Source organism: Myotis daubentonii, chromosome 4, assembly GCF_963259705.1.
Source record: "Myotis daubentonii chromosome 4, mMyoDau2.1, whole genome shotgun sequence".
Taxonomy (NCBI): Eukaryota; Metazoa; Chordata; class Mammalia; order Chiroptera; family Vespertilionidae; genus Myotis; species Myotis daubentonii.
Genome location: NC_081843.1, coordinates 9,445,109 through 9,512,797, shown reverse-complemented (window position 1 = coordinate 9,512,797; position 67,689 = coordinate 9,445,109). Strand labels below are relative to the sequence as shown.

Sequence of the window (67,689 nt, the reverse complement as noted above, 5' to 3'; positions counted from 1 at the left end):
GATTCTTGCGCTCCTCTGGTCTGCTGTCGGGCGTCTGTATAATATTCGTTATTTCAGTCTGTGTGTGCTTAATTTCTAGTTGGTTCCCCAATATAAGATCGAGGGTCTTATTAGTTTTCGTGTAGATCTCATTAAGTTTATCGGCAGCTTCTAAACAGTTCTTGAGAGACCTTAAAAGTGTGGTTCTGAACTCTATTTCTTCCATTGACAATTTTGTCCTGTTTCTTTGTCTCCGCATTTTGTTATGCTTCCTTGGTGCACCCCCTAGTGGTCTTTGTTCGAAGTCTTATAGTTAAATCTTGATTGTTGTAGCTAATTCCAGGGAGGGTTTGACCTCCAGGCCAAGTGGCTATGAGAATCAGCTGTGTCAGCAGTGAGAGAACTTCTGTCCTCTAGGGAGGTGCTAATCTAGCCTTTGCCTGAGGCTATCCGGCAAATGCCTCTGTGCAGGGCTTGGGCGGGGCGGGTCACACAGGATCAACAGGGTGGGCCGGAGAGACCAGTTATGGCGGCTCTCAGTCCTGTCCCCAGGGGCTCTGCCTCTCTGAGTCCCAGCACCCGCTGCAAAGCTGGGAGAGAAAGCTGCACTTGCTCTGACCGAAGCCAGACAGTCCCGCTTCTCCCGTTTGAGTCTGGGTCCCTAAAGACTCGCCCGGATCTGGTGCTCAGAGTCTGCGACTCCCTCCCGATTGAAAACAACAACCGCGCCCTCCGCCGCCAGCCCGCTCCGTGCGCTCCGCACCTCAGAATTTGACTTCAGCACTGCGCCTCCTCTGAGTGTCCGTGTGCGTTTCTCTTTCCTCCTAGTTGTAGGACTTCCACTCAGCCAGCGTTCCTGTGGTTCTGGGTGATGTCCCTTCCGTTTTTTGGTTTCACTTTTGAAGTAGTTGTTCAAAGCAGCAAACTCCGGCGTTAACCTATGCCGCCATCTTGGTTCTCCGCTCTTTCCTATTTATACATAATGAACACCCTCATCCTTTTTGAGAGCTGCATGCCTACTGATGGACAAGTTTCTGACCTATTGCAAATAATATTCAATAAAGAACATTGATATATGTCCTTTCATAATGTGAATGAAAATTCTATTTATCCACCCTTTGCAGCTGGTGTGGACCTGTGACTTGCTTTGACTAATAGAATATGGCAGAGGTGCCCTGGCCAGGTAGCTCAGTTGGTTAGAGCGTCCTCCTGATACACCAGCATTGCAAGTTTGATCCCTGGTCAGGGCACAAATGAGAATCAACTGATGAATGCATGGGTGGGTAGAACAACAAATCTTTCTCTCTCTCTCTCTCTCTCTCTCTCTCTCTCAAATCAATGGATTAAAATTGTCTTAATTAAGAAAAAAAAAGGATATGGCAGAAGTAATGTGTAACTTCTGAGCAGTGCCTCAAGAGACCTTGCAGCTTCTACTCTCACCTTCCTGGAGCCTGAGGCCACTGTGCTATGAAGAAACCCAGGATGAAATAGCACACGGAGAGGGTGGCTCAACCATCCCATCCACCTGGCCACCAGAGCTAAGATCCCAGACATGGGCATGTGAGAGAGACCATCATGGGCCAACCAGCGCCAGCGGAGGTGCCAGCCCCTGTCACCACTTGAGTAATCGAAGGTAAGACCAGCAGAAAACCACCCAACCATCCCTAGGATCTGGAAAAATAAATCATTGTTTTACACCGGTGAGTACTGAGATGGTGTCTTATGAAGCAGCAGCTGCCTGATATCGCAGGAACACCCTTCAGGTAGATTCAGAAATGGGGTTGCTGCTTCAAAGTGTACGTGCATTTAGAATTTTGGCCGTAACCGGTTTGGCTCAGCGGATAGAGCGTCGGCCTGTGGACTGAAAGGTCCCAGGTTCGATTCCGGTCAAGGGCATGTACCTTGGTTGTGGGCACATCCCCAGTAGGGGGTGTGCAGGAGGCAGCTGATCGATGTTTCTCTCTCATCAGTGTTTCTAACTATCTCTCTCCCTTCCTCTCTGTAAAAAATCAATAAAATATATTTTTAAAAAAATAGAATTTTGATAAATGTTATCTGGGTTGCATCACTTTGCATTTCTACCGACAATGGGTAAAAGTCACTGTTCCTGCCAGTCTTACCAAAGAGTGTTTTATCAAACATATAGATTTTTGCTAATGAAATAAAAAATGTTACTTCAGTATTGTCTTACTTTTCATTTCTCTTATTACATATGAAGTTGAACATCTGCATATGTGTTTAAATACTTACCATTTACTTTTTTGTGATGTTTTTCACATTTTTTAATTGAACGATGGGTCTTTCTTATCAATACGTGGAAGCCTTGATCTAGTAGGGATATTAATACTTTGTACATAACAGGAATTGCACGTATTTTTCCAGTTTGTTGTTTGTCTTTCGATCTTGCTTTGATGTTTTTTCCATGCAGACTTTTTTCATGTAGACAAATGCATTACTCTGTTATTTATAGCTCCTGAATTTTGAGTGGCAGTTGGAAAGGCCTTTCTCACTCCAAGAGTTATAAAGGATTTTACCCAAATTTTCTTCTAGAATTTTTTGAAGTTTATCCTGACAACTGTGTAATCTATCACCTTTACTTTTTTAAAATATATTTTTATGGATTTCAGAGAGGAAGGAAGAGGGAGAGATAGAAACATCAATGATGAGAAAGAATCATGGACTGGCTGCCTTCTGCACGCCCCACACTGGGGATCAAGTCTGCAATCCGGGCATGTGCCCTGACCGGGAATCAAACCGTGACCTCCTGGTTCATAAGCTGGTGCTCCACCGCTGAGCCATGCTGGCCAGGCTGATCCATCACCTTTAGAGTGAAGTTTAAGACCAAGGTTATGGCATGGGTGACCTTATGTCACCCAGATAGAGAAGAAGCAGGAAAATCAGAAGCTGGTTTAGGAAATTCTCGGGGGGGGGGGTGCATCCTGTTTGGGACACGTTGAGTTTAAGATGCCTGTGGGGCCTCTAGAATGTCTAGGAGGCAAGTAGATTCCAGGGTCTGGAACTCAAGAGAAAATTCTGAGTTGGAGACGTGGGTTCGGGAGCTAGCATATGGATGGCAGTTAAAGCCATATGCATAGGCGGAGAGTTTGAAGAGGAGAGGTTCTCAGTGAAGCTCAAGGAAGTGATCCAGGTCAGGCCCAAAGCACATCGTAAGAGAAGGGCTGTGGGGGTGTCGTCTCTGTGGCCTTTGGGGCTCGGCACAACAACAGCCTCACAGACGTTTGTGGGTGAGCAGAGGCCCCTTCACTTGAGGCACGCAGGGGTATCTGTGTCTCCCGGGACACAGCTGACATGAGAGAGAAAGGGACCCACAGCTTCCCCAGCTGTCAGCCACACCACCGAGGGTGTGGGAAGGAAGGGGGCTCAGACTCACAGGCAGTCCGGCCCCGCCTCCCCCAGACAGTCCAGAGCAGGGCATCAATAGGTAGCAGCAAGCCCCCAAGGTGGATGGAGCCCGGGAGCCACCTCTGATGAGTTCTACCCTTGGATCCTAGTGTAGCGGTTAAGAGCCTAGACTCTGGAACTTCCTCTCTGGGTTCAAATCCTAGCTCTCTCACTTACTAGTGGGTAACTTCAGGCAAGTTACTTAATCTCTCTGTGCTTCAGTTTCTATCTATCTCAGAGAATTAGTATGGAGATTAAATAAGTAAGTATTTATGAAGGGCTTATATTGGTACCCGGTACATAGTAAATGCTATATAAATTTTATATTAAAAGGAAACAATTTGGCCCTGGCTGAGTAGCTTAGTTGGGTAGAGCATCATCCTGATACGCCAAGGTTGTGGGTTCAAGCTCCAGGCAGGGCACATACAAGAATCAACCAGTGAATGCATAAATAAATGGAACAACAAATCAATGTTTCTCTCTCTCCCCCAAATAAACAAATAAAAATTTAAAAAGGGATCATCTCATTCACTTATGAATAGTTATTGATCAGCTACTATGTGCCAGGCATGGTTGTAGGTGCTTGGGACACAGCCGTGAATCATGCAGGTGAAAATTCCTGTCCTCATGGAGTTTACATTCTGGTAGGTGGAGAGGAGGGGTACAATATATAAACAATATGTAAAATAAATAAGCCCAATAGATGGTGTGCCAGACCCGAGTGGAGGCATGAGAGACTCGCAGGAGTTAGCAAGGCCACTAGCCTGGGGCCTGGTGCACAGTGGGGTCAGGAGACGGAAAGGCGGGGAGACCCTGGACAAGCAGCAGAGTGGGATCGCTGGCGGAGACCCTGGGCTGCTGACACCCTCAGAGTAACAATCATCATCACACGGTCATGTGATCGCAGCAAACACTTACATAGCACAGTAGCCGGCACCGTCCTATTCACCGCACTTACGTCGCTTCATTTAATCCTTACAGCAGCCCCATGAAGTTGGTGCTATTATTGTTCCCATTTTTCAAACGAGTAAACTGAGGCATAGAAAGGCGAAGCACCTTGCCTTATGGAATTATACAGAAGGTGAACGAGCTGGGATTCTGAGCCCGGTCATCCAGCTCCAGTGTTTGTAGGATGGACCTACAAGGGGAAGGACAGGGCAGGTTACCAAGCCTCAGGATCAGGTAGGGCCTGAGCTTTATACGAATGAAAAAAAGTTTGCATACACCGCCAATACCGGCACATCCGAGAGCCAATATACTTAGTACGCACTTCTAGGCTACTCACAGGGCCTGAGCAGTCAAGGACCGTGAAACAAAGGCAAGGGTTCAGCTCTGGAGAGCCCCGTCCGCAGCGCCATTCTCTCTAGGTGGCCCCTGCCCCCCGCCCCTCCACATGCCACTCCTCATGCCTTTGAACCAGCCTCCTGGGGCCTTCAGTCACCATCCCAAAGCTCCCTGAGCCTACCCCGAGAACACAAATAAAGCGGGGAATATCATCATCCTGCGCAATTGAACAGGCAGCAACAACTCCGAATCACAGCTGAGGGAGGACCAGGAAGGCAAGTCACCTAAAGGCGAGCAGCCCTAGCTGGTTTTCTCAGTGGTTAGAGCATTGCAGACCGCAGGGTCATGGGTTCAGTTCCCGGTCAAGGGCAACATACGCCGGTTGCAGGTTCCCCAGCCACAGAAGGCGGCGCCCGTGTGGGAGGCAGCCAACCGCTGTGTCTCTCTCATGTCGATGTTTCTCTGTCTCTCTTCCTGCCCTCCTCCCTCCTTTCCGCTCTCTCTAGAAATCAATGGAAAAAATATCTTTGGGTGAGGATTAAAAAAAAAAAATTAAAAGTCTGAGAAGCGGGGGTGGGGGTGGGGGGCAATGGGCAGATAAGGACACATATGTAATTCCTTAATCAATAAAGAAAAAATAAACGGCCAAACCGGTTTGGCTCAGTGGATAGAGCGTCGGCCTGCGGACTGAAGGGTCCCAGGTTTGATTCCGGTCAGGGGCATGTACCTTGGTTGCGGGCACATCTCCAGTGGCGGGTGTGCAGGAGGCAGCTGGTCAATGTTTCTCTCTCATCGATGTTTCTAACTCTCTATCCTTCTCCCTTCCTCTCTGTAAAATATCAATAAAATATATTTAAAAAAATAAACAAAACAAACCAAAAAGGGCTGAGAAGCAGAGAGAGGCAGGGCTGAGAGAGTGCTAGAAGCCCAAAGAGGCAGAACACTCAACACGTTCCCAGGCCCTTCCGCATCCTTCCTAACCTCACTTGCTATTGTTCAGCTTTTACCTTAGGCAAGGCAGGGCTGACCTGGCCAAGTTGTCCAGTGGAGAAACTGAGTCCCAGAGAGGAGCAATGACTTATTCAAGACCACACCCAGGCCTGGGAGTCAGATGCCCAAAATTCCTTCCGCCGTGCCCACAGAAAGACAGTCTGAGAGAGACACAGTGAGACGGAGAGGGGGAGGGAGAAGGAGAGAACAGGGAGGCACGGAGCTAGAGGTTGACATGAAAGACCCACGAGCAGAGAAATCTTCCTCTTGATCTCCAAGGGACCCCACAGAACAGGCTTGGCCTCCTGAAACCCTCCAACCTCTCATTTCCCCTGTGTGCTGACCAGAGTGGCAGCATCCTCATTCCTGACCCCCAGGCGAGCCGGGTTCTAGAGGGAAGAGAAGGATCAAAGCCCCTTCTATAGGACTAGAGGCCCGGTGCACAGAAATGTGTGCACTTGGGGGGGAGGGGGGGTCCCTCAGCCTGGCCTGTGCCCTCTCGCAGTCTGGGACCCCTCGGGAGATAACGACCTGCTGGCTTAGGCCTGCTCCCGGGTGGCAGAGGGCAGGCCCAATCCCTAGGTGCAGCCCCTGGTCCGGCTCAGAGCAGGGCCGATTGGGGAGTTGGGGCACCGCCCCCTGTCACACTCAAGGCAGGGTCGATGGGGAGGTTGTGGCGCCACCCCCTGTCACGCACAGAGCAGGGCCAATCCGGGGGTTGAGGAGCTCCCCCCTGTCACACACAGAGCAGGGCCAATCCGGGGGTTGGGGCGCTGCCCCCTGTCACGCACAGAGCGGGGCCCATCAGGGGGTTGAGGAGCTCCCCCCTGTCACTCACAGAGCAGGGCCCATCAGGGAGGTTGGGGCACCGCCCCCTGTCACACACAGAGCAGGGCGGATCAGGGGGTTGGGGCACCGCACCCTGTCACACTCAGGGCTGGGCTGATGGGGAGGTTATGGCTCTACCCTATCACACACAGAGCAGGGCCCGTGGGAGGGGGGGGTTGGGGCACCGCCCTCTATCACCCACAGAGCAGGGCCAATCAGGGGGTTGGGGCGCCGCCACTCTCACACTCAGGGCAGGGCCGATGGGAGGTTATGGCTCTACCCCGTCACACACAGAGCAGGGCTGGGGGGGGGGGGGGTGGTTGGGGCGCCTTCCCTTGTCAAGAACAGAGCAGGGTGGATAGGGAGGTTGTGGCCCCACCCCCTGTCACACACAGAGCCGCAGGGCGATCGGGGGTTTGTGCGCTGCCCCCAGTCACGCTGATCCCGGTGCCGGGAGGCATATTACCCTTTTACTATATAGAATAGAGGCCTGGTGCACGGGTGGGGGCCAGCTGGTTTTCCCTGAAGGGTGTCCCGGATCAGGGTGGGGGTCCCCACTGGGGTGCCTGGCCAGCCTGGATGAGGGGATGATGGCTGTTTGCAGCTGGTCACACACCCTTCAGGGTGGGGGTCCCCACTGGGGTGCCTGGCCAGTCTGGGTGAGGGGCTGAGGGCTGTTTTCAGGCTGGGACTGAAGCTCCCAACCGCTCCTTTTTTCCTTTTTTTTTTTTAAATTCTGGGCCAGCTTTAGCTTGAGGCTCCAGCTCTTAGGCCGCCTCAGCTGCTGAAAGGAGGTTTCTGGCCTTTGCATACAATGTTGCGAATCTGCTGGCTGAAGTCCTGCGGTATTTGTTACAATGTTTCAAACTTACAATATTTCAAACTGCAGGCTCAGAGGCCGGCAGCCAGGCGGGAACCTTGGTTTCCTCTGACACTGAAGCAAGCAAGCCTCATGTGAGTTTCAAGCTGCCTGGCTGCCGGCCGCCATCTTGGCTGACAGTTAATTTGCATATCTCGCTGATTAGCCAATGGGAAGGGTAGCGGTCGTACGCCAATGACCATGTTTCTCTTTTATTAGTGTAGATAAGGCAGCATTTGACAGTTTCCAAACTCATATTCGTTGGACTTCACAGCAGGGAATACCCATAAAGATGATCGCCCCACCCCCTTTCTATAGATGGGAGATCAAGGCCCAGAGACAAGTGACTATGCAGAGGCCACAGCAACTCAGTCATAGGAATCTAGATTTTCTTACCAGGGCGTTCTAGAGAGGGGTCTTACCTTCCCCTGCTTGATCCTTCATAAAGGGTGTCCCAAAATTCACGCAAGAAGTAATTTTGGTAGAAAACACAGGTTTATAATTAAAATTGTAAAATTTTTATTGATTCATAAAGTATACAGTCTAGGGTTATGTATGGAATAGCATATCGGGTAAATGGCCTCCACGGCTTTGCTGGCACAAACGCCTCTTGTTATCGCCTGAGCAGCCGCATTTTCAAAGAATGGTCCGATGATGCCTCCAGCCCCAAATCCGCACCAAACAGTGACACGCTGTGGACGCATTTGTTTCTCAACAATCACTCGTGGATTTTCTGAACCCCAAATGCGACAATTTTGTCGATTAACCAAGCCATCAAGATGAAAATGAGCCTCATTGAAATTCAGCCACATTTATGCAAAACGGTCATGAAAAATTTCAACAAAAGAGTGCATATGTGCCAGCAAAGCCATGGAGGCCACTTACCCAATATGGTATTCCATACATAACCCTATACTGTATACTTTATGAATCATTAAAAATTTTACAATTTTAATTATAAACCTGTGTTTTCTATCAAAATTACTTCTTGCGTGAATTTTGGGACACCCTTTATAAGCGCCCTGCAAAGAGCTGTGGGGTCCAGGAGACTTGATATGCATTCCAGGTTCGCTGAGACTCAATCAGTGGCTATAGGACTCCTCCTATTGAGTAAGTTCCACAAGTGCAAGGTATTTTTATTTGTTAGGCCCTATGTATCTCCTGCCCCTAGAACAGTGTCTATCCCATAGTAAGTGCCCAATAAATAACTATTGAATGAACGTCTAGCGGCCAGGGTTAGAGAAGTGTCACTGTGAGGGTCTGAAGCCTAATAGAGAAAACCAAGGAACATGAGCTTTACCCTCAGACACATGAACGGCTAAAATCCTGTCAACAGATATGTACTGAGGGCCAGTTAGGTAGGGAACCAGGTGCTGGGAACTCAGGTTAAAAAAGTCAGTCATGCCCTGAGTTCAAGAACTCACAGTCAACTATGATGTGGAATATGTGCAGATTTTTGGTTATGTGGGTGGTGGTGGTGGAGGCGGGGTGGGGGGGGGGCGGTCCTGGAGGGTATAGCCAGGTGCAAGGCAAACTGCTCAGTATAATACAGACACTTTTCTCAGCCTGAGCTAACCTGAAATGGCTTGGCTGCTCATAAGGTGGTGAGTGCGGGGGGACTTCAGTGCCCAAGCAGGGCGCCAGCCGCCCACCTGTCGTCGAAGGCTGCGCCAGGACGATGCGGGGAAAAGAGATTTCTGCTAGGGTGAGGTCACTTCCCACCCCCAGATTCTCTGCCTTCAAAATCCTGCAATTCTGGATCTTATTATTTTCTGAATTTCAAGGTCCCATGATGCTGACAGCTCCAAATTCTAAGTCTTCAGTCTGCCCACGCCTCTGGACCAAAAGAAATAGAGCCAAATTCATCAAGGGTCCTAAGACCTACTGCTTCAAAAGGTCTCTGGAGTTAGTTAGCGCCCCCTCCCCGCCTCGTGGGAGCTGGAGGGGCGCAGCTCGAGCTGTCGTGGGGACATGGGTGTTCCAGAGAAGGGGTTGACAGAAGCCGGGGCACGTGACAGTCAAAACGTCACGTTCTGTGGTCTGGGACCCGACCGGTCACGTGACGCGGGGGTGCACCGTGGGGTGATGTGAGATGCAGGGCCTTTCAGATTGCGTACAAATGAGGCATTTCCACCCCGTTTGGCAACGCGATTGCCTTGGGAAGACAGTTCCGGTAAAGGGGGCGGGCTCTCACATCCTGGCAATTTTGCTTCCGGTCGGGGCGCTGCAGCTTCCGACCTTCGCCTTTCCCTCCCACGGGAAGGAGACGCAACCCCGTGCGCATGCCCGGAATCATCCAAAAGAGGGTGGGGCCTAGGCTGCGGGAGCGGGAGGGGGGGAAAGAAAAGGGAATTTCAACCTGTGGAATCCTGGAGGTCCCCGTGGGTAGCACCATCCCATTGACTGTGGATGGTGTCAGGGACAGAGCCTCTGGCGGCTCGTGGGGGGTTTGGGGCCCGCAGGGTGAAGGCGGAGGGCAGTGTCGGGGTGTGAGGGCAGTACGGGAGTTCCAAACTTAGAATCTTGAGGCCCTCAGGGCTCAGGTGCGGGGAGTGGGAGCTCGGGCCGCCATGCGGGACAGGACCCAAGAGCTGAGGCAGGTGAGAAGTCGGGGCAGCAGGATTGGGACGGGAGGACTGGGTGGGGTTTGGCCGGAATGCAGGATTCCTGGTCTTCGGGGCAGGGAGGGGTGGCTGAGGGCGAGGAAGGAAAGACCCGGAAGCCCGTGAGTCCTGTGGGGAGAGCCACAGCAAGGAAGTGATGCCAATGACCCCGGCCCTGGCAGGGGGATGACAGCTCGGACGATGAGGACAGGGAGCGGGTCGCGCTGGTGGTTCACCCGGGCACGGCACGGCTGGGGAGCCCGGACGATGAGTTCTTCCAGAAGGTATGAGCCTGGGGTCTCTGCCTGGATTCCCGAGGGGGCTGGAGGACCCGAGGAGCAGCGCGGTCTGGAGGGCCTTCGTATCTCCTTCCGCCCTCTCGGTCACCCTCCCCAGGTCCGGACAATTCGGCAGACCATTGTCAAGCTGGAGAATAAAGTCCGCGAGTTGGAGAAACAGCAGGTTACCATCCTGGCCACGCCCCTTCCCGAGGAGAGTGAGTGAAAACCTGGGTGCAGAACGCATGCTCAACCAGAGGCATTTTGGGTATTGTAGTTCCACGCAGGTGGTGGCGAGGGAGATTTGTTGAGGTAGGGACTGCTTTCTTTTTTCAGGCATGAAGCAGGACCTGCAGAACCTGCGCGAAGAGATCAAACAGCTGGGGAGGGAGATCCGCGGGCAGCTAAAGGGTGAGCTCCTGGGACCTGAGACAGATCCTTCCCTTTGGTCCTGCCCAGCTCCTGGCATATCTGGGGGAGTTTGTGGCCCAGAGAGGCCAAGCGATCTATCCAGGTCACACAGCAGTCTAGAATCTCCATCTCCGTGTTCCAGCCCATAGCACTTTCCACAGCACATGCCTGCCTCTCGGGTTCTTTTATTTACTATGAAACCATTTACTCCTAAAATTCTTGCCGCCCAATGTGCATTCTTTGGGCAGGCATTTGGGGTTTTGTTAGGAGGCCTCTGCATCCTTCTGGGAATTAGCTGATGTACGTATTGCAAAGAAAAAATATGCTTTCCCCTGTCAGAGACTTAGAATTAGTCATTTAATGATAAATTATATTTCCCCAAAAAATCGTATGGATATAAGCATCTCTCTGTAGTGTGGCTTGGGTATGACACTGGCCCTGCGTCCTGATCCCCAAACAATTTTCAGAAGCCACAGGTCACCCTCCGTCCCCCACAATACCCTTGTGTCTTCCCACAGCCATTGAGCCCCAGAAGGAGGAAGCTGATGAGAATTATAATTCAGTCAACACAAGAATGAGAAAAACACAGGTGGGTTTGTTATTCCCAGAACTAGAACATTTCAGCAAGTGTTTTATAGAAGTAAGAGGGAAGGGACTTGGAGATCAGCAAGTCCAAACTAATGGTTTTCCAAATGGGGAAACTGAGGCTCAGAGAGAGAAAGGACTCACCCAACATCAAGAATTCCCAATCCATTATAACACCCTGCCTTTTTCTTCATTCAATGAGAAGTTGCTGAGTCCCCAGATCTGACCTGGGCTCAGCTATGGGAGACATGCTTTCTAGGAGCCAAGATGGGAAGTTAAGCTTGAATAGGTGGGGAAGACATTACTGAGGTAGGACTTGTTCGCTAATGGCTCTGTCCGAGGAAGAAAAAGGAGCAGTGATAAATGACAGGGATGCCGGATAGCCTCTGCCCTGTGGGCAGAATTCCAGAAATCAGGAAGTGGAACTTCCCTGGAGGGAAGGTCACTTAATCAACATCTTAGGAAGATTTGAGGTGATCTGATCGGCCCCTTCTGGGTGAGGGCCCAGCTGGACCTGTAAACCTGGGCAACAGACTGAACGCCAGGCTTTACCAGCACACCCCCCGAGTCTAAGCAGTGAGGCTGGTGTCCAGCAAGCATTCGACAAGTATGTACCGAGTGCCAGCTGTTGGGACTACAGCAGTCCAAAGACCCCTGTCCTGGAGCTTACATCCCAGTGGGGAGAGACAGTCACCGTAATAAAGAAGTACGGTGTTTTAGAACATTGTTATGCATTAAGGGAAAAGGTGCAGGAAGAGAGGGATTGAGAGCGCTGGCAGAGGCAGGTGGCAATTTCAGTCAAGTGGAGAAAACTGCTTTCCGACAGTAACACTGGAGCAAAGACTCAAGGCCTTCGTGGGGCACGAGGTTCTAGGCCGAGGGAGCAGCGAGCGCAGAGGCCCACGGTAGGGCGTGCTTTGTTCAGGGAGGAGGAAGGAGCCTCTGTGGTCGGAGGAAATGAGGGAGGGACAGTGGAAGGAGGTAAGGTCAGAGGGGAGATGGGGGAGAGGCAGGTCATGTAGGCCCTGGAAAGGACTTCGGCTTTTACTTTGAGGGGATGGGGGGGCCTTTCAGGTTGGGAAGGCAGCAGCACCTACACCAGCTCATGCTGTTTGCTCGCTGTCCCGGTGGCGATCTTGAGGCCCAGACTGGGCAAGGATCCTCGCAGCGAGGCACAGCCTGTGTTCTCTGCCTGCAGCATGGGGTCCTGTCCCAGCAGTTCGTGGAGCTCATCAACAAGTGCAACTCGATGCAGTCCGAGTACCGGGAGAAGAACGTGGAGCGGATCCGGAGGCAGCTGAAGATCAGTGAGTTGTGGAGCCTGGCCCACAGGGCGGGCTAGCCCAACCCAGCTCTCAACCCGGCCTTTTCCTTCACAGCAAATGCTGGAATGGTGTCTGATGAGGAGCTCGAACAGATGCTGGACAGCGGGCAGAGCGAGGTGTTTGTGTCCAATGTGAGTGGCCACAGCCAGCCTCCCTCTGCTGGGCCTCCCGTCCTCTCCAAGCTCTGGTCCTCTTTGATTGAGGGGATACTGAGGCCCAGGAGGGAATGGATTTGCATGCCGGGAGTCGGTCAGCAGGGCCCTGGCCCGGTGCTAGACCCGAGGGCTGCCATAAACCTCAACACGAACTTCTGACCTGCTGCGGGCTTCCCCGTTACCTGTCCCTCCACTCCTGTCCACTCCCCAGATACTGAAGGACACGCAGGTGACGCGGCAGGCCCTAAATGAGATCTCGGCCCGGCACAGCGAGATCCAGCAGCTTGAACGCAGTATTCGTGAACTTCATGAGATCTTCACTTTTCTGGCCACTGAGGTGGAGATGCAGGTGGGCAGCCCAGGGGGCCGGCTGAGCTTGACCCAGACCCCAGATGTGAGACCATGTTCAGTCGGACCTCCAGCCGAAACTGTCAGCCCACAGCTACTCTTAGCCTCTCTCCCCCAGGCTTTTGCTCCCCTCCCTTCTGGGCCACGCCCTCACGGCTGGCCCTTACCTCCGTCCTTAGCTGGGCCCCAGAGCTGCAACCACCTCTACAGCTACCCAGATGACCACTTTTCTATACATAACATTCCCCACCCCGGCCACCTGACCCCACCCCAGGTACGGCCCCAACCCTGGCCCCTCCACCAATAGAATACACCCTTCAACCTCTAAGAGCTCAAAGTTTCCCCCAGAGGGCCTGTCTCCGAAAATCTGTACAAGGTTGGGGCGGGAAGCGTTATTCCTGCTGTGGCGCTGGTTGTTGGGGCGAGGCGAGCTTCCAGCCTTGTCCTGGAGGAGCTGACCCGCTGGGGCTGCAGCCAGCACCCTCCTATCGCTGGGAGTCACGGGAAGGGGTTTCATTCAGGAGTGCCGGGACCGGAGGCCGGTGATGCATGAGGAGGCAGGGACAGGAAGGGCGGCACAGCTGTTGGGAGATGGACCTAGAACAGTGGTCGGCAAACCGCGGCTCGCGAGCCACATGTGGCTCTTTGACCCCTTGAGTGTGGCTCTTCCATAAAATATTGACTTCTGCACATGGGCCATGAAGTTTCAAACGCACTGTATGTGGGCGCCCACACGTGGTATTTTGTGGAAGAGCCACACCCAAGGGGCCGAAGAGCCGCATGTGCCTCGCGAGCCGTGGTTTGCCGACCACGGACCTGGAAGAACGGGCAGAACCAGTCAGTTTTTTGAGGGGACCAAAGTTCGTGCTCTGTGAAAAGCGACGAACTATTTAAGGCTCTTGGCCCCAAGACCCCGCTGCGAGTCAGGGTTGTGTGGGTCAAGGGAGCAGAGCAGAAGGCACCACGTGATGGAAGGGCCTGGAAGCCACCTCGGGAGGGAGGACTGTGGCAGATGTGGTCCCGCCTCCGTGTCTTCCTTAGTGCAGTGTTCTGCCAGGAATGTCCGTTGGTGGTTGGGGCTGGGGTGGGCAGCGTGAGCTACTGGGCCCTCCTACCCCACTCGCCCCCACCTGCCTGAGCGGCCACCTCCTCCGAGCAGGGGGAGACGATCAACCGGATTGAGAAGAACATCCTGAGCTCAGCAGACTACGTGGAACGTGGGCAGGAACATGTCAAGAGGGCCCTGGAGAGCCAGAGGAAGGCCCGGAAGGTGAGCCTCCTCTGGGGGGCCCCCTCCCCCCCGGAGTGAGTTTCCCTGACTCCTTCCTCCCCCACAGAAGAAAGTGCTGATCGCCATCTGCGTGTCCATCTTTGTCCTCATCCTGGTAGTCGCCATTGCCGTCTCAGTAACGACTTAACAGCATCGTGCGTTCTCGGTGAGACTGCGGGCCTGCCCCCCGGCCTGCCCCACCCCGGCCCAGCCGCTCCTCCTCCCCTCAGACCGTCTTCTCCCTCCTTCCCTTGCAGGCACTCAGAGCCCGGGACCCAGGGTGTGCCTCCTCTGCCGGCCGCTGGGGCGGGGGCAGCCCAGACCCTGCCGCCGGACCCCCTTCCGCACACCGGCCCTGTGCAGGGGGGCAGGTGGCTCTCCTGGGGTTGGCAGCCACCTGTTCGTGGGGGCCTCTCCCTGGGGCCACAATGGCTGGCGGAGGGCCTGCACTGTCCTGTTTGGATGGGACACATGGTTTTGTAAGAAATTAAAACGCACACAAAAAAGGCTGAGACTCCCTTGTGCATGTGTGTTCCTGGAAGGGCTGGCCCAGAGCCTCCAAGTGTCCAGCTTTCCCACCTCCTGGCCGTGCTGCCCGGCCAGGCCAGGCCTTAGCAGGCTTCCGTCAGGCCGTTCCGGGCACCGTGACTCCAGCAGGCCGGCCTTTCACCTCCCACAGGAACACGTGGGCCGGGAGGCCTAGCACCCACATCTGGCTCAGTTCTGTCGCTGGGGAAAGGCCACTGTGGGTTCCCAACCCTGAGCGGTGGGCCAGACCAGGCTGGGACGCAGGTGAGATGTGTGTGGATGGGGGAGGGGTCATCGGTGGGCCATTGTGAGGAGCAGGCTGTTTCTTTGGATACAGTGGACAGGGAAGGGCCAGACTCAGATTTGCCATTTGAGTGGAGTTAAATGAGGAGCCAGTTAAGGGAGAGGTTGCCAGGCAGTGTCCCACAGGCCAGACCCTGAACCCAGAAAAAAGCCTTGCCTTTTACATAGGAGTTCAGCTGGAGAGCCAGCGACTCCGGGTCAGCACACGCTGTTTCTAAGGGGTATGTGGCTAGAGCAGGCAGAGGAGGCAAGGAGCCGGATTTTTATGGGGCGCTGGAGCTCCAGGCCCCAACTCTAAACCTCTAAGCGTTCCAAGTGCAGGTGCCTCGTTTCTGGAGCTGGGAGTGGCACCTGCCTCCAGCCGCCCGGCTTTAGGGCTGAGGCAGCACCTGACCCCGCCAAGATCTCCGGGTGGGTCCTGGCCGCCTGTCCCATCCCGCTTTTGATCCACAGGCTGCTGCCGCTCTGGGCTGCCCAGCCTGTCCAGCCGCAGTGTCTCTTGCTTCTGCCACCGAGTGGGGGCACACATGTGGATGCTGTGGTGACCCGTTGTGGAAGGGCTCCGTGTGATGTCCTCGGTGTGGTCCCAGGCCTCTTTGACCTGGGCTGGGGGAGGGGCCAGAAGGTGGGATTGGACCCCAGATACACAACCCCTGCTTTCGCTGCCTCCATCCGTGGCTGGGCATCCTGGGGCGCCTTGGGGTGGCCCTGGAGTGGCGGTGAGCCTGTGCTGGGGGGAGTGTGTATACTTGGCCCTGAGTGTATGCAGCGTGGTTGAGATGGCAGCTGCGACTGGAAAACGTTGGCGAGTGGGCCTAAATGCTGTTCCCGACAAGCACTGGAGTTGGTCTGTAGGTCGTCCTGGCGGACTGAGCACCCCAGTATTAAACAGCATTTTTAGATGGAGAATGTTGATATGGGTGGGGCCTCAGAGCAAGTCCACTGTTGCACCGAAAAGTGATTGGTTCACAGAGCGCAAGGGGCATGATCAAACCTGCGAAAGAGGCGGCGGAAAGAAGATCATGAGCCTGTGAGAGACGCAGGGAAGGGGACCCAGGGGAGAGGCCAGGCTGGGTTCCGCTCCCCAGCCGCTGAACGTGCGCCTGCGCGCGTCTGGGAGGGGACCCACGCCTCCTTCCTGCTGGAGATGGGGCACCCTGTGTGCAGGTGACACCTCTGGGAAAGGGCTCGTTCTCAGCGGTGTGCAATCAGTTTGACGTCTACCCCGTGGAGAAGCTGCCGGCCGCCAGGTTCTGTCCCAGTAGAAGACCGACTTGGACATGGGCCTCTGGGCTTCCCTGATCCTGCATCTCTTCCCCGGCAGCTGGGATCTTCAGCAGAATCCTGTCCTGTTCATCTTCTCCTCCCTCGCCTTTCTGCCTTCAGAATAAAACGGCACCGCCTGTGACATCGACTGGGATCTGCTAGAGACTGCCAGGCCGATGCAGAGATCATGCCACACCTGTGCAGCCGGGGGTCCGTGTGTGCTACCTGACTTCTGTCTGGCCATGCTGGACAGCGCCACCCCTACAAGGCTGCTTCCCTGCCTCACTCAGGAAGCTGTCTAGAACCTCCTGGAAGAGGTGGCTAGATGGTTAGGTTGAGGGCTTGGATGCCAGGCTCATTAGTTTGAACTTCTCCTGTGGGCTCGGGGGCCCTGGAAGGTTTTGAACAGGAAGCAGCAAGTCTGAGCAGACCTAGCAGACAAAGGGGCACAAGCACTGGAAGTTTCACAGGCTCCCTTGTGCATTCCTCGTCCCTGTGGGATGCTGACCTGAGTGAGGCGCTAAGGGCAGGTGTGCACTGGAATCCTGGCATGGCTGCTGTCAGCCCAAGTTTCAGAAATCAGGGTCTTGGTTAGTTGTGGTTCCTCCAAATCCACCTGGCAGCACGAGCTTTCAGCTGCATCTCTCTCTGCTAGCTGCCTCGTTCATTCAGCGTTTCATGGTTCAATGCCTAAGCAAAGAGCCTGCTGGTCTAGGTCAGGCTGCATTGGCCGGCCTGTAATTTGTCTATCTTCAGTCAAGATTTCATCCTTGACCAAGATATATGTGAGGTTATATGATACAAAATGCCGTAGCAGAGTGTCTAAGAAGGAGTAGATGAACTCAATGACTGACATTTCTGGTACAACCCCGTGGTAAAGTGCATTATTCCCCATACAGACTGTCATTCCTGTGGGGCCCCTCCCTACGGAACTTGACATTCATGCTCCACTTACAACAGGCTTGGCTCTCTGATTTGGTTTGGCCAATGGGATGTGAGTAGAAATGTAAATAGAAGCTTTAAGCACCAACGAGTAGTCTAGTAGCTTCCCTTCTCTTTTCCCTCTGCCATGAGCCTAGTAATTGCCAGATCAAGACTTCTTCAGCCTGGAACTCAGAGTTAAGATACCATGAAGATGAGCTGTAGCCCACCTGTAAAATGACGTGTCATGTAAATGAGAAGTAAACTTCGTTTGCTGTGAGCCACTGATACTTGGAGATTGGTTGTTACCACATCATAATGAGTCTAAACCAACTGTTACAGAAATAGTACCCAGAAGTGGGGAGCTGCTACAATAAAAAATAAACCTGAATTCTGTGACTTTGATCTTGGAGCTGGACAGTGGTTGGTGAGGAAACTATCATTGGAATTTGGAAAGATGATGATGGGTGTTATGCAGTGATGAAGCATTTGGTTAAACTATAAGCTGGAAATAAGTAAGAATATAAATTCTATCCAAATGAGCTTAGGGCCTTAGGCAAAACCTTTGGGAAAGAGACTATTAGTAGCATGCATGAGTTGCTATTGGGTGCAGTTGATAAGTTACTATAATAAAGAGTTGGCTCAGAAAAGAATTGGCCACCATAAGGAGAAATGGAAGAGAATATAGCAACTCCAGGCAAATGATCCACATTTGAACCAGTGAAAGATAAAACTGACAAGACTCTTAAGCCACAAAGTTTGATTAAAACTCATCTTTGTGACAAGGGCCATATCAAGTGTATGGCTCGCGTGCCCTTTGTGAAAACCTCTGAATCAGCCCGGCCAGTGTGGCTCAGCGATAGATCATCGACCCGTGAACCAGGAGTTCACCGTGCCTGGTGAAGGATGCGTTGCAGGCTCAATCCCCATTAGGGGCCGTGCAGGGGCAGCCCATCAATGATTCTCATCATTGATGTTTCTCTCCCTCGCCTTTCCTCTCTGAAATCAATCAGAAAATATTTTTAAATGATAATAATAAATAAAAGGAGGAATGTCTGAAAAGAAATGTAAGTTTAGCTGTTGGCCCACTGAGTTGACAGGAATCAAACAGGTAAGAAGCCTTCTACCTTCTAAGAAAGCCATTAGCTTGGATTTTAAAAGACCAGGAGTGGCTCTTTCCATCATCTCTCGAGCCACCATAATGGTGCGAGTGAGTGTCCTGGCTGATGCTCTCAAGGGTATCGTGCTCAATCCACTCTGACTGCTTCCGTCTAAGAAGAGAAAATTTGGACACATGAAGAGAGACCAGAGGTGCACACCTACAGAGGGACAGACACATGAAGAGGCCATGAGGGCAACCGTCTGCAAACCAAAAAAAGACATATTGAGGACACCTTGGTCTTGGACCTCTAGCCTCCAGAACTGCAAGAAAGTACATGTCTGTTTCTTAAATTAAAAAAAAAAAAAAGGTATTGTGCTTGCTTCAGCAGCACATATACTAAAATTGTAACAATACAGACAAGGTTTGTCCTGACTGGTTTGGCTCAGTGGATAGAGTGTCGGCCTGCAGACTGAAGGGTCCCAGATTCGATTCCGGTCAAGGGCATGTACCTTGGTTGCAGGCACATCCCCAGTGGAGGACGTGCCGGAGGCAGCTGGTCGATGTTTCTCTCTCATCGATGTTTCTAACTCTCTATCCCTCTCCCTTCCTCTCTGTAAAAAATCAAAATATATTTTTTAAAAAAGTTTTAAAAGAACCATAATTTTAAAAAAAACACACAACACAGAGAAGGTCAGCATGCCCTCTGTGCAAGGATGACATGCAAATTTGTGAAATGCTAAAAAACAACAACAGAGTATCAACAATGCTGAAAAGAGAGGCAAACATCTGGTTCTTATTAGGCTGTGCTCCAAAGTCATCATCTGGTGACTTTGGTGAACTTGAAATTATTGATGGCCACAGAGCTGGGAACATCGTGAACCTCACAGGCAGGCTGGAGAAGTGTGGAGTAGTCAGTCCCAGGTTTGATGCGCAACTCAAAGACTAGAAAAATGGCAGGACAGCCTGCTCCTGTCCCGTCAGTTTGGCTTCATTGTACTGACAGCCTCAGCCGGCATCACGGGCCCTGAAGCCCGATGAACGCGCACAGGAGGGAAAACCCTGGGATTCTTCTTCTAGGGATGTGATACATACATTCAAACAAAATGCCTCAGTGGGGAGAAATATGACCATGGGTGTTCAAGACTACATATGACCTTGAGTGCTCCCAAATTTCTAGGAGCAAGAAGGAGACCAAGGCTCTGACCGGTTTGGCTCAGTGGATAGAGCGTCGGCCTGCGGACTGAAGGGTCCCAGGTTCGATATCCTTCTCCCTTCCTCTCTGTAAAAAATTGATAAATACATACATATATATATATATATATTTTTTTTTTTTAAACTATATTTTATTGATTTTTTACAGAGAGAAAGGGAGAGGGATAGAGAGTTAGAAACATTGATGAGAGAGAAACATCCATCAGCTGCCTCCTACATACCTCCTACTGGGGATGTGTCTGCAACCAAGGTACATGCCCTTGACCGGAATCGGACCTAGGACCTTGAGCCAAACCAGTTAGGGCTCTTTGGGTTCTTCTTGCTTGAGACTTTCTGTGCCTCCTGAACTTGTGTGACGTTTTCCTTCACTAGGTTAGGGAAATTTTCTGCTATCATTTCTTCAAACAGGTTTTCTATCCCTTGCTCAGTTTCTTCACCTTCTGGTACTCCTATGATGTGAGTATTGTTACATTTCATGTTGTACCACAGGTCCTTTAAGCTGTCCTGTTTTTTAATTGTGCAGTTTTTTTGGTTGTCTGATTGAGTGATTTTTTTCTACCCTGTCTTCTAATTCACTTATATAATCTCCAGCTTCCCCTAATCTACTGTTTATTCCTTCCTATGTGTTATTATTGGTATGTCATTTTTCATTTCTGACTAGTCATTTTTCACAGTTTCTATATCTTTTCTCATGCAATTGAGCATTCTTGTAACCAATATTCTGATTTCTATATCTGATAAATTTCTTATATCCATTTCATTTAGCTCTTCTTCTGGGGAATTTTCTTGTTCTTTCATTTGGGGCTTGTTTTTGTTTTTGTTTTTTGTCTTCCCATTTTAGCTGCCTGTTTGGGTTTGTTTCTGTGTATTACGTAGATCTGCTATGACTCCCGTTGTTTTTGGAGGGTCTGTAGTGATCAGATGCTGTTTGTGACTGGGCCTGAGTATGCTGTTTGAAGCTCTCAGCAATCCACAGCATGTGGCGCCCTCTGCTGGGGTTGGATGCCTTTGAAAAGACCGAGATGTACACCAAGGTCTGCTTTTCCTAGCCTTAGGCCCAATAGCAGATCAGGCAAAGACTCAAAGCATCCAGAGATCTGCCTCTGCTTGCAAGCTGATTTTTATTCTCAGTCTCTTAATGAGCCTCGAGTTATAGACCATAAGAAGGTGTAAACTCCAAAGGGTGGTGCAATTGCTTCCCCGCCCAAGCAAACGCTGCCTGGATGGTAAAGGTCTGTCTGAGAAAGATGTCTTCTGCAATATGGGGGAATGACTCAGCACAGGAATACAGGCTGCTGCCCTCTGAGCTCTAACCCTAGGGCCCCCAACCCTGGATTCTTTTCACACAGGTCTAGTCCACTCTGCCCTCCCTCTGCTGGAACCAAAGGTGAGTGGATGCACACAACATTTTGTGTGTTGGTCCTTTAAGAGGGTGCCTGCATTTCCAGTCGTCTCTGGCTGGCGGACAGTAACCCTTCTGTTTTTCACATCCAATTCATCTTTCTCAGTTCTGGTGTTCTGGGCTGGGGAGCCCAACTTGGGGTTTAGACACAAAAATTTTCAGTGGGAACCCCCTGAAACTTCAGCTGTAGTCTATGGGAGCCTGGCCAGCCCTCTCATGCCTCCACTCTTCCTTCTAGTCTCTATGCACTCTCCACTTTATGTCCTTGGTTATAAGGTGTCTCTCCAGCTAGCCTTGAGTTGATTATTCAGGATGGTTTGTCTATATTTCAGTTGTAATTCCAGTTTGGTCCTGGGAGATTGTCAGGGTAACTTCCACTTAACCTGCCACCATTTTGGAAAAACCCATTCTCCCCTTTTTGAACCAGGATGTCTGTAGCTATTATTTGATGCCTGTCCCACTATAGCATGTTTGGAGAACATGACTTTTCTTTAGTTTCACAGGTCCACAGATGAGAAGAACTGTGCTCCAGGATGGATTATACCCACAGGCACATCTGCATCAGATTTAGATAAGATTAGGGACTCTTGATTTGATGAACTGTATGAGAGTTTTGGACTCAGACTTGATGCTGTAGTGGGATGAGACTTTAAGGACCTTGGGAAGAAGTGAGTGTACTTTGCATATGGGACAGATGCAAATTTTTTAAAAAAATATATTTTATTGGTTTTTTTACAGAGAGGAAGGGAGAGGGATAGAGAGCCAGAAACATCAATGAGAGAAACATTGATCAGCTGCCTCCTGCACACCTCCCACTGGGGATGTGCCCGCAACCAAGGTACATGCCCTCAATCGGAATCAAATCTGGGACCCTTGAGTCCGCAGGCTGATGCTCTATCCACTGAGCCAACCCGGTTAGGGCCAGATGCAAATTTTTGAGGGCTATAAGCAGAATGGCCCCCAAAGGTTCCATGCCCTAATCTCTTTGAATATTATCTTACATGGCAAAAGGTATTTTGCAGATATAATTAAGTTTACTAATCAGTTGACCTTAAGATAGATTATTCTGAATTATTCAGGTAGGCCCAATGTAATTACATGAGTTCTTAAAGGCAAAGAAGCGTCTCCAGCTAGTGACAAAAGAGGAAGACAGAACAAATCTGAGAAATTTGAAGCAGGAGGACTTGATGTGCTATTCCCAACATTTAATACGGAGTGGCCCTCAGCCAAGGAATGTAGATGGCCATTAGAAGCTGAGAATGACTTTTGGCTGAGTCAGCAAATAAATGGGGATCTCAGTCCTGCAGCCAAATGGAACTGAAATCAGTAATAACCTAGATGAGTCTGGAAGTGAATTCTACACCAAAGGCTCCAGATGAGAAGCCAGGCTGGCAACGACTTTGACTTCAGCTTTGTGAGACCCTAAGTAGGGAACCAGCTCAATCAGCCTGGACATCTGACCTACAGAACTATGAGATAATAAGTGGGTGTTATTTTTAAGATGTTAAATTTGCCCTAACCGGTTGGGCTCAGTAGATAGAGCGTCGGCCTGTGGACTGAAGATGTCCCAGGTTTGATTCCGGTCAAGGGCATGTACCTTGGTTGTAGCCACATCCCCAGTAGGGGGTGTGTAGGAGGCAGCTGATTGATGTTTCTCTCTCATCGATGTTTCTAACTCTCTATCCCTCTCCTTTCCTCTCTGTAAAAAAAAAAAATCAATAAAATATATTTTAAAAAAGAAAATACCTTAAAAAAATTAAAAAACAAAATTTTGCCCTGGATGGGTAGCTCAATCGCTTAGAGTGTTGCCCCAATATGCCAAGGTTGTGGGTCGATCCCAGGTCAGGGCACATATAAGAATCAACCAGTGAATGCATAAATAAGTAGAATAACAAATTGATGTTTTTCTCTCTCTCCCTTCGTATCTCTCTCTAAAAATCCATTTAAAATTTTTTTAAAGATGCAGCAGTAGAAACCCAATACAGTAAGATTTGAGCTGAGACTTGACTGAAGAGAAAGAGCATCATGGGAAAATTTAGGGTAATGGGCTCCAGCTCCCGGGAAGGGCAAGTGTAAAGGCCACAGACTGGGGACAAATAAACAGAAGGCTAGCATGCTGAGTGGAAGTGGTAGATAAGAGATAAGGTCAGAGCTGGGGTAGGGACTGTAAGAAAGGCAGGCTATAAGGCAGGGGTTCTCAACCTGTGGGTTGCGACCCCTTTGGCGGTCGAACGACACTTTCACAGGGGTCGCCTAAGACCATCCTGCATATCAGATATTTACATTACGATTCATAACAGCAGCAACATTACAGTTATGAAGTAGCCACGAAAATAATTTTATGGTTGGGTCACCACATGAGGAACTGTATTTAAAGGGCCAGAAGGTTGAGAACCACTGCTATAAGTAAGGGCAGGGATTTCTGTTGAGAGTGGGCTGTGTGTATGTACTAGTAATTGATAATGAGTCTCCAAAATTCCCCAGTTAAATCCAGAATAACTGCCCCAACCTACAAGGCCTGCTGCTTTGCCCTTCCTCTGCCTCAGCCCTGATCCTGGAACATTCTCCTGTGAGGAACTTCAGTTTATCTAGCCACTAGGCTGGGGAGAGGAGGATGACTCCAGCCCACAGTACAGACTGAGGGGTGATGCCAGCTATTGCTCCAGCAGCAGAGCCTATGGTTTCACACTCCCAAGATGCATTCACCACCTGGGACAGTTCTGGTAGAGAGCCAGGGAAGTAAAGGAAGTTGGAGCAGAAGAAAAGTGAGGGACAGAAGTCAGACTATCTGAGCATTATCCAGATAACAAAACTGGACAAAGACATCACAAGAAAAACTACAGGCTCTGTCTGGGTAGCTCAGTTGGTTAGAGCACTGCACCAGCCAGGGCACATACAAGAAGCAACTAATGAATGCATAAATAAGTGGAACAACCAATCAATGTTTCTCTCTCTCTTCCTTCCTCTCTCTCTCTCTAAAATCAATCAATAAAATAAAAAACTATAGATTAATATTTCATATGAATATAAATATGAAAATCCTCAACAAAATTTTGTTTTCTTTAGCAAACCAAATCAAGCAATATATAAAAATGATTGTACAGCATGATCAAGTAGGATTTATCTGAGGAATGCAAGGTTGGTTTGACATCCAAAATCAATTAATGTAATACAGAATCTATAATAATAAAAGCGTAATATGCTAATTAGACTGGATGTCTTTTCAGATGCCCTTCCAGACGAAGCTGGGGCTGTGAGGAAAGCCGGGCCCCAGGTGCCAGAGGGAAGCTGGTGTCAGCAGCCGAGGGAAGGAAGGCCTACTCTTGCACAAATTTTGTGCATCGGACCTCTAGTATTAATAGACTAAAGAACAAAAAATATGATTATCTCAATTGAAACAAAAAATACATTTGACAAAATCCAACACTTTCATAATAATAATTTTTAAAAGCTTAAGAAACTAGGAATAAAGGGGAATGTCCTTCACTTGCTGATTATCAAAAAGCATATACAAAAATTCACTATTGCCCTAACTGGTTTGGCTCAGTGGATAGAGCGTTGGCCTGCGGATGCAAGGGTCCCAGGTTCGATTCCTGTCAAGGGCATGTACCTCGGTTGCGGGCACATACCCAGTGGGGCGCGTGCAGGAGGCAGCTGATTGATGTTTCTCTCTCATCGATGTTTCTAACTCTCTATCCCTCTCCCTTCCTCTCTGTAAAAAATCAATAAAATATATTTTTTTAAAAATTCACTATTAACATCATACTTAAATGGTGAAAGACTGGATGCCTTGCCCCTGAGATCAGGATGTCTGCTCCTACCCTTCTATTTAATACTGTACTGAAAGTTCTGGCCTGGGCAATAAGCAAGAAAAAGAAATAAAAGGCACCCAGACTAGAAAAGAAGCAAATTATCTCTATTTACCAATGACATGATCCGGTATATAGAAAATCCTTAGCAATACACACACACAAACTATGAGAGCTAATAAACTAGTTCAATAAGGTTGCAGAATACAAGAATAATGTACAAAAATCTATTGTATTTCTCATCACCAGCAAGGAACAATTCACAAAAGATACAAAGAAAACAATTACATTTATAATAGAAAACAATAACATTTATAATAGCAACAAAAATAATAAAATACTTAGATATAAATTTAACAAAAGAACTGTAATATTTATACACTGAAAACTAGAACACACTTGAAATAAACATCTAAATAAAATGTTTAAATACCCCATGCTCCTGGTCAGAATATTTAATATTATTATGATGGCAATACTCCAAACTGATCTATAGATTCAATGCAATCCCTATCAAAATTCCAGCTATCTTCTTTTTCTTTCCTTTTTTGTTTCTTTTTTGCAAATATTGATAAGCTGATCCTAAAATTCATATGGAAATGCCAGGGTTCCAGAAAAACAATAATCTTGAAATAGAAGAACAAGTTGGAGGACTCGCAGGTCCTGATTTTAAAATGTACTACAAAGCTACAGCAAGCGAAACAGTGTGGTACTGGCATAAATAAAGATATACAGGCATGTTCAGGGAATAAAATTGAGAGCTCAGAAATAAACCCTCATATTTACAGTTAGTTTATTACCAACAATGATGTCAATGGGCAAAGAAAAGCCTTTTCAACAATTGAGTTCTGGGATAGTTGAATATCCACATATAAAAGAATGAAGTTGGACCTCCTACCTCAAACCATATACAAAAATTGAATCAAAATGGATCAAAGACCTAAATCTAAGCACTCTTAGCTGTAAAACAGTTATAGTTTATAATTTTTAAACTTGTAAGTTTATAACTGGGTTATAAACACCTATAAAACTCTTAGATGAAAACACAGGCACAAATCTTCATGACTGGGATCAGGAAATGATTTCTTAGATATGGCTGTCAAAGCACAAGCAACAAAAGAAAAAAATAAATTGGACATCATCAAAATGTAAAACTTTTGCGCTTCAAAAGACACCATCAAGAAAGTAAAAAGACAACCCCACAATGGGAGAGAACTTTTGCAAATCGTAAGGAACTTGTATCTAGAACTCTTAGCATTCAATAGCAAAAAGTCAAACAACCCAATTAAAAAAATGGGCAAAGGCCCTTGCCGGTGTGTCTCCGTGGTTAGAGCATCGGCCCAGGCACCGAAGGGTCACAGGTTCAATTCCCGGTCAAGAGCATGTACCTGGGTTGTGGGTTCACGCCCCACCCCTGGTTGGGACATGTGCAGGAGGCAACCAATTGATGTGTTTGACGTTTCTCTCTCTCTCTCTCTCTCCTCACTCCCTTCCTCCCTTCCACTCTCCCTCTTTGAAATATCAATGGAAAAAATATATCCTCAGGTGAGGATTAACAATAACAACCAAAAAAAGTAGGCAAAGGACTTGAATAGACATTATCCAAAGGTGATACAAAATAACCAATAAATACATGAAAAGATGTTCAACATCATTAGCCATTAGGGAAATGCAAAATCAAAACACAAATTCACATCCAGTAGGATGGCTATAATAAAAAAGACAGATAACACTGTTGCTGAAGATATGGGAAAATTCGAACATTTATACCCTGTTGGTGGGAATGTAAATGGTGCAGCCGCTTTAGAAAATAGTCTGACACTTCCTCAAATGGTTAAACAACAGTAACTGTATGACCCAGCAATCCCACTCCCAGACATATACACAGAGAACTGAAACATACGTCCACACAAAAACTTGTATGTGAATGTTCAGGAGCAGCATTATTCACAATTGACAAAAATGGAAGCCCATTGCCAATCACTGATAATGGATAAATAAAAGTGGTATATCCATGAAATGGAATATTATTTGACAATAAAAAGGAAAAACAGCCGAAACTGGTTTGGCTCAGTGGATAGAGCGTCGGCCTGCGGACTGAAAGGTCCCAGGTTCGATTCCTGTCAAGGGCATGTACCTGGGTTGCGGGCACATCTTCAGTAGGAGGTGTGCAGGAGGCAGCTGATCGATGTTTCTCTCTCATCGATGTTTCTAACTCTCTATCTCTCTCCCTTCCTCTCTGTAAAAAATCAATAAAATATATTTAAAAAAAAAAGGAAAAACAATATGAACCTTGAGAACATTATGCTAAGAATATAAAGAAGCCAGTAACAAAAGACCAAATATTGCATGATCCCTACATGAAATGTCCACAATAGATGAATCCATAGAGACAGATATAAGATTAGTGGTTGACTCTGGCTGAGGAATTGGGTGTGTGTGGCGGGGGGTGGGGGAGAGATCATAATGGGCATGGAGTTTCTTTTAGGAGGATAAAAATATTCTAAAATTAGATTGTGATGGTTGCATAACCCTGTGAAAGTACAATGGGGCCTTGACTTACAAGTGTCCCGACAAACGAGTTTTTTGAGATACCAGCTGTCTCTCTGCTGATTTTTTGCATTGAGTTGATAGAGTAATTTGAGTTAACGAGCTCGGTCTCGGAACGAATTAAACTCGTAAGTCAAGGCCCCACTGTACTAAAGATCATCAAATTATACACTTCAGATGGGTTAATTGTATGTATATGAATTACATCTTAATATAGCTGTTAATTTTTTTTTAAGTCAGCTTGTTTGTGTCCTCAGGAAGCAGGCCTGGTTATGGGATGCCTGGAGTGTCAGAGAAGGGGAACCAAGGGATCAGTAGGTCGTCTAGGTCCAGACCCACTTTTTCCTTCATTGTAGATAAATGTCCAAATATACTTGTTGATTAATATATATGGTATCTTTGTACCAATGTCTAAAAGATGCTTCCCAACTCCCAAGATAAATCATCTTGCTCAAGGTCACAAGTCAAGTCAGTAGTAGCCAAAGTCCCTCTGTTCCAACCCCATTGAGTCTGTTTCTTTCGTGGACCCCGTCTTTCAGACTTTAGCTCCAGCCTGAACAGGCAGGAGACCTGGGGTCAGTGCTTGTCTTGCTCTGGGTATGGGGGTGGGCAGTGCGTGCCCTTGGTCAAACTAGGACTCTCTTCCGCAGTCATGACACCCTGGCCCCTGCTGTTGCCACATGCCCCCTTCGTATGCTGTGAAGAACAGGAATGAGGTCTTAGCTGGTTTGGCTCAGTGGAAAGAGCATCGGCCTGTGGACTGAAGGGTCCCAGGTTTGTTTCCAGTCAAGGGCACATGTCCAGTGTAGGGTGTGCAGGAGGCAGCTGATCACTGATTCTATCTCATCACTGGTGTTTCTCTCTCTCTCCCTTCCTCTCTGAAATCAATGAAAATATATATTTTAAAAAAAGAGAGAGAGAGAACAGGAATGAGGACCTTTTCCAAAGCGTGGGCAGGGCAATGCTGTCTGTCCCCTGACATCAAGGGATTACGTACTACTTCTACTCCTGGCGCTACCTGATATGCCAGTCCTAGGCTAGAGCCAGCCGCTGCGAAGTCCCTCGTGACTGGCACATGGGCCTGGAGATAGACTGCACACATTTCCGGAAGCTGCCAACTTGGTGGCCCCGTCTAGAAATGACAAAAGCATGGAAGAGGACCTGGTCCATTCTGACTTTGTTTTGGCTTATAAATGGGGAAAGCCTTAGTGGCTGAAATTTATAGTCCAAAATCAGTTAAGTATCCTTCTAGAAATATTCTATAGAAACTTGAGCACTTCTGTGTAATTTGGCCCATACTAACCATGCTGCTTTGCACTTTCTTTTCATTTGACATACTTTTTTGATATTGTTAAAAAACATAGATTGATAAGTCTCATTTCTTAAACAGCTGCACAATGTTTCACAGTGGCTAGCCTTAGTCCTTTGCTAATGGACATTTAAGGTGTTCCCAGTATCACAAATTTTGCTGTATTAAACATTATCCTCAATTTTGCCACTTAAGTGGAAAAAGAAATTTGAGGTGTAAATCCTTGAGGTGTACTTGCCGAGCCAAAGGGTATGTCCATTTAACTTTTTTAAAAAATATATTTTTTATTGATTTTTTACAGAGAGGAAGGGAGAGGGATAGAGAGTTAGAAACATCTGAGAGAGAAGCATCGATCAGCTGCCTCCTGCACACCCCCTACTGGGGATGCGCCTGCAACCAAGGTACATGCCCTTGACCGGAATCGAACCCGGGACCCTTCAGTCCACAGGCCGACGCTCTATCCAGTGAGCAAAACCGGCTAGGGCTCCATTTAACTTTTTTATAAATATAATCAAATCATTTTCCCAACAGGCTGTACCAAGTTACACTAAATGTGAAGCCTCATTTTTATTTATTTTGGTCTTTGAAAAATTGCTTAGAAAGATGTGTAGCCCTAACCACTTTGGCTCAGTGGGTAGAGTGTCGGCCTGCAGACTAAAGGGTCTCGGGTTCGATTCCGGTCAAGGGCATGTACCTTGGTTGCGGGCACATCCCCAGTAGGGGGTGTGCAGGAGGCAGCTGATTGATGTTTCTCTCATTGATGCTTCTAACTCCCTATCCCTCTCCCTTCCTCTCTGTAATAAAAAAAAAAATAATAATCAATAGAATATATTTTTAAAAGAAAGATGTGTAACCTTTCAGAGTACAGATATAACTGTAAAGCTATTTAACAGCCTATCTTTCCCCACCAATTTGAATAATCATTTTTATCACAAATTTCCAGAAATAGTTAGGGCTGTTTCTGAACCCTCTCCCCCCTCCACTAATTTATCTTGTGCCGATTCTGTTTTTACTCCAGTGCTTTGGTGTCTGATTATCTAGTATGTAAACACATCACCTCCACTGTTTTTTAAAAATGTATTGCCTAGGAACTTTCAATTTTCAAGTTCTGTTAAAAACTCTTTTTGGATAGCAATGAATTTAAGCATTAAGCTGGAGAGAATCCAACATCTTTTTTTTTTTTAATCCTCACCCAAGGATATCTTTCCATAGATTTTTTTTTAGAGAGTGGAAGGGAGAGGGAAAGACATAGAGAAATATCAATGTGAGAGAAACACATCAATTGGTTGTCTCCTGCATGTGCCCCAACGAGGGCCCGGGCCAGAAAGGAGCCTGCAACCAAGGCATGTGCCCTTGACCAGAACTGAACCAGGGACCCTTCGGTCCACAGGCTAATGCCCTATCCAGTGAGCCAAACTGGCTAGGGCCAACATCTTTTAATGTCTTCCCATTTAGGTACATGGTATGTCTTATATCCTTCTGGAGAGAGCATTTTCTTCATGTAGGCTCTGCATGTCTCCTGTGAGGCTTCTTACTTTGTAGTTTATGGGTATTATAATTGTGAAGGGGACCCCCTTTTTTTCAAGTAAATCTTCCAATTTGTTACTGCAGTGTGTAAGGAATATACTAATTTTGGGCCTCAGTTTATTCTCTGTAAAAAGGATAGAAGGAGAACTACTCAGTAAAAGGTTTCCATGGTTATATAAATATGGGATAAACAAAGCTAAATAGATTTGTTCATTGTGGGACTTATGAATGACTTTAACACACTTTTGATCAAGAATCCCCAAGAAAGGCACAGGGAATTTCCTGTACTTACTTGACCATGAAACCCTTTGTCACAAGGCATTCTAAAACATACTTTGAAAAAAATGCACCCAAAGACCCTTCTAGCTTCTAATCTGTCAATCTAGGAATCTGCAATGAACCTTATCTAATGCCCAAACTCCCTTCCAAACCCCAACTAGAACACAGGAGACAACCCAGGGTCAAAGTGAATGCTTTAATGTGTTACTCACAGAGCCATGCCTCTGAACAGCAGGTGCCCGCCTCCACTGTCCCCAGATCTCTTTGTTGGGAAGGTAAGCTGGCTACCGGGGGGCAGGGATGTGGAGTCTAGAAGAGTAAGCTGGGCAAAGGGAGGTCCAGGAGGCACCCTGTGGGGGCGGAACTCCTGGGAGTTCAGAGGGAAGGGCCATGGGCCTCAGGCTGGCCCCTCCTCAGGCATTCCCAGCAAAGCCACAAGGGGCTCGAGAGGTGTGGGGGTCTCCATGGGCACAGGGTGGGTGCGTTCGTGCTTTCGTAGGTCGCTGGCACTCAAGAAGGCCTTGGGGCAGTGGGGGCAGGTGTAGGGGCGCACAGAGCTGTGTGTGCGGCTGTGTTTGCGCAGCCCAGCCCGATCTGAAAAGCTCTTGCCACACTGGGTGCAGGGAAAGGGCCGGAGCTCGGGGTGTGAGCGCTCATGCCTTCGTTGCAACGTCAGCGTGGAGAACGTCTCCTTGCACTCCCGGCACGCAAACTGCGGAGGCTTCTCATCCACCTCCTCACCCCCCACCTCGCCTGTCCCCTCCAAGGGACCAGGAGCCTCCCCCACCCCAGCATCTTGGCACTCCACATGCTCCACCGTCATGCCCACCACTTGCCATTGGGTGGCCATCACACCGCCTGATTCTGGGGGCAGCCCTAGCAGCCCTGCTGGAGGGTCCCCGAGCCCTGCTCCTGCCGCTGGGGCCACGGAGCCCTCGCCTGCCACGCTGACGGGCAGTGCGAGGCCCACGACCAGCTCCTGCGGCGGGGGAGCCCCGGTGGCCTCGCTACTTCGGTGGGTCCGCTCGTGCTTCCTCAGGCTGGAGGACACCACAAAGGACTTCCCGCAGGCGTTACAGTGGAAGGGGCGCTCACCCGAGTGCACCCGGCTGTGCTTGGTGAGGCTGGCTCTCTCGGCGAAGGCTCGTCCGCACTCCTCGCAGCGGAAGGGCCGCTGGCCGGAGTGCACCAGCGCATGGCGCTTAAGGTCCCAGGAAGCCACAAACGTCTTGTCACACTGCAGGCACTTGAAGGGCCGGTCGCCGGTGTGCACCCTGCGGTGCATGGCCAGGTCCGCCGGCTGCCGGAAGTCCTTGCCGCACTTCTCGCAGCGGTACGGCTTCACGCCCTCGTGCGCCCGCTGGTGGCGCCGAAAGCTCGAGGGGTCAGAGAACATGCGACCGCAGCGCGGGCACAGGAAGGGCTTCTCGCCAGAGTGCGTGCGCTCGTGGCTCTGGTAGGAGCTGAGCTGAGTGAAGCCCTTGCCACAGGCGGGGCAGCGGTAGGGCTTCTGTGCTGCGTGGATGCGCTGGTGGCACGTGAGCGAGGATGAACGCGAGAAGCTCTTCCCGCATTCGGAGCAGAGGAAGGGGCGCTCTCCGGTGTGGGACCTGTGGGAGTGTGGGGACGGCATGAAGGTGGCAGGCCCCTCACCTGACCCTGCCGCCGTCTGCACGGTTAAGTTAGGAGGCCCTAACATCCAGGGGGCCTTGGCCCAACCCCCTAAGACCAGAGCTGTACCCCAGAGTGAGAAACCTTCCGTTGGGGTAGCTAGATCCCAGGAAAGACCCCTCTCTGCACCCAAAGCCCTAGACTTACCAGGTCCCCTTCACAGATCCTGTGCTCTTCCGGAGACCCTATGAGTGACCCAACTTCAAGCCCTGCCCCTTTCCTGATGTCCAGGAACCCAGGCCTCTCAGACCCCACTTGCATCCTCCAGGGCCCCATCCCAAATCAGTCTGCCCCGCCCCCTCAAGTCCGGTCCACCGACCAATCTGGGAGCTCCCCGTGTGCTGCTTACCACCACCCATAGCTCCCTCCCACTCACCTTCCCATTGGCTCATTCTGCCCTTCAGACCCAAGCCCAGACCACGCTGGCCCCCCCCCCCCCGCCCCCCACACACCCGCTCTTCCCACCCCCTACCGCCCTGCCCTCACCGCTCGTGGTTGCGCAGGTCCTTGAGCTCCGCATAGGCCTTGCCGCAGCGCTCGCAGCCATAGGGCCGAAGGCCGGCGTGCGTGCGCCGGTGCTTGCGGAACACAGAAGGGTCCGCGAAGCTCTTGCCGCAGTCGGCGCAGGCGTAGGGCCGCTCGCCCGTATGGCCCCGCTGGTGGATCTTGAGCTTGGAGAGCGCGCCGTAGGCTTTGGGGCAGTGCGTGCAGCGGAACGGCAGCTCGCCAGCGTGCGAGGCCAGGTGCACGCGCAGGCACACAGGCTGCATGAAGCGGCGGCCGCACTCGGGGCAAGGGAAGGGCTTTTCGCCCGTGTGGCTGCGCCCATGACTGCGCAGCTCCGGTGCTGTTTTGTAGGCCTTGGGGCACAGTGGGCATGCGTAAGGCCGAGGCTTGGCCGCTGCACCTGGCCCTTTGTCCCCGCCGGCATCCTCTGTTTTAGATTCCGTCTCTGGCTTCAGCTTCGCCTCCGCCACCTCCTCCGCGCAGTCTACAGGCCCATGTGTGGCAGCGTGGCGTGCTGCCCTGGGCGCATTTGGAAACGTCTTAGTACAGGACAGGCACTTGTAGCGGCGGCCCGAACGCTTGTAGCCGGGGCCTGGGGACCGGGCCTCCACAGTCTCCACCTCCATGGCCTCGATGGGCAAAGCTCTGTGAGAGAAGCAAAGTTAGACAGAAGCCACATCCCTCCGCCATTCTCCAAGGCCTCTCCCGTCACCAAAGCCCTCATGGGGCCTCAGTGGGAACCCCAACTTATCTGCACTTCCCACCCGGGAGGGCCACATCCTGCCTTCAAACATTCCGGCTATGAAAGTGTGCCCAAGTTTCCTCTCTGGTCTGCTCACTGATGGCAGGAGTTGGACTGGGTGACTTCAGAAAGACGAAGGGAGGAGGCTGGGTTCATCAAAACGTCTGCCTGCCCTTCATTCCCCAGCCCGAGCTTTTCCAGACCCTGTGGCATTCCCAGAACACCCTGTCCCATCCTCTCACCATCCTCCTCCTTCAGCTCAGCCTCCAAGGCCTGTGCCAGGATGCAGGGTCCTATGCAAGGCTGCAGACATCGAGACTACCCAGATGGGGCTCTGGCCTGAAGGTCTCCAAGTGCCCAGGGAAGGCAGAGGTAGGCCCAAGAGAGGGCAAAACCAGTGGGCTCACGGTGGTGATTGGCACCATCTGTCTGGAAGTGGTAGGCCCCCAGCATATGCATTTTGTTTTTCCACTCTGGTGGGTTAGCTTTCAGAGGCAGCAACGGTCGCACAGAATTCTGGCCTTGCACGGCTATAAGGGACTCCACCCCAGACAGGAATCCTGGCCCACCCCTGCTCTGGAACCACTGTGGGCTCCTGCTCCCCTAGCTCTGGTCATAGGAAGCTCAGTCACTCTCAAGGCAGCTTGAACCATTGCTAGCAGTGAGAAGCCCCTGAGTCATAATCAATGTATCTGATCTGGCTTCCCGGGACACCCACTCTAGCCGAGGCCCCTTCATTCTCGGTTCAGAGCCAGGCACCGTCCACACAGCTGCTCCTGTGGATCATGGCTGGAAGGAAATAGGATTAACAGCTGCATTAGCCCTAACACCAGCTCATCCTCCCTGGGGGATGAAGGGAGAGGATTACGGCAGATCCACTTAAGGAGTGTGCAGCAGCAGCTGCTGGGGGCAGCCTGGGTGGGGGTGAGGATCTGCTATAGGAAAGGGAGCCTGGTGTGCCCAGAAGTGAGGTTGGGAGGTAGGGGGCCTGAGTTCTTTCTCGTGTTCCTTTCTAAGCCTGTTTCCCTGTCTGTACGCCTCAGGGCTTGGTGGCTTCTGCATTACGGCCCGGGGAGGACACTGGAGCCCCGGAGTGAGTGGCACGGGCTGCATCTTTAGAGTCAGCACCTTTCTGCCCGGTGGACCGGCCTCAGTCCCCACCCCTACACACACAGTCGGGTGTACACAGGCAGCCAGCGTCTTCTCCCGGAAGCACTGTGTGACACTCAAGAACTTTCCATGGCTTCCAGCACGCCATGCAAGTTCCCAGGTCCTTCCTGGCCGTTACAAATCCCATCAATCCTGCCTTTGAGTCCCACTTCGCCCAGGAAGCTCTTCCTGCATCTCCGCTTTGGTTTCTGGCGCCAATCCCACTCAATGCTGTTCCACCATCACCTTGTTGTTGTTGTTTTTTTCACTTTTCCCACTAAATTCTGGGGCTGGAAAGTGAGTTAAAGGGTTTGAGGATCAACTTTCCAGGGGATCTCGAGTTTCCAGGGGATCTCTTCCTATCCCTGGATGAGGCACTCACTACCTCCTTTCAGACCATCTCTGGACAGCCTGACTGATAAAGTTTCTCTTTAATAAAAAAACCGATAGCTCACATTTACAAAGCACTTGCTAAATAACAGGCAGTATCCTAAGCTCTTTACATGTATTAACTCACTTCAATTTCCTGCCCACACCATGAGAAAAGTACTATTATTATTCCCTTTTCACAGATAAGAGAACTGTGGCCCAGAGAAAAAAATGGCATTGTGCTTAATAACTAGCCCGTGGCCACACCTAGTAATTCGCAGCTGGGAGTTGAATCCAGCTGTTTCACTCGCCTTGAGTTGTTGGGTCCTTACTCAGTGATCTGGGTCCTCACAGTCTTGTCTGCCCCCTGGGCCGGCCCCACAGGGGCTGGACTCTGAGCTCAGGTTGCACCGTTGTCTTCTCTTATCCCTGTAGAACCGCCCCGAGACCAGAGCCAGAACCTTTATGTCTGCTTCCCTCTCAGAGGCTGGACCCATGGATTCTGAGCTCTGGGCCTGTCTTCCTATCTGTGAGCCAGAAACCAGGTAGCTGGATGGGTAAACCTCTCCTAAGGCACTGCCCAGGGGACAAGTGGGGGCACCAGGTTGGTCCCAGCAGGCACCCAGCTCCATGAAGAGCAGAGGGCCAGGTCGGCGAGGCCCCTGTCAAATTATCTCCTCGCTTCACCGTTCAGTGAGGACTCTCACCTACCACTCCCTACGGTGGGGTTCCTCCAAGTCAGGTCTGTGAGCCCCTGGTACGAGAATAACCATCCAGGGAGTGTGGGGCAGGACAGAAACTTTCCTATGAACACACTTTCTAGGTCATTCCAGTCAACACTCAACATTTAGGAACCAAAGACACATCCTTAAGTCTTCACAAGCTTTTAGGAGAAAGGCGTTTTTACTTCGCCTTGCTTTCAGAGGTGCAGATTACGCCCCAGACGGAAAAACTTGCACAGGAACACACAGCTGTCAAGGAGCCCTGACTCAAACCCGAGTCTTCAGGTCTCTGGGCCGGGCTCTTTCGCCAGCAGTCTTCATTTCCTGAAGACGTATTAGCCAAACCATGAGACTTTCCACAGTTCCCAGGGCAAAGACCAATATCCCTTTCACGGCCAGCACGGCTTGAACCGTCTAACTCCTGCCTCCCTCAACTTCCATTGCTCTTCCCTGTCCCACTAAGCTCCACCCACACGGGCTCCCTTTCTTTTCCTCAAAGCGCTAAATTCCTTCTTCCTTCAGGGCCTCTGCACACAGTACCCTCTGCCAGAACCACTCTCCCCCGAGGATCTTTGTGTAGCTATCTCTTTGGTTTTATCTGGGTCTCAGGTCCCTGTCACTTTCTCAAAGAGGGCTTTCCAGACCACCTTTCTGAAGGCTGCGGGCGCCCCTGCTGATCACTCTCCTCCCCCCCCTTTAATTTCCGTTACGGTGCTCCCATGGATAGCGTTCCTTCTTGCAAGCTTAGCACCAGCCAGGTACCGTTCTGAGAATTTTACGTGTACTACTCAAGCTAAGTCTCACAACTGTGGTTCTCAACCTTCCTAATGCCACGACCCTTTAACACAGTTCCCCATGTTGTGGTGACCCCCAACCATAAAATTATTTTCGTTGCAAGTTCATAACTGCAATTTTGCTGCTGTTATGAATTGTAATGTAAATATCTGATATGCTATATGTGTTTTCCCATGGTCGCAACCCACAGGTTGAGAACCGCTGGAGAAGTCTGTTACAGACTGAACGTGTGCATGCCTGCAAGCCAGGAAAAGAGTCCTCACCATGAACTGGCCAGCACCTTGATCATGGACACCCAGCCTCCAGGACTGTGAGAAGTAAGTTTCTGTTGGTTAAGCCCCCCAGTCTGTGTTTTCGCCTGAACAGGCTGTTAAACAGACAAGGATACCGAGGCACACAGAAATGAAGCAGTGATAGTCATAGCCAGTATTCAAAGCTAGGTGGTCTGCCTCCCAAACTTCTGCTCTCCATCCCCTGATAGCACTTACACATTTTATGGCTTAGTGGTTAACTCTGTCTCCAGCACAAGAATCTAGGCTAGCGAAGAGCCGGGAGCCTTTCTTATTCTGTACCCACTACACCTAGAACTGTGACTAGCGCCCCAAAACAAACGGAAAGACTCAACCTCTGAGACACAGTTCAGACCCAGGCCTAGAGCCTCTGCCTTCCCCTCAGTAGGCATGTGTGAGACTGTCCATTAACAACTATTTTTTAACTGGATTTCTCTGCTGTCCAAGTTCCCAAGGTCCAAATAGCATCAGGCCTCTTTCCCACACGGCTTCATTGCTCTACTGAGGAAGGTTGGTCTTCCCTTCTTGCTGGCTTAGGAGAGGGATGAAGTCCTGCTGCCTGAACGGGAGTCAGAGACTTCATTCCCAGAGAGTCTAGGCTAGGAGCCTGGGAGCTGGGATGAGGTGAGAAAGGAGCCACTTTTTATCGTCCCTGCACCTCCGTCTCCATGTCTGAACATGTCACCCACAGGCCTCACAGACTCGGCGAGACGGCAGACGTGTAAGCATGAACAGTGCGTGCAGAGGTGAGAGTTAAGGATCTCCTAGGCCTCCAATCTGGTCAGTTCACAACCTAACCCCAACGCACGTTTCCAGCCTCGGCTCAGCGTGTTTCCCCCTCCCTGCAGCAACCTGAGCTCCAGCCACAAATCTCAAACTTCCCCACCTGGATGCATCTCCACCTGCACTGCCCTCTGCCTCGGTTTGCCTTCGCTCCTGGGAAAACTCTTTTGCATCCTTCCCATCAGTACCGGTTCCCCCAGTCACAGGCAGTAGAAGCAGGGGCGCCACGGCGCTCCAGGCCCCGGTCTTCTCCGAGGCAGGTGGGGGTTTGGAGAGCGCCAGGGCCTACCAGGCGCGCCGAGGAGCCGAGAGCTGCAGAAACGCTGCGCTTCTCGCCCCCCGCAACCGTCTGTGTCTGCGCCCCCGCCAGACAGCCGCGCAGGCCAGGGCCCCGAGCTGCCTCGGCTCGGAATGAGCCCTGGGAAACGTGGCCTTGGAGCATGTGGCAAGGGGTGACAAAGAATGAGAGAATGAACAAATGAATGGGACCGAGAGCCGGGGCCGGACAAAGACCTGCAAAATGGCGTTCTCTAGGACCGCGGGAGGGGTGGCCAGGACCTCGGCCAGGGAGGGGGCCGCCGGCGCCGCGGCTCTCGCTAGGCGGGCGGCGCGCCAGGGACAAAAGCCCGCAACGTGGCGGGCTCTAGGACCCCCGGGCCCGCACCGCGCAAGGCGGGCAGCCGCGCCGGCGGAGCCCGGGCGTCCGCAGCAGCCGGCCCGCGAGGACAGCCGGTCCGCGAGGACAGCCGGCGGGTTCTAGGACCCGCTGGGCCCGGAGCGCGCCCGCGCCCTCCCGGGGCCGCACTCCTCCCGCCCCGCCTGCGCTGCTCGCGCCAGGCCAACCCCATCCGCCCTCGGCACCCACAGGGAAACAGGTCCGTTCGGGTTTCGTCCGCGCTGGGGACGCCTAGGGGTCCCCGCGGCTTCCCGCCGGCGTTTCCTACCTGACGGACTTGGGCTGGCTCCGTGGCGTCCGCTACAGCTCGTCTCACCAACGGAGCCCCAGACTCTGCCGGGGAGGGGCCGGCGCTAGGACCCAGCGGGGGGGTGGGGGGGGGAGAGGGCGGAGAGGCGGGACCGGCGGGCGGAAGTGGAAGGGAGCTTCACGGACTGGGAAGAAAGCGAAGCTCATCGAGGTGGCTGAGGACTAAATTGCAGGGGGGTCACTGTGGGCGCTAAAGGCAGGGGATGACGGACAGGCTTACTATGTACACCGGATCCTGCTAGTTCGGGGCCAGATCACCAACAACTATAAGCTGGGAGGACAGGCCATGATCAAGCTTGTAGTGCCTAAATCCTCATATTCCACCACATTTCCCTTCACAGCGAGGAGTGCACAAAGCTCCCTCCATCTATCTTGAGGAGTTTTTCAGGGAGCCCCACGAAAAGTGTCACCAAAGTACTGAGGTTATGGCTACAGAGCCCTTTTTCCCTCATCCTCGCTCAGCCGATGCACCAGACCCGTGCTCGCTGCTCTTGCCGGAAGTGTGGCTAAGGTTATAGGAAACGACCTGCTCTTTGACCTGCGTGGGCGGGGCCAGAGGAGCGTTTGTAGCGACTTCTTGCTTGGCACCGGAAGTGTGTCTGTGTAGACCGGGTGCTTGGAGGCGGGTCAGGAAGTGTTCTCCAGGAGGAGGTTTCGCGGGGAAGCTTTTGCGGCTAGAACACTTCCTGTTTCCTAGTAACAATAGGAAGTGTCCGCGGAGCTGGGGCTACTCCTGGCTCGTGTCAGCTGCGCCCTTTTTACTCTACCTCCTTCCTTCTCCCGCTTCTCCCTTCCCTCTCCCCCTTCCCTCCCCACCCCCTGGGACCCCTGGCGGAGTGTGCGTGTGTGGGAGCGCGAGAGCCCCCCACAGCCACCCCTTGGGGCGCACGGCTGCAGTTAGGGTGAGGGTCCCAGTGCGCAGGCGCGCTCCCGTTCGCGGTCCCCAACGGACGCACCCGCGGCGGGAACGAGAAGGGGCCACCCGTGTGAGGTAGGGGCCTTAAGAGGAAACCGGCCGAGAAATGAGTGAGGCGAGAGGACTCGTTTGATCAGGAGCTCAAACGATCAAGACAGGGGATTCACTCTTGAGCGAAGGGGCTTTGAGAAGTGAGAGTTCGGGGAGCAGGTTCAGTGAGGGGGGTTTAGTCAGCGATAGTTGTACTGGGGTCCAGCGGAAGTAAAGGATCCGCCGGAAAGCCCAGGTGATGGAGAAGGCACGGGGTCCTGCCATGGAGAGGGCAAGAGCTTTGGGAAGGAGGTTGCCTGCATCAGTGGGTTTGCTCGTGTGTATCCTGGGACAGCAGGCATTGCCGTGTGTTGCGGGGAGTAAGTGACACAATGGATATTCTTTATTTAGCGCAGTGTTCGGTCCGCGGTAATGCTCAATTAGCATGCATTGCTGTCATCAGTGTTATGAGAGGAGGTAGAAGAAGAACAGAAGGGCAGCAGCGAGGCTATAGCGAGGAGGTGTCAGAAGGAAAAAGGTAGAGAGGGTGAAGAACGACCAGAAATGGGATGGAATTTCCGTGATGGGGGATAGTCTGGGTTCAGGGGAAGTAGGTGAAAGAAGCGGCCAAGAAAGTCTTTTAGAAAGGAGACTTTGTGACCGTGAAAGGAATAGGGGACGTGGGGGCACAAGCCAGCCCCTTCTCTGAGGGCGGCCCTGACTTCATCTCTCAGGCCCTCATCTGTCAGCTGGAGAAAGACTGCTTTTTCAGTGCCTCTGGGCTACTCTGCTTAGCTGAGGGGTAAGGACTGGACATCTCTTGTTCAGAGCCCTAGAAAAGGTTCAGGTTTCCTTTTAAGATGTCACAGGAGATATGTTGTTTGTTTCAGAATTATAGAGAGAAGGTTAGGGGCAGTAAGACCTTTTGGATTTGGTCTGAAGAACAGGTTAATAGGTCTGCGATCAGAAGTCAGTTACATCCCTCTAGACCAGCGGTTCTCAACCTGTGGGTCGCGACCCCTTTGGGGGTCAAACGACCCTTTTACAGGGGTTGCCTAAGACCATCGGAAAACACATATATAATTACATATTGTTTTTGTGATTAATCACTATGCTTTAATTATGTTCAATTTGTAACAATGAAATTGGGGGTCACCACAACGTGAGGAACTGTACTAAAGGGTTGTGGCATTAGGAAGGCTGAGAACCACTGTTCTAGACTTTCCCTATCTCTACCTCTAGGGATGAGTTAGGCCCAGGGAAGCTCCCACATCTGGGGAGCTTGTGTACAGAGTTGCCTTACGTGATGGTGCTTCCAGATTGGATCCAGTAGGAAGCAGGTCCCTGGGCATTGCTGCGTGGGGAGCCTCTCTGTGACCTCTGGTGAACTTGTTGTTTATACAGCCAAGAGATAAAGTTAATTCAGGCCTTCCTTCTCACCACTGCCCTTTCTTCCCAGGCTTTGGGCACCACCAGAAGAAGATGCCTCTGCCACCTGCCTGCTCCTCCTGACCCTCCAGGTTTCTGCCACACTGCCCCATGGAGGATGTGCCCACCTCACTCAGCTGCTGTGACTGTCAGCACCACTTTCCTAGTGTCCTGGAACTGTCAAAACACCGTGAACTGCTCCATCCATCCTCCAGCCAGGACAGTGAGGAGGCTGATAACATCCCTCCGCCCTACCGCTGTCAGCAGTGTGGGCAGGGCTACCGTCACCCAGGAAGCTTGGTCAACCACCACTGTACCCATGAAACTGGCCTTTTCCCCTGTACCAGCTGTGGCAAGGACTTCATCAATCCCATGGCCCTCAAGAGCCACATGAGGACTCATGCTCTTGAGGGAAGCCCCAAGGAAGCCACTCCACGCCTCCAGGGGGAGACAGTATCCACTGACTCTTGGGGCCAGAGGTTTGGCCATGGGGAAAGCTGGGAGAATCAGAAAAAACATGCCGAAGAGACACCTGGCTGTGAATCTGGGCCTGACCCCAGGGCAGCTCTGGACACCTGGGAAGATCCACCCATCAGACAAAGAGAAGACTGGGAAAGCCAGCCAAATCCTGAGGAGGGTGCGGAGGACTGGGGATCCATCACCAACTCTGCCAGGGCCCCGCTGCTCTCCACTCCAGCCAGCAGCCTCCTTAGCAACTTGGAACAGTATTTGGCTGAGTCAGTGGTGAATTTCACGGAGGGTCAGGAGCCCACCCAGTCCTCTCCTGCAGAGGAGGAACGGCGGTACAAGTGTGGTCAGTGTGGCAAGACTTATAAGCACGCGGGGAGCCTCACCAACCACCGCCAGAGCCACACCCTGGGCATCTACCCTTGTACCATTTGCTTTAAGGAGTTCTCTAACCTCATGGCTCTGAAGAACCACTCCCGACTCCATGCCCAATATCGGCCTTACCAATGTCCTCACTGCCCCCGTGCCTTTCGGCTGCCCCAAGACCTGCTGGAACACCAGCAATCCCATGAGGGAGAAAGACAGGAGCAGCTGTGGGAAGAGAAAGGGGTGCCCACCACCAATGGGCACACAGACGAGAGCAGCTGGGATCAGCTCCCTAGTACACCGATGCTGAACGGCTCTGGGGAGCTAGAGGACAGTGGGCTGGAGGAGTACCGACCTTTCCGCTGTGGGGACTGTGGCCGTACTTACCGCCATGCTGGGAGCCTTATCAACCATCGCAAGAGTCACCAGACAGGTGTCTATCCTTGCTCCATCTGTTCCAAGCAGCTGTACAATGCAGCTGCTCTCAAAAACCATGTGCGGGCTCATCACAGACCCCGGCAAGGAGCTGCAGAGGATGGGCAGCCATCCGAGCTGCCACCTCCTTTGCCTCTGACGGAGACCACCCACAAAGAGAGAGAGGTTCCCACCGCCACCCTGGACCACCGCCCCTATAAGTGTAATGAATGTGGTCGGGCCTACCGCCACCGGGGGAGCTTAGTGAACCACCGCCACAGCCATCAGACAGGAGAGTACCAGTGCTCGCTCTGTCCTCGCAAGTACCCCAACCTTATGGCCCTGCGCAACCACGTGCGGGTCCACTGCAAGTCTGCTCGTCGCAGCACAGGCCCAGGGGCTGAAGGTGCCCCCAGCCAACTCAAGGTGGGGTCTGACTCAGTGGGAGCAAAGGCAGCCCCATGTACAGATCAGGGGACTGGGTGCAAACAAGAAGAGAAGGCCACTGATGTCCCCCCAGTAGCAGATACGACAGCACCACAGGTACGCGACACGCGTGGGATGCTCTTTGAAGAGCCTGAGAGCCTTGAGCATCACAGCCGGACCCAGGGAGAAGGGGGGAATAGCAGGACAGAGGCCAGGGTGTCACCTCCTCGGGCATTTGCCTGCCGGGACTGTGGAAAGAGCTATCGCCACTCAGGCAGCCTTATCAACCACAGGCAGACCCATCAGACAGGGGACTTCAGCTGCGGGGCCTGCACCAAGCACTTCCACACCATGGCTGCCATGAAGAACCATTTACGACGCCACAGTCGACGGCGGAGCAGGCGGCCCTGGAGGCGGACTGGCAGTGCTGGGGGTGGGGGAGAGGCCCAACTCCCTTCAGGTGGGAACTGGGCCCAGGAGTTGGTAGAAGACAATGAGGGCCTGGACTGTCCCCAGGGCCCTTCAGAGGAAAGTCCTAGTGGAGCCGAAAGCAACTTGGAAAGTGATGGGGGCTCTTTGCAGGCTCATGCTGAAAGAGACAAATGTGAGCCTGAAAGGGATGAGGCCTGTTTCCAGGGTGATAAAGGGAGCAGAGGTCCTGAGGAAGGACTAGACAGGAAGGAGGCCTGCTTTCTTGACAACTTGGAAATGCCAGGTGATGAGGAAAGCAATGGGACACGCTTCTGTGATGGCCTCCCTGGGGTGGATGAAGACCAGAAACCAGCCACTGGCCAGCCCAGCTCTTCCCACTCCGTTGAAGCTGTCACTAGCTGGCAGGCTGAGGTCTCCCACACATGTTCTGACTGTGGGCATTCGTTCCCCCATGCCGCTGGCCTGCTGAGCCACAGGCCCTGCCACCCACCAGACATCTATCAGTGCTCCCTCTGCCCGAAGGAGTTTGACTCTCTGCCCGCCCTGCGCAGCCACTTCCAGAACCACAGGCCCGGGGAGGCAGCCCCAGCACAGCCTTTCCTCTGCTGCCTCTGTGGCATGATCTTCCCTGGGCGGGCGGGCTACAGGCTTCACCGGCGCCAGGCTCATGACTCCTCTGGACTGACTGAGGGCTCAGAGGAGGAGGGGGAAGATGAAGCAGCAGCAGTGGCAGCCTCCACCCATAGTACCCCGCTACAGCTCTCAGAAACAGAGCTGTTGAATCAGCTGCAGCGGGAGGTGGAGGCATTGGATGGGGCCGGTTATGGGCACATCTGTGGGTGCTGTGGTCAAACCTATGATGACCTAGGGAGCCTGGAGCGTCACCACCAAAATCAGAGTTCTGGGAATACGACGGACAAGGCTCCCAACCACTTGGGAGAGTCGGGTGATACCACGGAAACGGTTGCAGATGGCGTCTTTGAGGGCACAGTGACTTCTCTCCCTGCAGAAGGTGGAGACACACAGTCTGGAGAGGGAGTAGATGCCCGGGTTGCAGACAGCCTCTGCGTGCAGGGCGGGGAAAGTTCCCTGGAGGATCAGCCCCGTCCCTTCCGCTGCAACCAGTGCGGCAAAACCTATCGCCATGGGGGCAGCCTAGTGAACCATCGCAAGATCCACCAGACTGGAGACTACATCTGCCCTGTCTGCTCCCGCTGCTACCCCAACCTGGCTGCCTACCGCAATCACCTGCGAAACCACCCACGCTGCAAAGGCTCTGAGCCCCAGGTGGGGCCCGCCCCACAGGCCGGAGGCGGCAGTGAGCCCCAGAACGTGGCAGAGGAGGGGCTGGGGCAGGCGGAAGTGGAGAAGCTCCAGGAGGAAATAAAAATAGAGCCCCCAGAGGAGGTGGCAAGGGTGAAAGAAGAGCCGTGGAAGGAGCCCACTCTGAAGGGGGAGGAGATGGGGCTGAGGTTGGAGACTGCGGAGAAGGGCTGCCAGACCGAGGCCAGTTCTGAGCGGCCCTTCAGCTGCGAGGTATGTGGCCGGTCATACAAGCACGCCGGCAGCCTCATTAACCACCGGCAGAGCCACCAGACCGGCCACTTTGGCTGCCAGGCCTGCTCCAAAGGCTTCTCGAACCTCATGTCCCTCAAGAACCACCGGCGCATCCATGCAGATCCCCGGCGTTTCCGCTGCGGGGACTGTGGGAAGGCATTCCGCCTGCGGAAACAGCTGGCTAACCACCAGCGGATCCACCTCGAGCGGGGTGGGGGTGGGGGCACCCGAAAACTGGCTCGGGAAGATTGGCCCTTCCGGTGTGGGCAGTGTGGGCGGAACTACCGCCATGCCAGCAGCCTCCTGAACCACCAGTGCAGCCCTGAGACGGGCCCGTACAGCTGCCCCACCTGTCCCAAGACCTACTCCAACCTCGTGGCCTTGAAGGACCACCAGAAGCTACACGCAGAGAGCCGGCGGCGGCGAGCAGGGCGGGCCCGGCGGGCAGCTGTCCGCTGCGCCCTCTGTGGCCAGGGCTTCCCGGGCCGGGGTTCTCTGGAGCGGCACTTGCGAGAGCATGAGGAGGAGACCAAAAGTGGTCAGGGAGGTCCTGGTGGCACAGAGGGCAGCAAGGGGAACCTCGCTGATGACAAGGGACTAGAGGACAGATCTGGTGGTACTGAGTTAGTTCCCCAGCTGCAGTGTGGAGCCATGAGGCCAGGGGAGCAGAGTCATAGCCCCAGCAGGTCAGCAGGTTCAGAAGCCACAGAGCCAGTATCCTGGGGCATGGGGCAAACAGATGGATGGCAAGGAGATAGGGGACCAGTGAATCATGATGGAGATTGGGTTCCTCTGGGTCATGTATTGACCAAGCCAGAAGATGAGTCAGCAGACAGTGTCCCCATAAGTTCTTGCCACCTTGGCAACAGCCAGCCCAATGGACCTAGTCATGTGGACAGCTGGGACAATAGAAACAGCACCCCTCAGCTCCAACCAGAGAGCCACCCCTTTTCCTGCTGCCGTTGTGGTAAGACCTGCCAGTCGGAAGGCCCCTTGAACCACCACACCCATGAGGCAGACTGCCACTATTGCCTGCTCTGCTCCAAGGAGTTCCTGAATCCTGTGGCCACGGAGAGTCACAGCCACAACCACGTATCTTCCCAGACCTTTGCCTGCCCTGACTGTGGCAAAACCTTTCCGTTCCAACATGAACTAGCCAGCCACCTGCAAACTCATGCCAAGGGCCTCAGTCAGGTACCACCCCAAATACAGGAAGCCAGAGGCCCCAAAGCTGGGACTGTGGAGGACGAGGTAGATCTCGCTGGTCAAGGGAAAGCCCAGAAGGCCCCAACAGATCCCCCCGGGGTCCCGGGAGAGAATACTGAGAGAGCTAAAGAAGGGCAGGGAGTGAAGTCCACAGTGGCTGAAGATGAGGACCGGCCCTTCCGCTGTGCCCAGTGTGGGCGTTCATACCGCCACGCTGGTAGCTTGTTGAACCACCAGAAGGCCCACACCACTGGACTCTATCCTTGCTCCCTCTGTCCCAAACTTCTACCCAACCTGCTTTCTCTGAAGAACCATGGCAGGACCCACACGGACCCCAAACGCCATCGCTGCAGCATCTGTGGCAAGGCCTTCCGGACAGCTGCCCGGCTGGAGGGCCACGGGCGGGTCCATGCACCCCAGGAGGGGCCCTTCACCTGCCCCCATTGTCCCCGCCATTTCCGCCGCCACATCAGCTTTCTGCAGCACCGGCAGCAGCACCAGGAGGAACAGACAGTGGCCGACTCTGGTACGGGGATATGAATGGGCAGAGGATTGAAGGATCCCAGAGGAGGTGGGCATACAGTGGAGGGCAAAATCTGGCCCCAAGGTAGTGGGGAAGCAAGGAGTGAGAGGAAAGGGTCCTCTGGGTCCGAGAGGTGACCAGGAGCTTGGGTATGGAATGAGAAAACTAGTTTGAAGATGCTGCCCTTTGAGCGGCCTAGGTCTGAACCCCTGGGTCAGGTAAATAGATAGCATGGTGGGGCGGGATAAGGAGTGGGCAGGGGCAGAGGCCACTGCCTGGGCTCCTCTGCTGTGCCTGAGCCAAAGAGGAGTCTTCGTTTTGGGAGGGAAGGCAGCTGGGTACCATCTGGCTGCTACATCTGGAAACCCTCCTGATCCAGCCAGTAATGACTCCCAGGGGAAAAGATTATCTAGGTTCTGCTCTTCCCTAGAGTAGGCAGGGAGTCAGGGAATGAGGAATGGGCTGAGGGAGGCACCCCCAGACTGGACTTTGTGGCTTCAGTGCTGACTTGGCCGGAGAAACTAGGCCACTGAATGGCCCCCAGCTCCCTGTCCCTGTTTCCCTGCATCTGGTCTCTGCTCCCCATCCGCTTTTCTTGGAAACTAGACCTTTGGTCCTTTCCTACCAGTGTTGCCTCACGTCTCTTCTCTTTATTCAGCCCTTTTCTCTATCTGCTGTGTATGCTTTTTAGGATCCAACCAAACCACCCTTTCTACCTGCACACCCCCTACCGCCAGCACACCTTTAACTGGAGGGCTGAGTCACAGATGATAGTTCCTTTGAAGCCAGGCCCAGCTGTAGTAACAACAATCATTAGCCCTATCACCCTTCTCTATCGGGGAATCTCCGCGGAGTCACCTCCACCCAGCCAAGCTGGAAGATGAGCTGGAAGAGTGGGACAGCCTATTCCCCCAGCAAGCGCTGGGCTTGCTCGCTTCGCCTCTAGAGATCTCCCAGAACCCACTCCACTTTGTGGCCACCAAGGATGGGTGCCCTGAGATGGCGGGCCCTTGGCCAGAAATTGTCAGGGAAGGAGGGGGTGGTGGCTGAGAGTCCCCTAAGAGAGCTGATGAGATGGCATTCAAGGTGAGAGATTTCTTGTAACCTTAAGGGAACGAGTGAGGAGCCAGTTAGCCAAGCCTGGGAAACCCAGTGGAAGTCTTAGGGCGATAGGGCTCTCCTACAGGTTCCTCGGGCCATGGGCAGGGCTGGGGAGGGGAGTACAAGCTGTATGGAGTGTGCCCCCTCAGTCAGTACCTTCTCTCTCCCCAGGAGCCTCAAAGGCACCAGCAGTGGGCCTGTCATTGCCCCCTCCACCCACCCCCACGACCCCACTTCTGGACCCTTCACCCCAGTGGCCTGCAGATCTCAGCTTCTCCCTCTGAACTTCAGTTCTCCAAAGATCAATACAGGGCAAAAGTGCAGGTTGCAGGGAAAGGTTTGACCTCCATGTTCTACTCAGGAGTAGTTTGGGCATCCCCATCTCTCCTCTCCCCTGGCTTCTTTCCCATGTCCCTGTCCGTGAAGGGCCTCTTTCCCCAGCCTTGGTCACCATGCAATTCATTACGCTCGTCCTCCAAGAAACCTGGTGCCAGGGTCTGCGGGATGCGGGGCCACCCTCACCCACCAGATTCCAATACCAGGGAGGCAGATTCAGAGAGAGCCAGGGATAGGAATGTTGCCTGTGGAGGGGGGAGGGGGGGCTTTTGCTACAATTTGTAACTTATTTTCTAAAGTCTATTTTGTAACAATTTATTTAAGTTTAAAAAAAGGAAAATTGCACCACCATTCCCCTTCCCCCCCACCAAAAAAGAAAATTTTCCAAGAATGTGGCTGGTGTGGTTATATGTGAGGGATGAAGAGGGGAAAGCGGGACGCCTGCGTCGAGAGCAGAGCTGAGAGCGGGAGCATCTACAGGTGACAAGTCCCTGTCCTGCAGGGGGGAGGCGGGGCAGCTGCCAATCCACTGGGCTTTGGGGCCTGCCCAGTGCCTGGAATTGTGTGGGTGGGGGGATGGAGAGGGGCAGAGGCAGTGATGTGTTTGCAGCATCCCAGAGCCACCTGTCAGCAGTCAGCTGGTTGGCCTGTGGGAGAGGAAGAGGTGGGTGGTGGCCTCGTCCTCACACTCTCCTCCTGGAAGGAGGAGGAAGGAGGTGCCACACAGCCTCCACGGGGGATGAGAAAACAGGTTCAGAGGTTGAGAGGCCTGTTCCAAGTCACACGATGACAGAATTTGAATCCAGATGGGTCTGTCTACCGCTCCACCCCACTCAGGGCATCTAGAGGTGACTCAGATCAGATCTTACAGAGAGAGGGGTCTGGAGAGGGAAGAGTCAGCAGAAGGCCCCAGGGCCACATACTCATATTGGCCAGGCAGCTTCCAGGCTCGGGCTCGGGCTCGGGCTCGGGCTCCTTGGAGAAGTAGACCTGCCAGTCCAAACTGCTGACCCAGTTCTCGTAGGTGGGGAGCGCTGTGAAGACTGCAGGCCGCGCGGGGCCCTGGCAGGCATCGCCAAAGCTGTGTAGCCCAGCCAGGAACCATGTGCCCCTCACCTCAAGCACCAGTGGTGCCCCAGACAGGCCCTGCCAGGGGTCAGTGACACTGGGTGACTTCCTCTTACCCCTAAGCAGTTGTGAGGGGCAGAAAGGCTGAACTTGAGGTGAGGGGCAGGACGGGAGGCCAACCCCGGCGGGCCTGTACATGAGCTGCAGGCTGAGGATGCCGGGACTGTGGGGTAAGGTTTGGGGGACTGGAGCTTACCTCACAGCGGGGCGGCTCACCCACAACACTGGTGCACACCATCTCTGGCAGAATGGGGGTGCCATCGCTCCCGAGGGCAGTATGCAGCCGGCCGCAGGCCCTAGGCCCCAGGAGGGTGACAGGCACTGTCTGAGGGGAGCTGGTGCCTGTGGTGGGGGGAGGGAAAGACCCGACTGCCCCAGTGGCCTCGAGGCTGGATGGAGAGCTGCCGGTGGCCCGGTCCTACATACCTGCTCCTTGGCGGGCCAGCCCCAAGACCCAGCCACGTTCCCCATCGGGCAGGCGGTGGTCAGCATAGGGCAGGCAGAGGGGCCGCAGGCTGGGGCCTAATGTCACCGGCTGGGCCAGCAACAGCAGGGCCACATCGTAGCCCCCCTCGGGGTGGGTGTAAGCCCCATGCAGGATGAGTTGCTTGAGGCTGTGCTCCTCTGGTCCGGCCGCCAGCCTCACGCTCCATTCCTCTGGGCTCTGCCGCCTGTGCAGAGACAGCACTGACAGCATTGGGCGGCGGGGGGGGGGGGGGGGGGGGGCTGTACAAAGGTGAGGGAGACAGGGCTCACCCAATGAAGCAGTGGGCAGCGGTCAGCACCACCTCCTCTGACACCAGGGCTCCGCCACAGGCCAGCTTCCCCTGGTGCTTCAGCCTGGCATCCCAGGGCCACGGGGAGGGGGCTTCTGCCTGGGGACCTTCTCCCCTCAAGGATCCGCAGGCTGAAACGGATGGATAACCATCTGCCTTCCTGCTAAGTGCTTCCCACATACTATCTAATCCTCACAGCGACCTTTTAAGTTGAATTTTGTTACCGCTGTAACCAAAGTTCCCGAAAGGTTAAGTGACTTTCTAGCTCAGTAACTACAGGTAAGGAGCAGATTTGATATTCAAAACCAGAGCCTAAGCTTTTAACTGATGGTCCAGCCTCAAGGGAGTGGCCTGCTCATCACCCCTCCGCCCCACCTGTCTGCACCCCTCCGGGCTTGGACTGGCTCCAGCATTCCTGGCTCACTCGGGCTTCTCTTACCATCAAGACATAGCTTCCGTCCCAGGAATTATTTTGCATGCAATTTGTGTGTTAATCACTTACGCTAGAATTCTGAGTGGCAGCCCTGCCCTGTCCAGTCTCACTGGGTCCTTGCTTGGAAATGTGCAGCAAGGCCCCCAAACCTTCAGCTAGATCACAAGTCCCTCTTACCTAACTCCAAACCCAGAAAGTTCTGGAACATCTCAGCCCTAAATGGGGCTGTTCGCATCCTAGGGACTCAGGGGTGGGCCTTAGAATCCCCCTAGTTAGCATATGGCAGTTTGTGGATGCCCTGTATCAATTCTCTATTGCAAACTGAAATTTATTTCACCGTGGCTTCCACCTGCTGCCCAGGAGTCCTCACAAGCCTGGTTGTCCCCACATATCACACTCTTAACAGCCTCTGCGCGTACCTACACAGCTGTCCTCATCACTGAGCTGCACGGCCTCTGGGTTCTGGGCCAGAAAGGCTGCGCCCCCAGCGCGGGCCTGCAGCCAGGAGCTGTGGGCAGCCGTGTCAGTCAGCAGCACGGGAGTGTCTTCCTGGGCACAGCTGGACGTGAAGCTGATGATCCCAGCCTGAACCCAGTGTCCATCAGGCTCATGGCACAGCACGGGGCCCCCAGAATCTCCCTGGAGCAGGCAATGGAGTCAGGGACAGACACCTGAGCCCAGCGCCGGGCAGACATCCTCTGCAGCCCTTCCACCCATCCCTGCGCCAGGCCCCTCCCCTCGGCTTCCTTCCCCTCTCCTCCCCGTCAGACCTGGCAGGGCCCCTGCACCCCGGGCTGGGCACCCCCACACAGCATCCCAGGCCGGGCCGGGCTGGCCAGCAGCCGCTGGTGCAGCCTGTTGTAGAGACAGTTACACGTGGGGCGGCTGATGAGACGCAGGCGCAGATTCCGTAGGATCCTGGGAGCTGGAAAAAGACGGGCTTGGTGCTGGAGTCTGGGCTCTGGGGAGCAAGGAAGACTAGAAGCAGAGACCGTTGCCAGCTGAGGCTGTGACCTTGGGCAAGAGGACTGCCTCTTGGGGTTCAGCCTGGGGCAGCACTTACCATCACTAATGTCCTGGTCCCAGCCAGTGGCCCAGCAAGAGGTCCCAAAGGGGAAGCGATGGGCAGGTCTGGGCAAGCAGAGGGGTGTGTGGGCTGTGGGGTGGGCGAGCCGTAGCAGGGCCAGGTCTGAGCCCTGGCTGTAGTGGTTGTAGGCCCTGGGCAGCTGCAGAGAAGTCACCCCAATCTCCTCAGCCCCGGGGCTCAGCCCCTCACGCTGCAGAGAGCCCAGAACAACTGACCAGGAGCTCAGGTCTGTCATTGCCGCTCTGGAAAGAGAGGGGCGAGGCCCAGGCATGGAGTGCAGAGGCGGACAGTGCACCAGGGAAGACCGAACAAGGTAGGTGAACGGACAAACACCATCTGTGGCTTTAAGCAAGGCCTTTCCTTCTCCCAACATGTTTCTCATTTGTAAGGCTTCTGCCATGAAGGCTGTTAAGAGCAACTTGATAGTAAGAACCTGGCACATCGCAGAGTCTCAGTAAACAGTCCTTTGTTATTCTAAGGGCAGGGATCAGCACTGTGGAGTTTGGGGACACCGCCCCCCCAAGGTCGGCAGCCCTGTCGGAGCCCAGCCACAACTCACTTTTCAAAGCAGTGGGCAGCCGTGAGGACCCAGGTGTCCGCCACCAGGGAGCCACTGCAGATGTGCACCCCCTGCCTCCGCACACTGGCCTGCCACGGCCACTCGCCAGGCCCCGTGCTGCCCTCCTGAGGCTCAGGGGGGCCAGGGCCGCGCTGCCCGCAGGCTGTGGAGAGAGGTGGGTCAGGAGAGCAGGCCCCCATCCTGTCCTCGCGCAGGGTCCGTCCAGACCCCGGGAAGGCCCAAGCCCCGTGTCCCCAGAGCTTACCGCGCTGAGCTGCCTGAAGACCTGGGAAGAGAGAGACACGGGTGAGACTTGGGGGAGCCTTGCCTGGCTGGCCCAGCTTTGGTGGAGGGGACAGGTTGGGGGATAGGCCCTGGGCCCTTGCCTATGACTCTGTGGCTACCTCACCAGCCCCTCCCGGAATGAAAATATTTATGTGTGGTCCAGGAACAGCTTTTATTGGAACCTACTCAGAGCATCTGCTCGGTAATTAACTCTCCTCCCTCAGCTGTGCTCAGCACTCCAGGCCTGAGGAGCAGGGCCTGGGGTTCAGCTTGGGACCAGGCCAGCCCTCCTCCACGCTTCAGAACCCCAACTCCTGCCCCCGCCACTGAGTCAGGAGGCAGCCTGTGAGTGTGGAGAGCATTAGCTTAATTGTGCCCTCAGCCGTGGAGGCCGAGGAGGAAGGATTAGAGGCCTGCGTCATGTCCACCCATTTTGACGACTCAGACTCCCCCACCTTTCCAGAAACTGCCAGACTCAACCAAAGAGTCTCCTGCCCTGCCTATTCCCCGTAATGGGCACACGCAGACACACCCACTACACATCTGAGCCCGGAGAGAGGGGACAGAGGCAAAGGCTGGGAGACTGAGGCTAAAGGCCTCAGAACTTGCCTAAGGTCTTGCTGGAGGTAGAGGGGCAGACGGGCACAGGGAACACACACAGGCGCTGACAGCCCTGCAGACAGACTCCTCCAGCACAAGAATATCACACCCTTTTTGACACAGACACACAGATGTCCCCTGACACAGCAAGACATGGCTGTATCACCACCGGCGGACTGACACCCCACAGGCAGTCTTCCTCACACACACCAAGCTGCAGGGGCTGCTGGGCAGAGGGTGGCCCCTGAACCCCCACCATACCACTCCCCCACCCACTCAAACACAGGTGGCTCACCCTCTATGAGGACCACGGCTCCCAGGAGCAGCAGCCCTGGTCCCCAGCTCTGCCTCATGCTGCTCCGGGCTACTCTGCCGCCTGTGCTGTGGTTCTGAGAGGCCACCGGGTCTGCTAGCTCCACCTCTGCTCCGCCCCCAGTTGGCTAGGAGTCAGGTGTCATTGCTTTTCCTGGGCTGGAAGGAAGCCAGTAGCTCCTGGTTCTGGGGCTGTGTGACCCTGGGCTATTCACCAGCCCTCTCTGGGCCATGGCCATGAGCTCACAGACTGAGTTCAAAGGCCAGTTCCCCCGCGTACTACTGGAGTGACCTTGGACATTTAGCCGGCCTGTGCCTTGTCTGAAAAACTCAGAAAATGCCAATTTAAAAACACTTAGACCAGAGCCTGGCATAGATTCAACCTCTCCCAGCATGGAAGCTCTCTCCTGTAACTAAAGGACACCACGGCAGGCCCTCCTGTTCTCACTTTTCAGTGTCCGCACCTCTCACCCAGGCCCAGGTCCAAGTGGACCTCGCACACCTTCTCCCGTCTTGCTTCAGATACAGTGAGTTCAGGGCTGACAGTCAAGGGGCCAGGGCTCTGCTGCCTGCTAGCCGAGAGACTGGCAAATCTCAACACCTCTCTGGGCCCGCCCCCTTCCCGGCAGGCAGGGGTACAGTCGTGCCCACCTTTCTCGCAGGTGTCGGAAGACTCGCTCAGGCGGGAAGAACATTCAGGGTGCGTTCCTTTCCTGTTCTTGACGTCTAGCTCAGGCCAGCCCAGACTGTTCAGGAACCCTGACCCCAACACAGACGCTGCAATCAGATGCCCCTGGTGGGTTAAAACCCTGAGGGCTTCCTAACCCCCTTCCAGACACTAGCTGTGTGATCTTAGGCAAATTACCTAGCTTCTCGGTACCTCAGTTTCCTCATCAAGACAGGGATAATAATAGTACCTACCTCATACAAATTGCCAGAAGGATTAAATGAGTTGACACATGTCATGTTCTTAAACAGTGCTTGGCATGCAGGTAAGTGCTCAGTACATATTAGGAAAAACAAATCAAAAACACAACCTGTCCCTGGCCCTTCAGAGCTGCCAAGACTGTCTTGGGGTGGTAGATAAGGCAGCCAGAAGGGTTAAGGTTACACTATAAGAAGAACTTCCCAGCAAACATGCACAGAACCAGAGGGCAGCTTGTTCTTACAAGTGCGTGCGTGGCCCTCACAGGAGAGGAGGCCCAGCACCCGTGGGCAGCAGCCGGCTGCCAGCCTGTTTCCTGCGGCTGGGGGTGCCCCGGTCTTGCTGACTCCACATGAAGGCTGTGGAGAAGGAACTAACCACCCTTCCCAAGCAGACCCCCACTCTCCCTCCAACTCCTGTCCTTCCAGTCCCAGAGGAGGCAAGAGTTAGGGCCCGTGGCAGACAGGTGGCTCAGACTTAACCAATTTAAGAAATTTTATTGCTCAGAACCTTCCCTCCTGGGGCAAAGCCAGGAGCTTTGGAAATCAATCCTTGGGGACAGAGCCGGAGGCACCAGGTGGAGGAAAGAGTGTGGCACATTTGGTCCATTGTCCTGTGTGGGGAGTATGGTGGAGGTGGGCTGTAGACTCCTCTAGGACCCAGGCGTGCTCCCCTTCGGCAAAGCCGACACACCAAAGCAGAGCATAAGAGGTCAGTGAGGGCTCAGTGCCCCTTGACCTTGCCCTGCGGTCTCTGGACCCCCCGGACGCTGAGCACCATCAGGCCCACGTTGATGGCATAGGTGGTGATGCAAACGATGCAGAAATCATGGAGCACGAAGAACAGGATCCAGGCCAGGTAGACGGAGCCGGCGAGAGACACCAGGGAGCTCAGCAGCAGCAGGGTAGACACCCAGCGGCCCCGGAGGCAACCTGCGAGGAAGAAAAGGGTCAAACATGGGCTTCAGGGACAAGCCACCTCTAGAAACTGCCACGACTTTGGTGCCACCCAGGCAGCAGGGGCTGCTGGGGAAATCTCTAAAATCAGAGGGTCTGACAGGCCCCATCAAGGCCTTGGTTTTCCTCTCCGTGCAATGATCTCTGGGACCCAAATAGTGAATTTTCCTACTGAAACGTCATCCACATGAGATGAAAGACAAACAACCCTTAGATTCCCCCAGAAAAGAACTCCCGAGTCTTTCCAACAAAACTGGTGCCCTCGGAAGTGGTTAAGGGTCCTTCTGGCTCTGACACTTCCAAGACCAACTGAAAGGCTTCTATTAGTTCCCACCCCCATCAGCTCTAAGAGCCCCGAGGTTGCAAGCAATGGGGCTGGAAAGGAAGGGCTGCCATGAGGGGGCGGGCCAGTTACCTAACAACAGCTGCAGTGTGTAGAAGATGCATCCGAATATGCTGTTGGATTGATTGAAGACACTGTCTGGACCCAGCACTGGTTCCACCAGCCCGAAGCCCTGGCCCCACCTGGTGGAGGGGAAGGCCCAGGTGAGGAGTGTTGTCAACCCAGTGAGTGCCCTGGGCCTGTCCTGGAGGGGCGATTTCCCAGAAGCCACTTGACCCGGCTGGTGTGGCTCAATGGTTGAGCTTAGACCTAGGATTCCTGGTCGGGGCACTTCCCGGATTGTGAGCTCACCCTCAAGAGGCAGATGATCCATGATTCTCATCACTGATGTTTCTATATCTGTCTCCATCCCTTCCTCTCCGAAATGAATTTAAATATATATAAATAATATATATATTATATAACATATATAATAATATTTATTTATTTATTTATTTAAATTGTATATATTTCTTTTTAAATAGAAGCCAGCCGGGCTGTCCTCCTTCCCTATGTCGCCATTTCCCTACTCAGCTTGAGGCCAAGGGTCGATGACCTCCCGGTGAAGCTTCCCTTTGCCACGTCAGGATTCCATGTGTTTGCTCCTATCTTCCCCCATTCCCAGGCCAGGCCTGGCCAAGGTTCCCCCTTAGGCCCCTCTTTTCATCCTAGACCTTCAATAATTCTAAGATGGCATGGTGGGAAATAAGAGTTGACCTTGCTTTACAGAGTTACCAGAGACTGGGAATCCGGGGTAGAATCTCTCTGGCCTGGACCCCTAACTCTCCAGCTCCCTGGCCGCCCACTGCCTCCTCTGTATTCGGTCATCCCACTGACCCCAGGCCCTCAAGCATAGCCAGACCTGGCCACCTTCTCCCCAGGCACGGCCATCCTCATGACCAGCAGCATGGGTCCCCACACATTACCTCCCCCTCCTGCCTGGTCACCGTTATTTCTTGGAATCCAGATCCACGAGCTACTCCCAGGAATAACCATAGTCCCCAGCAATATCTGCACACACACCCCCCCCCCCCCCGAATCCGGCCCCTCATTCCTATCGGACACACCCGATTCGCTGGGCAGTGTCCCCCTGGAGCAGCCGGTCCCCATGCATCTGCTCCAGAACCACCTGGCAACCTGAACGCCATGCACACCTGGTTCCCACGCACCGCTCCCACGAACAGCCCGGTGCCCCAAGCCTTCCACTCCCACGCGCACCTGGAGGAGAAGACGCGCGAACAGCTGATGGCGGTGCCCACGTCGCAGAGGGCGCGGTAGTCCCGGTCCCGGGCGCGCGCCGCCTTCACGTGCAGCGCGTAGAGCGAGAGCACTAAGCCCGCGAGGCAGAGCGCCAGCCGCACCCACCCGGGGCTGCCCCACGTAGTGCCCATGTCTCGGCGTCCCGCCCGATGCGCCGGTCGAAAGAATCAGCCACGGAGCAGGGGCGGGGCAAGAGGTGGCCACACCCTCCCCGCCCGTCTGCGCGAGCGCGGGCTGGGTCTCGCACTCCGGGATCCAACTGCGTTTTCCTAGGACCGGATAGGCTTGCTGGCGAGGTAGGGAAACGGCAAGGAATGCTGGGACTGGAAAACCAGATTAAAGGCCCTCACGGACTAGACGGCCCGCCAGGCATGCTAGGAGTTGTAGTCCCAGCGGCCGCAATGCCTCAAGGGAAATGGAGTCTTCGGCGTTTTAACAGGTACATACGTATATCAATTACCGCTAACGGTATATAGCGGTTACTCTGTGACAAGCCCTGTTCTAAGCATTGGGACATCCAGGACCTAGAGACCAGCGGATCAGGAAATCCAGCGAGTAGTGCGATCCAATCAAGAACCAAGCATTTTCCCTAAAATTATTTCAGTACCATTATGACAACAATACCCTTAGTTTGCTCCGCAATCCCTCCCTGCCTCACCAGCGCCTCCTGCCGGCCGGTCTCTCTTTCTCTCCTTAAATTCCCAGTTACCATCTCAGCGCACCCTTGATGGTAACCTAACCTCTGGGCTATCGTGGCGCCCGCCTGGCTAACCCTGAGCCTGGGTCAATCCAACAGTCCCTCCTTTCGAGGCTTTCGGTGGGCTAGCGGCACTCTCCCCTTCACAGATACCGCATTTACACCCATCGCTGCTATACCTCTCTTTCCTTCTCATCTGCATTGAAATGTGCTTTTCTTTCCTATTTTAGAAACAGCAGCAAATTTTCTTTTACAATCAAGTATTTGGGAAGATTTTACACTCTCAGTCTCACACTTATTCACTCCTACCTTGCTGCCCAGGACACCATAAACTAGCTCCTGCCCCCCAAAACTACCCCAACGAATGGCTGGTGTCATTAGGACACCAACTCCAACGGATATTTTTTAATTCTTATCAGGTTTGACCTCCCAGCAGTGTTAGTCACTGCAGTGCACCCCTTCCTGGGAACTCTCTCTTCCTTTAGCTTTTGTGACGTGTCCCTCTCCTGCCGGCCCACCTCCTTTTCCTGGCTGCTCCTTCTCAGGCCCACTCCTCTCCTTCCAGACAGCATGGTTGGCAGAGCAACAGCCACACAAACATCCATGTCCTAGTCCCTGGGACCTGTGAGTGTGTAGGTTACATAGCAAATGGGAATTAAGGTGGAAGATGGAATTAACGTCACTAATATGCTGATTTTTTTATTTTTTTTTAACATATTTTATTGATTTTTTACAGAGAGGAAGGGAGAGGGACAGAGAGCCAGAAACATCGACGAGAGAGAAACATCGATCAGCTGCCTCCTGCACATCCCCCTACTGGGGATGTGCCCGAAACCAAGGCACATGCCCTTGACCGGAATCGAACCTGGGACCCTTCAGTCCGCAGGCCGACGCTCTATCCACTGAGCCAAACCGGCCAGGGCTAATATGCTGACTTTAAAACAAAGGGAGTATCCTGTGGGTCCAATGTAATCACAAGGGTTCCTTACAGTGAAGAAGGGATGCAGAACAAGAGAGGCAGAGGGAGGTGTGACTATGAAGAAAGGCACAGTGGGATGCAACGTGCTGGCTTTGAAGGTGGAGGAATGGGGTCATGAGCTGAGGAATAGGGGAGGCTTCTGGAGGCAGGAACGGGCAAAGAAGTGGATTCTCCCCTAAATGCTCCAGAAAGGAACTGCTGACATCTTGGTTTTAGCCCAGTGAGACCCCTGTCAGACTCCTGAACTGTCAAGCTGTAAAATAATAAGTTCATGTTATTTTAAGCCACTAAGTGTGTAGTAACTGGTTCCAGCAGCAATAGGAAACTAGTACAGAGGACTGGGACTTAGGTCTGACCTCTCCCCACAGCCTCCTGGAGTCCCTGTTATCTATGGCTGGTTTCCCCCAGGATGAGTGCTGTAGGCGGGAGCAAGATGGAAACCACAACGTCTTTACCGCTTAGCCTCAAAAGTCACACTGTCATTTCTACCTTATCCTATTGGGACAGGTCAGCCCTACTCAGTGTGCAAAGAGAGTGCAGAGTGGTATGAATACCAGGAGGTGGGAACCACAGAGGACTTATTGCTGTTCAACAAGTCACTACAGAAATAATGGTGTACAGCAAGCATGTCAAACTTGCGGCCCGCAGGCTGCATGTGGCCCACAACAAATATTTTTGCGGCCCAGTCAATATAACAGTATGTAAGAAACGTTTTAATAAAAATTTCATAACTTAATTGTTACAATATCCTGTTATACATAATCTCTATATATAAAAGGCTAATGACTGACCGACTGCCTGGCCGACCGTCTGACTGACTGGCCGCCAGTACATATGACGCACCCTGGCAATTTAAAAATAAATGCTGACTCGCGCATGCGTGATACATATAAAGCTCTCAGAGTGGATATTATTGAAATCCCCGGTGAAATGATTTGTAATGGATCTATTATTGAAGCTACCTTTGGAAAAAGTATATCTATAGGTAATATTAAAAATATAGCCCTGACCGGTTTGGCTCAATGGATAGAGCGTTGGCCTGCTGACTGAAGGGTCCCAGGTTTGATTCTGATCAAAGGGCACATGCCAGGATTGCGGGCACATCCCCAGTAGGGGGTGTGCAGGAGGCAGCTAATTGATGTTTCTCTCTCATTGATGTTTCTAACTCTCTATCCCTCTCCCTTCCTCTCTGTAAAAAAATCAATAAAAAATATATATTAAATTAAAAAAATATATAAATGTGCGATTCTTTATCCAAAAAATGAGCATATTCATAAATTAAATGAAGAAATTTTGGATATACTCATTGGAGATTTTCACACCTATTTGAGTGATGATTCCATCAATTCAACGGATGTTGCCAAAAACAAAAGTCTTCCTATTGAATTTCTTAATAGTATTACTCCTTCGGGAATGCTGTGTCATAAATTAAAATTGAAAGTAGGTGCAGTCATCATGCTACTGAGAAATCTCAATAGTAAATGGGTTCTTTGTAATGGTACTAGATTTATTATCAAAAAATTGCGACCTATCATAATCGGAGCTGAAGTATTAACAGGATCTGTGGAAGGTGAGGTTGTTCTGATTTCCAAGAATTGATTTGTCCCCGTCTGACACTGTTTAATTTAATTCGAAGACAGTTTCCCGTGATGCCAGCATTTGCGATGACTGTTAATAAATCCCAAGGACAAACTCTAGACAGAGTAGGAATAGTCCTACCTGAACCCATTTTCGCACATGGTCAGTTATAGAGCGTGTGACGTTAAAGTTAAAGTTGTAAATACTTCATCAAAAGGGAAATTAGTCAAGCACTCTGAAAGTGTTTTTACTCTTAATGTGGTACACAGGGAGATATTAGAGTAAGTTTCATCAATTTATCAGTCATTGTTTTAATCAATATTGTTTTTATATCATGTTTTTATATCATGTTTTTGTTGTTTTTATATCATTTCTTTGTTGTTGTTATATCATGTTGTTATTGTTTATTTATTGATCAAATTATATAATATTTTCTTTTTTAAAATATATTTTTATTGATTTTTTACAGAGAGGAAGGGAGAGGTATAGAGAGTTAGAAACATCAATGAGAGAGAAACATTGATCAGCTGCCTCCTGCACACCCCCTACTGGGAATGTGCCCACAACCAAGGTACATGCCCTTGACTGGAATCGAACCTAGGACCCTTCAGTCTGCAGGCCGAGCGGCTCTATCCACTGAGCAAACCAGTTAGGGCAAATTATATATTATTTTCATATACATTTTACTAATTTTCTATCATCTCTGACACTTCTATTATAGAGAAAGGGCAAATAGTGATATTAAAACATTTCTTCTAATTAATTTCCTTTTAATGTACATGAATCTGTGCACTGGGCCACTAATTATTAATAACAAGCTACATTGTTCGCTAATGACTGGTTGCTATAATCGTGTTGCATTCATTTCCCTTACATGCCTTATGCGCAGGCGCACCATTTCTCTCCACTAATTTTAGCAGCGAATATTTTAGCAGCCAATTGCCACATCATTAGTCTTGAACTGACTTGTTTGGTGTGAGCAACAGGAAATATTTTGCTTTCGGAGAACAAGAAAAATAGGTTTATTTGCATGACTCTTACTAATTTGTGTAGTTATTCAGTGTCTGGTAAGTTAATGTTCAAGAAAAAGTATTAATTTTTATTAAAATGTTCTATTATTTTATGTTAACGATGACTCATTTTTTCAGCCCTTGGCATTCAGCATGTCTCTATCGAAATCAAGTGGCAGTAAAAATAAACGAAAAATTGCTGATGAACATTGAAATTTCCAAGAAAAGTGGGAATTGGAGTATTTTTGCTGAGAAATAAAAAATAAAATAATCTGCTTGATATGTAATAATGCTATTAGTGTACCAAAGTTATAACATAAATTAAAATATGATCATTATGAGGCATTAACGGGACAAGAAAAGTTGAAAGAGCTCAAGTTGGGACTGAAAAAACAACAGCTCATGGTTACTGCAGTATCACAAGGGAGTGAAGCGCTGCGTCTTGTCGGAGCTGATAGCTAAACTCGAAACCTTTTACTGAAGGTGGTTTCATCAAGGAATGTCTCATTAAAGCTGCAGAAACTGTTTGTCCTGGAAATGGAAGTCTTTTCAGCAATCTCTTTGTCTCGAAATACAGTTGCGGAAATTTACTGATTTGGCTGACAATATATGTATTGAGATCAAAGCAAAATCACCCAGTTTCGAAGCTTTCTCCATCGCCTGTGACGAGAGTAGGACATTGGAGGCGTAGCTCAGTTAGCTGTGTTTCTTCGTGCTTGTAACATGGATTTCAACATTTTTGAAGAATTATTGGAACCAGTACCGATGCATAACGCTAGTACAGGACAAGATCTATTTAATTTATGTTTTTAAACTTCTGCAAAAATACAATCTACCTCTCTCAAAATTAACTTCTGTAGCTACAAATAGAGCTTCTTCGATGACCTGAAACAACAATGGTTTCGTGGCATTTCTGCAAAAAAAATCCAAAGTGAAATTTATGATGGATCCAAGATTCATCATACGCATTGCATTATACATCAAGAAGTATTATGCACAAAAAAAAACAGCCCAAAAGAAAACAAAACAAAACAAAAAGAAATAAATAAAAAATAATAAACTAAAAAAAGAAGTATTGTGTGCGAAGGTAATAAACATAGGAAATGTGTTGACATCTATAAAAAATTATCAGTTTCATAAGATCTCAAACTTTAAATCAGCCACAGTTCTCTGCTTTCTTAAGTGAATTAGACAGTGAATATTCTGGATTGTCCTATACCGAGGTACGTTGGCTCTCCTGCTCCAAGGTTCTTAAACAATTCTAGGACTTGAAAGACGAAATATGTCAGTTCTTAATAACTAAAAATCAAGACACAAGCCTGATTATATATATATTTGATTTCAGAGAGCAAGGGCAAGATAGAAAATCAATGATGAGAGAGAATCATTGATCGACTGCTTCCTGCACATCCCCTACTGGGGATCGAGCCTGCAACCCAGGCATGTGCCTTGACTGGAATCGAACCCAAACCATTTAGTCCACAGATCGCCGCTCTATCCACTGAGCCAAACCAGGTAGGGCAAGCCTGTTTTTTTTTTTTTTTTAATATTTTGATTTTTTTGTTTGTTTGTTTTGTTTTGTTTTTTATATATTTTATTGATTTTTTACAGAGAGGAAGGGAGAGAGATAGACAGTTAGAAACATCGATGGGAGAGAAACATCAATCAGCTGCCTCCTGCACATCTCCCACTGGGGATGTGCCCGCAACCCAGGCACATGCCCTTGACCGGAATCGAACCCAGGACCCTTCAGTCCGCAGGCCGACGCTCTACCCACTGAGCCAAACCGGTTTCGGCAATATTTTGATTTTTTACAGAGAGGAAGAGAGAGGGATCGAGAGTTAGAAACATCAATGAGAGAGAAACATCGATTAGCTGCCTCCTGCACACCCCCTACTGGTGATGTGCCCGCAACCCAGGTACATGCCCTTGACCAGAATCGAACCTGGGACCTTTCAATCCGCAGGCCGACGCTCTATCCACTGAGCCAAACAGATCAGGGCATTTTCTTTTTTTCTTTTAAATAAATTAAATCTTTATTGTTCAGATTATTACAGTTGTTCCTCTTTTTCCCCCCATAACTCCCCTCCACCCGGTTCCCACCCCATCCTCTGCCCTTACCCCTCCCCCCGTCCTCATCCATAGGTGTACGATTTTTGTCCAGTCTCTTCCCTCACCCCCCACGCCCCTTTCCCCCCTGGAATAGTCAGTCCACTCCCTTTCTATGCCCCTGATTCTATTATAATCACCAGTTCATTCTGTTCATCAGATTATTTATTCACTTGATTTTTAGATTCACTTGTTGATAGATGTGTATTTGTTGTTCACAATTTGTATCTTTACCTTTTTTTTCTTCTTCCTCTTCTTAAAGGACACCTTTCAGCATTTCATATAATACTGGTTTGGTGGTGATGAACTCCTTTAGCTTTTTCTTATCTGTGAAGCTCTTTATCTGACCTTCTGTTCTGAATGATAGCTTTGCTGGATAAAGTAATCTTGGTTGTAGGTTCTTGCTATTCATCACTTTGAATATTTCTTGCCACTCCCTTCTGGCCTGCATAGTTTCTGTTGAGAAATCAGCTGACAGTCGTATGGGTACTCCCTTGTAGGTAACTGACTTTCTTTCTCTTGCTGCTTTTAAGATTCTCTCTTTGTCTTTTGTTCTTGGCATTTTAATTATGATGTGTCTTGATGTGGTCCTCTTTGGATTCCTTTTGTTTGGGGTTCTCTGCGCTTCCTGGACTTGTAAGTCTATTTCTTTCACCAGGTAGGGGAAGTTTTCTGTCATTATTTCTTCAAATAGGTATTCAATATCTTGTTCTCTCTCTTCTTCTGGCACCCCCATAATTTGGATGTTGGTTCGCTTGAAGTTGTCCCAGAGGCTCCTTACACTATCTTCGTATTTTTGGATTCTTTTTTCTTTTTGTTTTTCCGGTTGGGTGATTTTTGCTTCTTCGTATTTCAAATCTTTGACTTGATTCTTGCGATCATCTAGTCGGCTGTTGAAACTCTGTATAATATTCTTTATTTCAGTCAGTGTGTGCTTAATTTCTAGTTGGTCCTTGTTCATATCCTCGAGGGTCTTACTAGATTTCTTGAGGGTCTCACTAAATTTATCAGCAGTTTCTAGAAAATTCTTGAAAAACTTTATAAGTGTGGTTTTGAACTCTATATCCAGTCGTTTGCTTTCCTCCATTTCTGTCATTTGTGACCTGTTCCTTTGTCTCCGAATTTTTTATGCTTCCCTGTGTTGCTAGAGTGGCTTTGTGTGCTAGGTGTCCTATAGGGCCCAGTGGCTCAGCCTCCCCAATTACCTGAGGTGGACACTCTTGGTGCACCCCTTTGTGAGCTGTGTGCACAGTCTTGTTGTAGTTAAGCCTTGATTGTTGTAGGTATCACTGGGAGGAATTTACCTCCAGGTAATTGGCTGTGAGAATCAGCTGTGTCTACAGTGGGGGAACTTCTGTGCTGGAGACACCCTTCTGGGGCAAGACTTGCTTCAGTGGGGCTTTGGTGCTCACTGAGTCTGCCCCCTGAGTGTGTCCCTTATGGATCTGAGGAGTTGTAATCTAGATGGTCCCGCTCTGACCACTGGGTATACTGGCTCTTGGATCTCTAAGGAGGTGCTAATTTAGCCTCTACCTGAGGCTACCCAGCAGGAGCTATGGAGAGATCTGCAGATACCTGTTCTTTGTTTGGGATTTGGAGGTGCCCAGATGAGGCCCAGCTGTGAAGCAATGCAAGCCACTGTGGGGCCTTGGGCCTTCTTTTGGAAGTTCTGGGTCTCTCTGACCCAGCTGCAGTTTGTTAGGTAATTTTCAGATTGCAAAGGGCCAGGCCTTTCATATGCAAAAGCCTCTGCACACAGCTTGGGTGGGGTGGGGTTTCAGGGAATCAACAGGGTGGAGCAAACAGCTATGGCAGATCCTCAGTCCTACCCTAAGAGGCCCCGCTTCTCAGTGTCCCGGTAATCGCTGCAAGCACCTCTGAGCAAAAGCCGCCCTCGAGTTCTGCCCGATGCCAGACAGTCCAGTTTGTCCTCGTATGAGTCTGGGTCTCCAGAGACTTGCCCGGAACTGGAGTCAGGGCCGTCGGGAGCTTGTGACGCCCTCCCGATTGAAAAAGACAACCGTGTCCTCAGTTGCCAGCCCTTTCCACGTGCACCTCCGTACCTCTGTACTTTAGTTTCGCACCTCCTCTGAGTCTCAGTGTGCTTTTCTCTTTCCTTCTAGTTGTAGAATTTCCACTCAGCCAGCCTTCCTGTGGTTCTGGATGATGTCCGTTTTGTCTTTTAGTTGTATTTTTGAAGTGGTTGTGCGAGGCAGCAATTTCCAGTGTTTACCTACGCTGCCATCTTGGTTTCTGGGCAAGCCTGTTTTTTGACACAATATGGTTGCAAGATTTATCCTTCATGGTTGATATAACAAAACACTTATATGATTTAACTTAAAACTGCAAGGAAAAGATCAGATTATTACAAACATGTGTCACCAAGTCAAAGCATTCAAATGTAAGCTAGTTCTTTGGGAAAAGCAGTTGAAAAATGAAGATTTAATGCACTTTCTGACATGCAACATGAACAAATCAAGTTCAGGTGAAACTGCATCGTTGTATCAAAAGTACACAGAAAAAATTTTAAACCTTAGAACTGAATTTGAAACAAGGTTTGCAGATTTTAAATTTTTGGAAGACAGGTTTCCTTTGTTCGATTTTTTCAATAAATATAGAATCAATACCTAATCAAATGCAATTGGAATTGATTGAGATCCAGTGTGATTCAGATTTAAAGGCAAAATTCAATGATGTTGGTGTGCCTGAATTTTACAAATATTTACCTGCCAGGTTTGAAAATACTCGAAAATTCACATACGAAATTATTCCCATGTTTGGAAGTACTTATTGGTGTGAGCAGTTATTTACAATTCTGAAAGGAAATAAGTCTCCTGTCAGATCCAGAATTACTGACATTCACCTTGGGTCAGTTTTGAAAGTAATCATTGCGAACAAAATTTCCCCCAAAGTAGGAAAGATAGTAGCAGAGAAATGCCAAGTGCCAGGAAGAAAACATTAAAATTTCTCATTGCTCTTGTTCTTTTTTATACTCTACTTTTCGAAATAAACCTACGTCTCTATGAAAATTGCAGCTTTTGTTTTTTGGCGGCCCACGTAAACTTAGACCTTGTTTATTTGCCCCGTGTTAGCCTTTGAGTTTGACATGCTTGGTGTAAAGCAATAACAGTTATTTTAGTTTACCTCACAGCTTTCAGGGGTTAGGAATTTTGTCTGGCAGTTCTGTCTCACATAATTGCAGTCAGATGATGGCTATGCTGGAACCATGGGAGACTAAAGCAGCTGAGGGAGGACCTAGGAGCTCTCTCTCTTCTTGTGGTCTCAGGGTGTGTCCATGTGGTCTCTCTTAGGGGTTAGTTTGGGCTTCCTCGTAGCATGGCAGCCTCCAGGCTATAACGGCCAGCTTCCAACATTGTCCTTAATGATTTCCACCTCCTGGTATCCATACCATTGTGTAGCCTCTTCCCACACTACACAGTGCTGACTGTGCCCAAGAGAGCAATACAGAAACGAAGGTGTGTGACTTTAGAGGGTAAGTCCTAGAGACATTGTGGCCCCCACCTTGCTTCCTCTTAGATCACTCATCCTGAGAGAAGCCAGCCATAGATAACAGGAACTTTCCATTTCAATAGCTCAGAAAATAAAGCCCAATATTTCTATCACTTTAAAACAAACGTTTACTGAGCACCTGTTATGTGCCAGGGTTAGGGCCCGGAATAAATCAGTAAAGCAGACAATTATTCATGCCCTGGTCTCGCATTTTAGAAAAGGAGGAGAAAATGAGCAGTTATATTAAATACATAAAGTATATAGCATGTTGATGGTACTAAATGCTACGGATAAAATAAAAAGTAGAGCACAGTTGGGGAGGATGGGGGTTATTGCCATTTTAAATAGGACAGTCAGGGCGTGCTTCATTCAGTTGACATTTGGGCAAAAGGACACGAGGGAGCAAGCTATGTAGATATCTAGGGGATGTTCCAGGTACAGGAAACAGCTAGTGAGAGGCCTCGGGGTGGAATGTGCCTGGTATGTTTGGGGAACAGGAGGCCAGTGTGACTGGAGCCAGGAGCGTGGAGGTAAGAACCCAGAGGAAAGAGGAGGGGGGGGGAGGAGGGGGAGGGCTTTCTGGGTTTCAGTTCTCTCACCTGTAAAATGAGCAGAATAATAGTATCTATCTCAGAGAGCTGTTATGAAGGTGAAATTAGTACATACAAGGCTTTCGGAAGAGTGCCTGACCACTGTCCACTAAATGAGTCACAGTATTCTGGCAGAGGGACCACGGGGTGCGTGTCCAATCTCAGCCGCTGGGGGGCAGCAGAGTGGAGGCCGAGCGCCAGTCGGCGGGCCCAGCCAAAGCCTTGGTGTTCAACGCGCACGCCTCCCGCCTCCGTGGCAGCCAGAGCTGCCAGCTCCGTGGCGGGTCCACACGGCGGCTACGTGGGCGCCGAGTTCTGGCACACTGCTCACACCCGAGCCCTTGCTTCTCTGCGCACGCTCCTGGCCGGGGCACGCTCCCCTCTCCCTTCTTCCATGGGCTCAAGCAGTGCCTGCCTCCGGAGCTGAGTGGCCTCCTGACTTTACTCCAGGATATTGCCAGGAGGTTGGAAAAGAAAGGGTGGGAGGGTGTGTGTGTGTGTGTGTGAATGAGTGTGCGTGTGAGAGGGAGTGTGAGTGAGTGAGTGAGTGTGTGTATAGTGGGGTGGGGAGCGAAGAGGAAATCCAGAGACTCAGGGTGCCCCTGAGTTTCACTTAACCTTTTATTATTTTTTTTATTTTTAAAATATATTTCCACGGATTTCAGAGAGGAAGGGAGAGGGAGAGAGAGATAGAAACATCAATGATGAGAGAGAATCATTGATTGGCTGCCTCCTGCATGCCCCCCACTGGGGATCGAGCCCGCAACCCGGG

General features: G+C 51.4%; 5 protein-coding genes and 1 non-coding gene across 15 annotated transcripts; 3 read left to right on the top strand and 3 right to left on the bottom strand.

Annotated features, from left to right (window-relative positions):
• The first annotated feature begins 9,886 nt into the window (after positions 1-9,886).
• STX4 (syntaxin 4) lies at positions 9,887-14,887 on the top strand. The gene is made up of 11 exons (XM_059692205.1): positions 9,887-9,942; positions 10,128-10,229; positions 10,342-10,441; positions 10,560-10,634; positions 11,153-11,223; positions 12,418-12,526; positions 12,599-12,675; positions 12,911-13,048; positions 14,207-14,317; positions 14,385-14,483; positions 14,575-14,887. Exons 1-10 carry the CDS (start codon positions 9,913-9,915, stop codon positions 14,463-14,465), a joined length of 894 nt encoding a protein of 297 aa, XP_059548188.1. The 5' UTR covers positions 9,887-9,912; the 3' UTR covers positions 14,466-14,483; positions 14,575-14,887.
• Positions 14,888-19,080: 4,193 nt separating this feature from the next.
• Positions 19,081-19,185, top strand: LOC132233941 (U6 spliceosomal RNA). Its single transcript, XR_009452788.1, has one exon. It is a non-coding gene; the product is annotated as a U6 spliceosomal RNA (small nuclear RNA).
• Positions 19,186-27,289: 8,104 nt separating this feature from the next.
• Positions 27,290-38,643, bottom strand: ZNF668 (zinc finger protein 668). 4 transcript variants are annotated; one of them, XM_059692195.1, is made up of 3 exons: positions 38,498-38,643; positions 32,683-33,348; positions 27,290-32,135 (listed from the first exon to the last, which is right to left on the bottom strand). In XM_059692195.1, the coding sequence occupies exons 2-3, from the start codon at positions 33,327-33,329 to the stop codon at positions 30,923-30,925; spliced, it is 1,860 nt and encodes a 619-aa protein (XP_059548178.1). In that variant the 5' UTR covers positions 33,330-33,348; positions 38,498-38,643; the 3' UTR covers positions 27,290-30,922. The 4 variants fall into 4 exon arrangements, with proteins under 4 accessions (XP_059548178.1, XP_059548181.1, XP_059548180.1 ...); XM_059692198.1 differs by lacking the exon at positions 38,498-38,643 and adding an exon at positions 38,067-38,278; XM_059692197.1 differs by lacking the exon at positions 38,498-38,643 and adding an exon at positions 37,657-38,044.
• On the top strand, positions 38,292-48,146 carry ZNF646 (zinc finger protein 646). 4 transcript variants are annotated; one of them, XM_059692194.1, is made up of 2 exons: positions 38,292-38,428; positions 40,944-48,146. In XM_059692194.1, the coding sequence occupies exon 2, from the start codon at positions 41,024-41,026 to the stop codon at positions 46,319-46,321; it is 5,298 nt and encodes a 1,765-aa protein (XP_059548177.1). In that variant the 5' UTR covers positions 38,292-38,428; positions 40,944-41,023; the 3' UTR covers positions 46,322-48,146. The 4 variants fall into 4 exon arrangements, with proteins under 4 accessions (XP_059548177.1, XP_059548174.1, XP_059548176.1 ...); XM_059692191.1 differs by lacking the exon at positions 38,292-38,428 and adding an exon at positions 39,026-39,529; XM_059692193.1 differs by lacking the exon at positions 38,292-38,428 and adding an exon at positions 39,546-39,864.
• PRSS53 (serine protease 53) lies at positions 48,043-54,184 on the bottom strand. Of its 3 annotated transcripts, XM_059692201.1 has the most exons (11): positions 52,905-54,184; positions 51,990-52,010; positions 51,725-51,887; positions 51,142-51,407; positions 50,849-51,003; positions 50,498-50,717; positions 49,626-49,776; positions 49,296-49,540; positions 49,066-49,211; positions 48,665-48,887; positions 48,043-48,388 (listed from the first exon to the last, which is right to left on the bottom strand). In XM_059692201.1, exons 1-11 carry the CDS (start codon positions 52,960-52,962, stop codon positions 48,369-48,371), a joined length of 1,668 nt encoding a protein of 555 aa, XP_059548184.1. In that variant the 5' UTR covers positions 52,963-54,184; the 3' UTR covers positions 48,043-48,368. The 3 variants fall into 3 exon arrangements, with proteins under 3 accessions (XP_059548184.1, XP_059548182.1, XP_059548185.1); XM_059692199.1 differs by having other exon boundaries at positions 50,849-51,407; XM_059692202.1 differs by lacking the exon at positions 48,043-48,388 and having other exon boundaries at positions 48,710-48,887; positions 49,066-49,165; positions 50,849-51,407.
• Positions 54,185-54,317: 133 nt separating this feature from the next.
• On the bottom strand, positions 54,318-56,775 carry VKORC1 (vitamin K epoxide reductase complex subunit 1). 2 transcript variants are annotated; one of them, XM_059692203.1, is made up of 3 exons: positions 56,403-56,765; positions 55,218-55,327; positions 54,318-54,778 (listed from the first exon to the last, which is right to left on the bottom strand). In XM_059692203.1, exons 1-3 carry the CDS (start codon positions 56,573-56,575, stop codon positions 54,570-54,572), a joined length of 492 nt encoding a protein of 163 aa, XP_059548186.1. In that variant the 5' UTR covers positions 56,576-56,765; the 3' UTR covers positions 54,318-54,569. The 2 variants fall into 2 exon arrangements, with proteins under 2 accessions (XP_059548186.1, XP_059548187.1); XM_059692204.1 differs by lacking the exon at positions 55,218-55,327 and having other exon boundaries at positions 56,403-56,775.
• Between the last annotated feature and the right edge of the window lie 10,914 nt (positions 56,776-67,689).

What these genes read in the sequence shown, in the direction of transcription:
- STX4 (XM_059692205.1), top strand. Translation starts at nt 9,913, where the DNA reads ATGCGGGACAGGACCCAAGAGCTGAGGCAG. An exon ending in CACGCCCCTTCCCGAGGAGA is followed by an intron (nt 10,442 to 10,559) that starts GTGAGTGAAAAC and finishes TTCTTTTTTCAG; the next exon opens with GCATGAAGCAGGACCTGCAG. An exon ending in CAAGAATGAGAAAAACACAG is followed by an intron (nt 11,224 to 12,417) that starts GTGGGTTTGTTA and finishes CTCTGCCTGCAG; the next exon opens with CATGGGGTCCTGTCCCAGCA.
- ZNF668 (XM_059692195.1), bottom strand. Translation starts at nt 33,329, where the DNA reads ATGGAGGTGGAGACTGTGGAGGCCCGGTCCCCAGGCCCCGGCTACAAG. An exon ending in GACCTGCGCAACCACGAGCG is followed by an intron (nt 32,136 to 32,682) that starts GTGAGGGCAGGG and finishes ACACTCCCACAG; the next exon opens with GTCCCACACCGGAGAGCGCC.
- ZNF646 (XM_059692194.1), top strand. Translation starts at nt 41,024, where the DNA reads ATGGAGGATGTGCCCACCTCACTCAGCTGCTGTGACTGTCAGCACCAC.
- PRSS53 (XM_059692199.1), bottom strand. Translation starts at nt 52,962, where the DNA reads ATGAGGCAGAGCTGGGGACCAGGGCTGCTGCTCCTGGGAGCCGTGGTC. An exon ending in TCTTCAGGCAGCTCAGCGCG is followed by an intron (nt 51,888 to 51,989) that starts GTAAGCTCTGGG and finishes CTCTCTCCACAG; the next exon opens with CCTGCGGGCAGCGCGGCCCT. An exon ending in GCTGCCCACTGCTTTGAAAA is followed by an intron (nt 51,408 to 51,724) that starts GTGAGTTGTGGC and finishes CTCTCTTTCCAG; the next exon opens with AGCGGCAATGACAGACCTGA.
- VKORC1 (XM_059692203.1), bottom strand. Translation starts at nt 56,575, where the DNA reads ATGGGCACTACGTGGGGCAGCCCCGGGTGGGTGCGGCTGGCGCTCTGC. An exon ending in TCGCGCGTCTTCTCCTCCAG is followed by an intron (nt 55,328 to 56,402) that starts GTGCGCGTGGGA and finishes CCCCTCCACCAG; the next exon opens with GTGGGGCCAGGGCTTCGGGC. An exon ending in CACACTGCAGCTGTTGTTAG is followed by an intron (nt 54,779 to 55,217) that starts GTAACTGGCCCG and finishes TCTTCCTCGCAG; the next exon opens with GTTGCCTCCGGGGCCGCTGG.